Source organism: Styela clava, chromosome 6 (genome assembly GCF_964204865.1).
Source record: "Styela clava chromosome 6, kaStyClav1.hap1.2, whole genome shotgun sequence".
Taxonomy (NCBI): Eukaryota; Metazoa; Chordata; class Ascidiacea; order Stolidobranchia; family Styelidae; genus Styela; species Styela clava.
In genome coordinates, this window is record NC_135255.1 from 7,706,457 (window position 1) to 7,778,545 (window position 72,089).

At 34.0% G+C, this 72,089-nt stretch overlaps 7 protein-coding genes across 9 annotated transcripts in view; 3 read left to right on the plus strand and 4 right to left on the minus strand.

The window, feature by feature from the left end:
• LOC120331930 (uncharacterized) overlaps positions 1–3,180 on the minus strand; it is an 8,708-nt gene extending 5,528 nt beyond the window's left edge. The window contains exons 1-5 of the mRNA XM_039399110.2: positions 3,048–3,180; positions 2,215–2,293; positions 1,671–1,860; positions 1,067–1,202; positions 447–559 (exon numbers count right to left, since the gene is read on the minus strand). Of these exons, the coding sequence (XP_039255044.2) occupies positions 447–559; positions 1,067–1,202; positions 1,671–1,860; positions 2,215–2,293; positions 3,048–3,162 (633 nt within the window). The 5' untranslated portion in view covers positions 3,163–3,180. The remainder of the gene's footprint in view (positions 1–446; positions 560–1,066; positions 1,203–1,670; positions 1,861–2,214; positions 2,294–3,047) is intronic.
• A 2,668-nt stretch (positions 3,181–5,848) lies between these two features.
• On the minus strand, positions 5,849–8,509 carry LOC120330618 (uncharacterized). The gene is made up of 5 exons (XM_078113804.1): positions 8,352–8,509; positions 7,875–7,953; positions 7,340–7,529; positions 6,431–6,566; positions 5,849–6,060 (listed from the first exon to the last, which is right to left on the minus strand). Exons 1-5 carry the CDS (start codon positions 8,464–8,466, stop codon positions 5,849–5,851), a joined length of 732 nt encoding a protein of 243 aa, XP_077969930.1. The 5' UTR covers positions 8,467–8,509.
• A 1,388-nt stretch (positions 8,510–9,897) lies between these two features.
• On the minus strand, positions 9,898–14,695 carry LOC120331060 (uncharacterized). The gene is made up of 9 exons (XM_039398087.2): positions 14,503–14,695; positions 14,253–14,394; positions 13,807–13,920; positions 12,455–12,589; positions 12,160–12,304; positions 11,778–11,918; positions 10,914–11,082; positions 10,306–10,439; positions 9,898–10,133 (listed from the first exon to the last, which is right to left on the minus strand). The coding sequence occupies exons 1-9, from the start codon at positions 14,520–14,522 to the stop codon at positions 10,048–10,050; spliced, it is 1,086 nt and encodes a 361-aa protein (XP_039254021.2). The 5' UTR covers positions 14,523–14,695; the 3' UTR covers positions 9,898–10,047.
• A 22,917-nt stretch (positions 14,696–37,612) lies between these two features.
• LOC120331933 (leucine-rich repeat-containing protein 51-like) lies at positions 37,613–43,867 on the plus strand. 3 transcript variants are annotated; one of them, XM_039399116.2, is made up of 6 exons: positions 37,613–37,746; positions 40,197–40,309; positions 40,628–40,775; positions 41,146–41,281; positions 41,669–41,817; positions 42,175–43,867. In XM_039399116.2, the coding sequence occupies exons 1-6, from the start codon at positions 37,712–37,714 to the stop codon at positions 42,323–42,325; spliced, it is 732 nt and encodes a 243-aa protein (XP_039255050.2). In that variant the 5' UTR covers positions 37,613–37,711; the 3' UTR covers positions 42,326–43,867. The 3 variants fall into 3 exon arrangements, with proteins under 3 accessions (XP_039255050.2, XP_039255051.2, XP_039255048.2); XM_039399117.2 differs by lacking the exon at positions 37,613–37,746 and adding an exon at positions 38,038–38,155; XM_039399114.2 differs by lacking the exon at positions 37,613–37,746 and adding an exon at positions 39,360–39,517.
• Positions 43,868–45,026: 1,159 nt separating this feature from the next.
• LOC120331932 (uncharacterized) lies at positions 45,027–55,447 on the plus strand. The gene is made up of 8 exons (XM_039399113.2): positions 45,027–45,163; positions 46,957–47,148; positions 47,487–47,674; positions 47,926–48,076; positions 48,500–48,719; positions 49,396–49,524; positions 51,945–52,121; positions 54,233–55,447. The coding sequence occupies exons 1-8, from the start codon at positions 45,113–45,115 to the stop codon at positions 54,484–54,486; spliced, it is 1,362 nt and encodes a 453-aa protein (XP_039255047.2). The 5' UTR covers positions 45,027–45,112; the 3' UTR covers positions 54,487–55,447.
• Positions 55,448–58,000: 2,553 nt separating this feature from the next.
• LOC120330927 (uncharacterized) lies at positions 58,001–61,900 on the plus strand. Its single transcript, XM_039397916.2, has 3 exons — positions 58,001–58,156; positions 58,494–58,716; positions 61,178–61,900. Exons 1-3 carry the CDS (start codon positions 58,110–58,112, stop codon positions 61,724–61,726), a joined length of 819 nt encoding a protein of 272 aa, XP_039253850.2. The 5' UTR covers positions 58,001–58,109; the 3' UTR covers positions 61,727–61,900.
• Positions 61,901–68,529: 6,629 nt separating this feature from the next.
• LOC120331911 (uncharacterized) overlaps positions 68,530–72,089 on the minus strand; it is a 7,484-nt gene continuing 3,924 nt past the window's right edge. Inside the window, exon 1 of the mRNA XM_078114029.1 lies at positions 68,530–72,089. This exon is cut by the window's right edge and continues 3,924 nt beyond it. Coding sequence (XP_077970155.1) covers positions 70,539–72,089 — 1,551 coding nt within the window. The 3' untranslated portion in view covers positions 68,530–70,538.

Consider the following 72,089-nt stretch of genomic DNA (forward strand, 5'->3'; position numbering starts at 1 on the left):
GATACAGACCCTACATTCACACTTAGCTATGCATATATTACAAACTTGTACGTCAAAAAGAATCTTGTCTGTAAAAAAACAGTATTGAAATGATACTTGATACTAAACAAGATACTTATAGTATCCCGAGGGGAAAGTATCCTCGATGAAAATGTTATGAACCATAGTAATCGCTAAGAATTCCAATATACGAATGTCAGCATTAGTATGAAGCAGTTTTACAATTGTATTTCATGTTTTTATTTCTTCGAAGTTTGCGCGATACCATTGATATCATCATTTGCTAACCCTTTTCTTCAACCTTTTATATTATGAGTTGCAACGTATTCAAATTTCCCATATTATCCCGTCAGCGTGACTATCTGATTCAGATTAGATCTGACGTAAACTGTGCAAAACTTTGTATTGTCATTTCAAGTAAGCAATATTCAATGCAAAATACCAACCCGACTACACGTATTTCCCGTCGGTGCATTAACGTCGTCTTCTGAGTCAGGTAGTGGCTCATCGACGTCCGGAAAGTCCAATTCCATGACGAAATGCTGCATCGCAGCAATTCCTGAGAAGGATATATGATTAAGATTATCTGTCCTTGGAACAATACAACTATAAAAGGTTAGAATTCGGCCTTATTCATCATCACGGTTCAAACATTTGAATTTGAAAGTTGTACACAAAGTGATTATTGAACCTGCAAGTAATTTTTCTACATCATACTAAAAATTTCCAAAACATAATTTGTTTATATGTTCGTGTATCTGGCAAAATTCTATTTATTGACTTGAATGAAACAAATAAACAATAAAAATAAACACATTCGAGAACAGACGTTGCTAGGTAAAACTCCAATTCTACTATTATGTAATGTTCATATGCACCATGCAATAAGTGCCGCGACTTTTGGGTTGGGTTATGAATTTTTGGGCATTCAATTATAAATTGACATGCTTTTTTTAACGAACTCGTGATATCTATGCTGTATGAAATATATATTTAATTCTCACAGTTCTTCCAACACTGTTTGCTGTTCAGTATTCAAATATATACATATTTTGAACAGAATTACCAGCTCTTGCGTAGAACATAAACTTCGGAATGCAATCATCATCAATTGCAAGTGCTTCGATCGTCAATTTCCAGTATGGGGCTCTCCTTGCGAAACCACTGTACTCTTCATATAAGCCATCAATAAAGGTGACATTCTAAAATGAAATTATATAATTCAAGTTATTTCTATCCGGTTCTGAGTATTCCTACAGTATACGGCAAACTGTTTTTTACACAAGTAGAAAGGTTGATCACATGAGTGCTACTGACAATGACTGAAAAACATCGATGTCGATGTTTAGTGTTAATAATTTTCTGCAAAAGTTTTCGCTTAAAAACGCTTAAAATTCTACCAATTTTACGATTCGAAGTAGTTAGTTACCGTGTGATTTTCAAAAAAAAAATTTGGAGGCTATTTCAAAGGGTTCTGGTCATGTTCAAAACATTTATTGCATTGGGCCTTCGCTGTGAATAGGTCACAAATGGACAGCACTGTGTAGGCCAAAACCACCGTCACCATGACCGACAATAGTATGACGATATTAATGAAACTTTATACTGACACGTAGACTAATTAAAATGAGTAGCCAATTATGGTCAATTGAAATAGGAGATAAACTCACGGGAACTTTAATCGTGATCCAATGGGATTGAGCGGCGTCAACAAGATTTTCATCATCACCTTTGATGAATCTTTCATCCCATACCGATGCTGATAATCGCGCTATGACGGATGTTCCTGGATCACACTTTGATGGACGAGTGGCAATCTTGCTGATTGCATAAAACTTTGGAAGTTCAAAGTATAAATTCCTGAAGTTCAAGTAAAATGTGATGAAACATTTAAAAATTTCAAACACGAACAAACGTATTTGTCAGAATTTAACTTTTAACATGGTAATATTATAGGTAATATTTAAAAAGATTCTACATGGATGTATAAAACGTAGGATTCAAACTCGAAATAATGAAAATACAAACAATCCTTTTTAAAAAGTTGTTCTATATAAGGGATTAGCTGTCCGATGTCTTGTCGGGAGAAACAGATTATAGGAAAATACCTATACTATCTTTAGTTAAACTTGCCAAGGTATTAAAGAGATTGACTATAATAGATTAGATACGGTTTCTAGACGATTGTGAAACGATCAATTCACCAATTCTCACCATTTTTTAAAAGTATCATAATCGCTTATATCTTCTTCATAATCAACCAGCCATGAATCGTCACAAACCCAAGCTCCGCCTGATAACAGAATGCAAAACAAAATGCAAATAATGCAAAACGAAATATCACTGATTGATTTTGTAAGAACGCGTTTCAAAATGTCATTCTTGCATGAAACATTGTATGTGACTTCACATACGATAGATATTATTTTAAATCAATCCTAAAAACATTTTATACTTTAGTACTTATGTAATTCGAAAAATAGAAGGCCGGGATGGAAAAACCACCTTGGCTGTAAAGTTTACGTGGCGTGCATTTTTGTATCTTCAATATGAATTGGACTCATAGCTAAATAGGAATCTTATATGAACGGAACATTCCTTCGAGTTCACAACCCTTAATCTTAAAACGTGCCTGCTTTAGATTGAAAACTTCTATGTTTTATTTTCAGAAATGTTTATACCGGTGGTGTGCAACAGACCTCCCGCGGACCAGAATCCGGTCCGCCAAGCCATTTAGTATGGCCCTCGTCAACACTCAGATTTTTCTCTATTAAGGAAATAAAACCCTAACTCAACAGTCCATGTTTTTATAAGGCACTCACATGGGTGAAAATACATAATGTTTTTCTGCTCTTGTCGCTGCGTTAAATCTTTCGCCGTTTTGCCCGTTGCCTTTATGACTCTAAGGCTGAGCGACAACCTTTTCATTGTGAGAATTTTATAATTTGTTGTGCATATGGAAAAATAAATTTTTCATGTGCTAGATGTCTGAAGTTGGTTATATGGCCCACCGGCGAAAATGTTGCACACCCCTGGTTTAGACTCACCTAAATCTGGAATTGTTGCAGATGAGCATAATGTCTTATCCAAAGATGATCCACCACTGATATCCGCAATAATAAAAACGAGTAAATAGACTAAAATCATTATTTTGTCTGTCATGAAATGAATATGGAAAATAATCCATTACTATGCATCATTTACCCCAATTTCACGATATTTCCACATTACTATGCTTGAAATATAAGCCTACACCTCCACAATTTGACTTATTCAATAAAAATCGCTTTTCTGTTATAAGAAGTTGAAATACTTCAAAGTCTAAACCCAATTCCTTTCTAATAGATTCTTTGAAGTAAACTCAAAAAATCAACCAACAGCTGCCAAACATCTTCGACGCTAAGTGACTGATGGCTGAAAATTATTGGCTCATACCCGATGCGAAAAACCTCTCTTGCATTAGGACCGCGGTGTCTTAAAAAAGGCACTATTGATTCTCTAATTTACTTTTAATCATTCAATTACATTTTATTACTGATATAAAATAGCTTCGAATGTAGTTTTCAAATAATAATTTTTTATCTTTTTGCCCTTATTTTAAAATATTATGAGCTGTTAAATATTTAAGTGCTGACCTTTCAAAGCACTAAGTTGTCCCCATCAATAAAATATATTTCACACCATAATCATTAGGTACGGGCAAGTACGACTTTTGTTTAATGAATTTTATCTCTATCCATCCCATTAACAAATATCATAAAGCTGTTGGACTAATCAATTTTAACAACAACCTGCTAATAAACCTTACAATCTGTATGAGGACACATTTAAAACGAATGGTGTTCCTATCTAATGCATAAAACAAGAATCAATGACTATTCGATCTCAGCATACCATTATATAATACACTGTATTCAAATCCACAAAATGACGAATCATCGTCATTGCTCAGAAACGTGAATCACAATTTTAGTGGCAGTTTTGTTCGTAAATGTATTGAAGTAGCGGGGTCGGGTCAGATCCACCTTAAAATGAATTAAAAATATACCTATATAAATATAATATGTTTGGAGATATAGTTATCATTGTTCACTAAAATATAACAAAATTAACATCCGTTGCATGTTTTCTTGCAATTTCGAATAACATAATCATTAGTTGAGCAGTATGATCAGTAAGTGGAGCCTAAAATTCAAAACAAATTCATTAGAGTTTTTAAATAAAAACTAAATCAATTATATGGTATGAATAGAAAGTCCCATCTTTTGCGTGATTCGCAAGAGACGAATGATGAAAAGATCTCGATTACAATTTATTATTCTCTAGTTATCACTCAAAGGACAGAAACAAATTTAAAAATTCTGGCATAATGAATCGATGATATAAAAGTGTCAATATTTTGGGAAAATTTAAAATTTATGTTCAATTTCACAGAAAAAATAGGAAGAAAGGTAAGAATAGAAAAATCTTAGTCAATTTATCAGACTCCCACTCAATGACGTTAAAGTATACGGGTGCCATATTCTATGCAATATTACTTGCTCAACGCGATCTCAATAGCATACCAAAGTGGCACCAATTGTTGGGCCACTTTGGTATGTGTTTAATTTCCTAAAGACATTATCATAGAACTCAGTTTCTAGACCGAACTAAATCACCGAGATCACACAACTGCTAGGATTGCATACCAACGTATCACCATTATATAATCTGGAACAAAACTATCGGTTTTGATTTAAATTGTTTCCTATAATATAATTAGAAAGTAGTTCAAACTCTCCTAACCTCAGCATTCTCGACAACTCTTTCTGCATGTGTCTTTCATATAGCGGGGGTTCCTTTCACATTGACCGAGCATAGCCCAATTCGAACAAGTATAGTACTCATCGAAGCAGGCTTTAGGTGGATTAGTTGTGGTTGTTTCTGTAATTATTGTGAAAGTAAATGTTCATTTGTGTATTTAAACACTATTTCAGTTCGTTAATTTTTTCCTGATAAAGTCGAGCTTATAATGCTTTACTCAAACCAAATAGCTTAAAACAAATTTCAAATCGTAAAAAATAGAAAAATTGTTTATTATCAAGAAAAATTTGCTGTGTTGATGTTGATGTTCACCATCTGCTGCCCAAGTACTGCATGACTCTTTCATATCAGTACATGGAACTGGGTTTGTTCTTATTGCTGACGATGTTGTTGATGGTGCGACAGTAGTTACAGGTGATGTCGTTGAAGGCGCTACATTTTTTTGAACATGCATGAACAGAGTTTTAGTACAATAATCCGAGGGTATAAAAATGCTTTCAATTTCTTAGATTTTGAAATCCACAATTATATTATTGACATTTTACCTGCGTTCAACTCAAAGGGCAGTTCAATCAACACTGATAGATGTCTGGTGAGTTTACCTGACAAAAATAACGTTAGAAATCTTTTCATTCATTTTGGTTAATTATATAATCCCTTCAATTTAATTTTTGAAACCTTAGTGGATTAGTTATAATAGTAGGTTGTCTAGTTGTAGTAGTGATCTTGGTTGTCATAGTAGGTTTGGTTGTGGTGGGGGGTCGGTTGTTCCTGTAGTTATTGTGAAAGTAAATGTTCATTTGTGTATTTAAACACTATTTCAGTTCGTTAATTTTTTCCTGATAAAGTCAAGCTTATAATGTTTAACTCAGACCAAATAGTTTAATACAAATTTCGAATCGTGAAAAATAGCAAAATAGTTTGTTATCAAGAAAAATTTGCTGTGTTGATGTGCAAAGTTTTATGATCCTAACATCTTCAATAGGCATACAATATAGAAGTCAATTAGTAAGTTTTCTTCAGTGTTCAAAACACTTTACAAATATTATGGAATCGTACCTGGTGGCTTGGTTGTACAGGCTTTACAACTTTTTTTACAAAGGACCAACATGATATCTGGACTTTTTAGGCATTCACCATCTGCTGCCCAAGTACTGAATGACTCTTCTATATCAGTACATGGAACTGGGTTTGTTGTTGTAGCTGACGATGTTGTTGACGGTACGACAGTAGTTAAAGGTGATGTCGTTGAAGGAGCTGCATTTTTGTGAAAATGCATGAACAGAGTTTTTGTACAATAAAGCAACACAACATAATTTATTATATATATATATGTTCGTGCATCTGGCAAAATCCTATTTAGTGATTTGAATGAAACAATAAACGATAAACACATTCGAGAACAGACGTTGCTAGGTATAACAATTCTACCATTATGAAATGTTCATATGCACCATGTAATAAGTGCCGGGTTGGTTATGTATTTCTGAGCCTTACCAATTATAAATTTACATGCTTTTTTACCGAACTCGTGATATCTATGCTATCTGAAATATATTTCTCACAGTTCTCCTAACACTGTTTGCTGTCCGGTATTCAAATATTTACATATTTTGAACAGAATTACTAGCTCTTGCGTAGAACATAAACTTCGGAATGCAATGATCATCAATTGCAAGTGTTTCGATCGTCAATTTCCAGTACGGGGCTCTCCTTGCGAAACCACTGTATTCTTCGTATAAGCCACCTACAGAGGTGACATTCTGGAAATTGAATTATGTAATTTGAAATTATATCTATTCTATTCTGAGTATTCTTGCAGTAACACGCAAACTATTTTTACATTATGTATGAAGGTTGATCAGTGATCACATTAGTACTACTGACAATGACGTAAAAACATCGACGTCCATTTTCGGTGGTAATAATTCTCTGCAAAAGTTTTGGTACTTCCGTAGTGTCTACCAGGTTAGGTTTAGGCCATAATTTTATTCTGATTTTCCTTATTTCAGTTCTATTACTATTTGGGGCATGTCCATGTAAGCCAAGTGAATATACTCCCTGCCAATAGGCTTCAATCTCTTTGCACAACTTGATGTAAAGGAGGCGAACAAAATTAGTTACCTCGATATTGGTGCTCAATCTTCTGGAGCGCCAAAGTTTTTAGCCTAAAAAACTTTTACATGGCATGTTTGGAACTTTCTACCAATTTTACAATTCGAAGAAGTTATCAATGTAAATAAAACACGAGACTGATTCTGAGAAGTCGCGGAAGAGTCGAGAAAATTTGAAAAATGATACTTTTTTCAGAAACAACACCAAATATTAATGCTATTTCAAAGTTTTGCTGTTATGTTCTCAGAACATAACATGCCTTGAGTATTTCCTGTGAATAGGTCACAAATGGACAGCATTGTAGCCGCCGTCACCATGACCGACAAGAGTATGACAATAAAAAAACCTCATATATACTTACACGCACGCTACTTAAAATGAGTAGCCAATTACGGTAAATGCAAATAACGGATAGACTCACTGGAACTTTAATCGTGATCCAATGGGATTGAGTGGCGTCAGCAAGATTCTCATCATAACCTTTGATGAATCTTTCATCCCATACGGATGCTGACAATCGAGCTATAACGGATGTTCCTGGATCACACTTCGATGGACGAGTGGCAATCTTGCTGATTGCATAAAACTTTGGAAGTTCAAAGTATAAATTCCTGAAGTGCAAGTAAAATTCGTAAACATTTGACATTTTCAAACAGGAATGGATTTGACATATTTTACCTTTTAACAGCTTAACATGGTATTATAAAAGGTCATTTTTAAAAAGATGGACTACATGGATGTATAATACGTACGCTATGAGTTTGAAAAATGAGGAAAAAAAATTAGTTCTATATACATAAGGAATTAGTTGTCCAATGTTTTGTTGGGAGAGACAGATTATAAGAAAACGTCTTTAGTTAAACATGCCAAAGTATTATTAGTAAATTAGCGTTCAACGTGATATGGTTTCAGGTGATTGTAATGCGACCAATTCACCAATGGTGACCAATTCTCACCATTTTTTAAAAGTATCATAATCGCTTATATCTTCTCCGAAACCAACCAGCCATGAATCGTCACAAACCCAAGCTCCGTCTGAAACAGATTGCAAAACAAAATGAAAATAATGCAAAACGAAATGTCACTGATTGATTTTGTAAGAACGTGATTCAAAATGTCATTCTTGCATGAAACCTTCTTTGTGACTTCACAAATGATAGATATTATTTTAAGTCAATCCTAAAAACTTTATATTTATATGGACACTTTATACTTTAGTACGTATGTAACTGGAAAAATAGAAGGCCGGCTAGGGGAAACCACTATGGCTGTAATGTGAAAAGCGTTGTGCATTTTTGTATCTTCAGTAGGAATTAGACTCATAGCTAACAGGAAGCATATATGTATGGAATATGTCTTCGGGTCCAAAACCCTAGTTAAAACGTGCCTGCTTTTGATTGAAAACCTTTATTTTTAAAATTGATTATACTCACCTAAATCTGGAATTGTGTCAGATGAGCATAATGTATTACCCAATGATGATCCACCACTGATATCCACAATAATAAAAACGAGCAAATAGACTAAAATCATTATTTTATCTGACATGAAATGGTAATAGAAATTGATCTATTACCACTCATTATTCCCTCCAGCGGTATTTTCCATTACCATGCTTGAAATATGAGCCTATACCTCCTCAATTTCATTATCAATAAAAATCACTTTTTGGAAGACTCAAAAGTCTACCCCCAATTGCTTTCCAATGTTGAAGTAAACTCAAAAAATCAACAGCTGCCAAGCATCTTCGACGTTAAGTGACTGATGGCTAAATATTATCAGATTATTTCAACCTTATGCTCACACCCACTGCGCAAAATATCACCCGCATTATAACCGTGGTGGCATATAAAACACTATTGATTCTCTAATTTTCAATTACATTTTATTACTGATATATAATAGCTTTGAATGTAGTTTTGAAATATGAATTTTTTATCTTTTTGCCCATATTTTTAATAGGTTATGATCTTAATGAGCTGTTAAGTATCTAAGTGCTGACCTTTCAAAGCACTAAATTTCCCATATCAATAATATATATTGCCCACCATAATCAATAGGTACGGCAAGTACGCTTTTTATTTAATTTATTTTTTCTCTATTTATCTCATTAACAAATATCTGAAAGCTGGTGGACTAATCAATTTTAACAACAACCTGCTAATAAACCTTACAATCTGGAAGAGGAGGACACTTTTAAAACGAACGGTGTTCGGAAAATTGGAATAAAATTAGGGCCTAACCCTAACCTGGTACACATACTATGTTCAGGTGTCCGCCATCTTGGATCACATACTACGGGAGCGCCTTCATAATCTAATGCATACAACAAGAATCAATGCATATTCGGCCTCGACGTACGTATATATTATACACTGTATTCAAATCAATAAAATGACGAATCAACGTCAGTGCGCAGAAACGTGAATCACAATTTTAGTGCCAGTTTTGTTCCCAATGTAACGGGGTCGGGCCAGATCCACCTTGGAATGAATTGAGTCCGAATTTGGGATTTTTTTAATGATATCATTCCATGGCTTTACAGAATTCAATATTTAAATTTTATATTCAAGATAAACTTTGTTCAATATATGCGGAAAAATAATGCAATGCCAGAATAATTTAATAAGATGTACGTGGAGTATCATTCAGGCCCGCTAACTTTTTTTAGTTCGGCTCCTGTTTTTAAGTGCGGATTTAAATAAAGGAAGTCGTTTCAAACTTTGAATAGAAATATGAATTTTAATCGGCATGCTCGGAACTTGAATTAATATATTGTTTCGTGCAAAATATATAACATTCAGACGTATTAGAAATATGTTTCCACTAAAATGAATCGATAACGTGAAAGCATTGCTGCATGGAGAGCAAAGCATTATGTATTTGTATTAGCAAGAATTGCCCATTCCAGATTTTGAATTCACTTCATCAGTACGTAGATTCGAATTGAAAAGTAAACGACATTTAGCCTAGTACAAAGCAATTGCAACTGGATGACGCTCGTTCACACGGAGTGCTTACTCCACACCAATATAGACGGTGAAATCCACAAAGCCCTGTTTTTATTTTGTTTATTTTCAATTTTGTGATAATTCGTTATTAGGCAGAAAGTTTCATATGCAGCTTTCTTCATCCAGTTGAATCGCTTTTGGATGCATTGGGTGCCTGAATTCGAGGCAGAGTTTTATCTTTTTTTCCTTGCTCTCCTCGACAACCTGTATAAATAAACTTTTACAGTGAATATTGCGGATGAATAAGAAGCCATGTCTGTACTCTTTAAATTTATTCAGGTTCTTGTTTATGAGAGATAGAAAGGCCTAAAATGCTCTTCAATTTTCTGCCATTGGGGCAACTTGAATAGCTAATTAAATTTCTTTTATATGTGACCTGTAAGTCTACTCGCAGTATAAGTTCCATATATTTCTTTCATCATTGTTTGCAACCGATTACTTGATATATTTGGGACATGCAGGTTCTTCCAAACTTCATTGAAATTCTTGTGTTGCGCTTTCGACAAATCCCTGAAATTTGATAGTTTTCGAAGTAGAACTGTCCAATTTAACTATTGTCAACAGAAGACTCCAGATAAAGATACTAGGGTTACCCCCTTCTACATGTAAGCGTCAATATATAACTGATTACTCAAATAGTTAAAACTGGTTTTGAGGAAATCCACAATTTGAATCAACGAGATTATAAAGTCATTGCAAACTTAGAAATAGAACCATGAAAACTAACAAGCGAAATCAGGCTACATTAAAACTACTATTTTCGCTATTCCCTGTGATAAAAAGTTACTCCAACTCGAGTAAACCTAATTCAATAAATACAGTTGCTGTATAACAATAATCGTCAGGGTGTGAGTAATCAGAGCGCCATGGATAATAATCTTTTGGTCGATAAAACAAGGTCTTCAGCAAAAAGCAACTAAGAAACTACTTCCCATATACTACAGGTGGTAAGGGATCAGCTAAAAATACTTTTGTAATATTTACCAATAATAGCTTTCCTTCACATTCTGTACTTTCATCCTGATATCATGAATGCGATCACATGTTTTTGGTTCTTTGACATTTATCCGAGGAAGTTTTACTCCATAATCGACAATCTGTGATGGACACCATCCCGGTTGTTTACGCCTGCCTTGATTTGTTTTCTGAGTTCCTGGATGTTTCATTTGAAATAGATAGCATTTGATAGATTGAATAAATTGCCGAAAACAAATTATTCAATTAAACCAGCGTTATAACACGTAATCAGAAAAGATAACTTGATGTACAAGATTTTAAATCATCAATTCTACAACGTAAAAAGTTCATAAGTAGCAATCTTTTATTGCCAATTTAAGATCTACCTAACCATCGAGGCAATACATGCAAGTTTTTGTCATGATAATATTAATCACATCCAGGTTGCGATAAATTGTGCGAATAAATCAAATACCTCTTTTTAATAAAAGCAATAAACTCGTTATGCAAAGTTTGATTTTCGAAATTTACCCGTTAAAAATTTAAAACACTTATAAACAACTTTAAGATGGGTTACGCGAGACTAACTCCCTAGTGGATCCGAATGCGTATACTACATGCTCTAGCAGGAATAAACAAGACGACTATTCTATTCGACAAACTGCTTGTCTGAGGAAATCTGACTTCGGTCGGACGAAACGTGACAGAAATACTTTTGTGTTAGTGTTGAGCAGGACTTACGAATTGGATAGATCTTATAAACAAATTGCTATATGCCCATAAATCGACTGTAAAACTCGTATAGTCAGATGCTCGAGAAACATTCGCTAAAATATTGCCATTTTTGATTTATAGGCCTATTATGTTTATATTAACTTATGTGAACCTCACCAGTGGGTGTTAAAATCAGTTGTATAGGATGGGCATAAGGGCTATTTTTCTTCTTTTCATCTCCCTCATTTTCAGCCATCTTTTTTATATTTTCAATTTGGTTAAATATTTCTTTCTCAGTCAAACCCAAAGATCGAGCACCTGAAATTAATATTTGATTTTATGTAATTTTGTACGTGTGGAAATTGTTCGCAATTGAAGTGAAATTAACAAAACAGACGAGAGGTATATGAAAGAAATCAAATACATTACACATTTTGAAATTGAAATCTATTTATTGGAAACTAAAATCTACGCCTGTTACTATTTGAACACTTCTCAAATGAATATTTCAAACGTAGAAGCATTAACACAAAAATCGTTGACAAAATATTTTACTCACCATTGGCATAATGATGAACAACATGTGCGGCATGCATGAGGTTATGTTTCTTTGCAGCAGTTTTCAATTTCCTTGTGTAATAACCAACTATTTCATTGCGTTGATTTTCTTTCAAACAACTTCTTGATATGAATTGGGACATCACCTATATCAAAAATAAATCATCTCATTTCAGTAATTTTCTCCAGAATCATCATCGGTAGATGTCGCCCTCTGTGCTGCAAAGACTGCAAGTTTGAATGCTTTTCAGAACTGAGTAAAGACTTTTCCCTGTATATGATTAAAACACACCCACCTCATACATCAGAACATCTTTATAATCAGGTTTGTTTGGAGCATGAAGTCCACCAATCAATCCCATAAATATGTCTTCATTTGTCATGAAATTTAGATATTCTTCAAAATCGAGTTCACCGTTCCCGTTTTCATCCTAAAAATTGAACCTTGGGTTGTTTAAAAATTGGGTATATTCTTTAAATAGGCATTTTGCAATTACAAACGTAGGTAATTATCAATAGCGCGTCAATCTTGCGTCCAATCTTGGCCTACATTTACTTATTTTCACCATATTTTATTGTCAAAACATTACCGGGTGAACACACATTAGCCTGCAACATCTATGAGTAAAAACAGGTTTAACAGCGTACATCCCGAATAGGGTTGCCAACCGTCCTTTATTTCAAAGGACAATCTTTTATTTGAGATTTTTGTCCTTGTCCTTTTTAAGATGATAATTGTCCTTTATTTTTTCCAACGTCGTTTTGCCCGATATTTATAGTACTGTGTTTGATATTGCTTCGTTCTTAAATCGCCTCCGTTTATGTATTTGCAAGCTTTTAATTATTCTTTTCAATTTCGCTTTGACACGGTTCAAATAGCCAAAGAAATATCAATTTTATTAACAATTTCAAATATTTTACATTATTTTTCCGAAGATGACAAGTGGCAACACTCCAAGATTTAAGTGAATTTTAGTTCAATAACTAGAATATAACTAGAATTTTAACTAGAATATAATTGGTCTCTAAGATTTTAGATTATTTCTCAACTCTGCGATAACGTATTTGGAAATAGATTTTACTTTGATGAAAATTCAACATTTGGAAAATAATCTCTTTTGGATAATCTTCCTCCAAAATATCACCCACTTGTAAAAATTGTGGAGCATTTGAAGCTAAAAGACAAACTTAATTTGAATATGTTTAACCTTCTTGATGAAGTTGCACTCATTCAAAAAAATATTTAGCACGATTCAAAGCACTAAACTGTTCACAGAATGCAGCTTGATTGGGTCAATGTTAAATAAACATTGAATGAAAAATACATGAAGATTTTTTAATATATCTTTTTAGCTTGTATATAATTTGTAGTTCATTGTTTTATATTGTTCTTTCCTGCAAGTTACAAAATAAATGATGACGGTAATCTATGTCCTTTATTGAGACTTTTCATAGTTGGCAACCCTAATCCCGAATGACATGGCTTGTCATAAATTTGCATGCATAATATTTTAATAAATTGAAAACAGTGAAATAGGCAAATAGACCACAGCATCCGATCTCAATTGATAACGATATAGCCCTGTTATCTGACATGAAACTATATGCAAAACTAATTATCTTCTTAATACTCACACGAGTAACCTACCTGAGCTACAATCAAGTCGTAAACGACACTTTCATTGACACTGACTCCAACTCGGCGTAACGTTTCCAAAAATTCCTCACAGCTAATTCGACCGTTCCCTTTGTGGTCAAAAAGCTAAATTCAGAATCAAATTAACATTTGACCATAAATGATGGTAAATTAGTCCAGGCCCATATTCCACTTAGGTAAACAAAATGTGCAATCTGTTAAAATTTAAGTATATTAGAGTCGTGCCTGGTGGACGGGCACAATTCTGCTGCTTGCAAATACCGTGCTAGAGAGCTTTTTCTGAAACAGGAATGTTTCTTACGTCTGTAAGCGACGTCAAGATCACACCGGTATTGGTTCGAAATTAAAAAAAGGACGTAATATACTAAGATTTGATAAAAATATAGTTGTGCTTCAGTAGTCAAAATGACTTTTTTTTAAAGAAGTCGAACTATTACCGTGAAAGCTTCATAAAAGGCGCCCAATTCGTTCTTGGTAAGTTGTCTGCTTGCGGGAATCAGACGAGATTCATCTATCTGCATCTTGAATTGTACTTTCGCTTTTCCCTCTCCATTTGGGTGACTTGATGCCCTCCTTCCCCTGAAAAGTACATTATAAATCTTCATTTCCCCCAAATGCTTCAATGGAGTATACGCGAGAGTCGGCCACATGGATTGTATGTGTTGGCCTGTGCATTAAATTGCTTACCCATTCGATCCGTTGGCCATGATTGCCTTTTCTTTTCTAAAGACAAGCTGTTCAATATTTTCACATATCTGGAATTTAAACTATTCTAACTATTTATCAAAGTGTCCCTAACCTAATCTAAAATACAGCAAGAATGTTCACCGGGACGATACAACTCGTTTTCAGCGCTAGCCTCCTTTCGAAATAACCAAATCTTTGTTTATCTTTTTGACTCGCACTTTTACAACTTGTTGCGTAATAATAGAAAATTGCAGTATGACATCATAAATATGAATATCAGGCATGTGAATAATTACTTATCGATCTTAAGATCGGTAAGTATATTGATAGGTATTTGTATGTATGTCTGTCTGTCTGTGTGTCTGTCTGTTAGATGCACGCGATATCTCACGAAAGCGAGATTGAATCTGCTCCAGATTTTGCATGTGCATTCATCTTATCTCGGACCAGATTCCTATTGAGAGAGAATTTTGAGACCCGCCGAGTGTGTGTGTGCGATGCGCAGTGCGCAAGTTACACGAGCGGATGAATCGAAACTGCAGTTTCTGTTTTGGGGGATCCCCTAACTATCGATCGATAAGTATTCGGTTTCCAACCGATATTCTCGTTTAATGCTTAAGTTATTGCTTTAAAAGTTAATTACTTTCAAAGAAAATTTGTCGATAAAATTTAATCATTGACTTGAACTTAAAATGCTGAAGTCTATTAGTTAGTCCAGAGGTCACCAAACTACGGCCCGCGGGCCGGATCCGGCCCGCGACGTCATTTTATCCGGCCCGCGGCGTCATTTTATCCGGTCCGCAATAACACGCAAAAATGGCTAAATTTTTTTCCAAGGAAGATTTTCACGAGCATCGTCGTCCTTGTTTATTTCGTAACATTGGCCAATCGGCAAGATGCAGAAAAGTGACGTAATAATAGGCCTTTCCACATCTGCTCAGACACTTTTGTCACTCTGACAGATTTTCAGTCGTGGTTGTAAACAAAACTTCGTTTTTGCGACTTTGAATGCTACCAGTACGTAACGTTTTCTGCGATACACTTGTACACTCGTGGCGCTTGCTTTCGATGAAACTGTTTCTTTTTCGTGCTAAAATAAACGTCGAATGTGCATTTTGTGCTAACAGTACTGTAATCCCTCGCGTACTGCTCCAATTTCAAAAGCCACACTAACTTTTGTACTGCTTTAATGCGGATATTCATGTAGGTATGTTACAAAAAAATTGAAGTTCATCCGATTTAAATGAAAACTGCTCCAGTGGAAAGATCTGAGTAAAAATAGAAAACAATACCAAGTTTGGAATAAACGGTCAAGAAATAACGGAGATATCGGAATTTTAGTACCGCCAGACAGCCAATTTTTTCCATAATGATCGTATTACTTTTTTGATAAGAACTGAACTAAATATGGAAAAATAACACATATCAATCACTAATCTTTCGATGTGCGTCACATCTATGGTATATTGAGACTATTTCAGGATTTTATTCTGGCAACGGTCATTGACACCGCCGAAAGATCGTCGCAAATAAACGCTGGAGTTGTGCATGATAGTTTGACAGTGGTTCATTGTGGGTAATAATTAACGATGTTCTGATTGTACGAACTTCATAAAAATTGGTAAGTATCAAGTTAGACAAGAAATACACACGTCCATATAAATTTTATTGGTGCCCGTAGACAATATCATTAATTTGCACTACGTATAACTGGAGCGTAATTTTTAAAAGCGTCGAATGTTGGGAAATTTATGCGCTAATGAAAAAATTCAAATACCAGATAATAGTTATTTATTTTATCTAAATTATGTCAAAATTTCATAGAATTCCAAGCTACAGCAGGCAGTCGTTTTTATGAGCGGTATTTCAACACGGCGTAACGGTAGACGTGATGCGTACATTTTTTGCCGCGGATTTTGTAACATTTCTAATTCATGACAGCAACGTTTTGATAACAGCTAAACCCAGGATAGTTGTCTAGATATAGAAATCTTGTTAATTTTTTTTCCTAGGTTGTTCTCGATCTATATTCTGCGATATTCCCAACTTTTGTGAATTTATTGTATTGCATTGACAAAAATATTCATCCGGCCCGTTTCAACACAATTTGAGTCATACCCGGCCCGCGGTCAAAAAAGTTTGGTGACCCCTGAGTTAGTCGAATGGATTCCCCCGTGCTTATTTGCGTAGCGTTGACTAATAAACGTTTTGCAGCCACTCTGACACTTAACTTGGAATGATTTGATCACTGGCTTGCTTTCGTGAAATTTTTCAGTTTTTGTCGCATTTCCGAATATATATTATGTATAAACCAAATAACTCAATGAATATTTTAATTTCTGGAGAGTTTTAATTTCGTTTCCGTAATCGAAAATAGTCCCGGAATATCTGCCGATCATCTCAACCAGCTAATGCATCTTGCATCCTCCACGATTACGAATGGTCGAATAATGAATATTTGTTTTTATACACAACAGGGATCCAGAACGTCGGAGGTCGAAACTCCCTTTGGAAATTATTAGAAACATTGAAAAGTCGACAATAAAGCGGTATTTTACTGGTTAATGGTTAATTTCATCAAAATCGCCGATTGTCTTCGTGATCGCGATCGTTTCGGCGGCGATATTGGTAATCTATATTCCCGCCCTCGTTGTTTGCAAGTATGAGGGGTAGCCGAATATCGAAGTTTTATATTTCTAGTATATCCTTGCATTCACATCAGCAATAGCTGTTGAAGACATTAAGGACTGATTTCAAAACCAAATTAATTTTATTCCAAGTTTCATCTTCTGCCTATGCTTTGATCTTACTTCTCACCGCTTGTAAATTAACCCTGCCTGTTTAAAGTGAACGGTAACCGAGATGCAGCAATTTATTCAAACGATAATGGAGTTTCTCGTGCTTTTCTATGGTGTTCGTGTTATTCTAGTATTATATAGATAAACCTCGCAAATCTGCGATTGCGTGAATCCTGAATGTTGATTTAAAATAGCGATTAAATAAATTGGCAATAAAGGCATTTCTAAGCCGTTGGGTCTAATAGAGCAGGGGTGTGCAACCTTTATTACAAGAGGGCCACATACAAGTAACTGGGCGAAGCTGCGGACCGCACCTAGAAACTTTACAAAAAATTCAACTTGAAAATTCTTCTCGTAAAAATATTGCTTTGGCTAACGTAAGATTTTCTACATACGAAAACTTAAAAAACGTGTGTAGTAATATTTGTTTATTTTAGGTTAATTTTAATGCAGTGCTTGAAAAGAGATGCCCAATTTCGAGTTTAATATTCGAATATCGCGACCTTCGAATATCGTTTTCAGTGTTTATAAGAATATCGAATATGGCGCAGATATTCTAGCGCCGCCGTTCACGTTTTGGTTTAAAACATTTTACGATTATTTCATTTTTTATTGCAGTCGAAGGCAGTTGTGCGCAGCGCGGCAATAAATTATATGTCATGTCATTTGCCCGTTTGTTTCCCGCGGGTGCGTAAAATGTGTTTGTTGCTAGCGAAACTCAAGTCAAAAAAAAAATTGAATTTCATGTGTGTATGCTGGGTGTTTTCGTACATAACGTTTCCTCTTAGCTGTCAACTTTCGCCGCCGCACTCCCGCTCTCCACGGTCTTCGTCTAAACTAGCCTAGTCGGCCAACGCCCAAGATAAACAAACATATCGTGGTTTTTATTCGGTATTTCTGTTCTTTCCTCATTCCCCGTGTACTTTTATTATTTATTATGCAGTAATCTAACTCTAACATGTACTTGTTACAGGCTTTAACCATTATCATATATAACTTATATACAAAAATTATGTCCGATTTCTGTGGCTGCATAGAACGGATTGGGGCATTTACGTGCGAAATGCGACACTACTTACTGAATTTTCGACCTAGGAATGGGCTTACGGAACAAATTAGTTTTGTGTAGGTAGAGTTTCTAATGTAGTTGCAATACATAACTCATTCATTAGATCACCGTGCACGTTATTACCTATTTTTATCAAAATAATTAAAACATAACACCTAGCATTATAGAATTTTCACACGGCACATTTTCCACATCGTGGACCCGGGAATTCATAAGGACAGGTACATCTTGGGTGCCTCAAAGCAATTGTTAAGTCCACCACTGGTGCTGTAATTGCATTATTTAAATCTTCGTTATTTTGTGATAGCATTATATTATTGAATTGTAAACGTGCTGCTCTACGAATCTTTATCAATGCCTGATCGGTTGGATCAAACAACGTTTCTTCGTTTTCAGAACTGACGTGCAAAGTAAAAGATTGGTAACCTGTGGGAAATGTATAGAAATCGTTCGCCATAACTTCGGGAATGCTTGCTAAAACGAGGTAAATGTATCTCTTAAAAACTAAATTCTTTTCGTCGTCGTCAAAATACTCAGATATTGGAGTCAATGAACACTTGCACACATGGATACATCGTACAATATGAAATTTGTAAATTGGTATTATATGCGCTGAGGGCAATCTCGACCTGTGATATTTCTTCGTCACCTGCAGAGGAAATAATAAGGTTACCTTTCTCTTTTACACTTGTCGACAACGAAGAATAGCTCTCTTACTTAATTCTTTTTTATTGTCGTTTTGTCATTTCTTGAAGTATTTAATTTTGTATTAGTGAATCGAAACAGTTTTTTGAAATTTCATCTATGAAACAAACGATTTCGAAATATAATCCTTTAAATCTAACCATCATAAGGTGATACTTGTCAAAAACGATATTCAACTGCGGTAATCGACGCCTTCAAATGTTACCAGGGTTGCCGACTGTCGTCCCGTCTGCAAATATTGCTTTAGCGACGCTAAGTTGGTCTTCATATGCTGACAAAAATGTTAGTCGATAAATAAAATATTTCACGCTTCAAATAATGAGAACATTATGAAAAAGTCTGAGAATTGCATTTGCAAATAAATATGCCAATAATAAAAGGTATACGCCCCAAATCCACAACCTCTATCTCATTTTTGCACACAAAGTTACATAATGCAAGATATGAGGTTTCTATTTTATCCATGATCCCCACTAGTTACCATATATCAAAACAATATCATGTCTCAACAACCTGATTGGGTGAAGTCCAGTATTTCTTTTTCCAGTCTTAGTTATACCCATTCCAAGACGTGTCGCGAACGAAGAGAAACTTACTGTAAGCAAGAGCAGGTACCTGAACGCCCCCATGTTCTTTAAATGAGTAATAGTATTTGCAGCGGTCCATTTTGATGGTTGACGAAATCATTATATTTCTCAATACTAGAATTGTGATTTCAAACAATAGCTTGGTTTTACAAGAATCTAAGCGGTGAACAACATGATATAAAGAGACAATACAATGACTGACAAAATCGAAACATGTCGTTTTTTCTAAATTTATAGAAGTATAAACAAATACGTTTTTTTGAATAATCTTGACTTTTTTGCTTTTTAGCTGAATCTGGTTTCGATCGTATTTACGCAAACTAAAACGGGATGTTTTGAACTAAAAAATGTTGGAATCGGAATCTGAGTAGGAAATGCGGTTAGACATTTATTCAGTTAAGTATAAAATATTAGACTTTGCATTTGAAATTTGGGTTATAGTTCTTTCATTCTTTGTAACTTTCGTATTTTGTAAAACCGAAACCCTGTAAATTTTTCATCAACCATTTGAGTTTATTTTATTGACAGCGTAGGACATAGATGCGTAGGACATCACTTCATGGACATAGATGCAATCGGAAAGTTCCATTTACGGAATTTACCGAGTCGGACGTAATCAAGTTGCTATGACATGGCTACTGTTCCATGGGAAATACAAATGTGTGCCTTCCCCTCTTTTCCCATCCCCGTAGAGGGCGTAGATTTTTATGAACAACACTGAGCAGCGTAAACTTGTGAGTGCATTCAAATTTACATTTTTGAATAGACGTATACGATTTTTTAGATAAACAGACCTAACGGCAATTAACAAAGCCTATATACATAATGATAGTGACATGGTTGATGGTCAGATTCAGCTCAAATGCAAAGATTATTCGAAAAAAAAAAACGTATTTGTTTATACTTATATAAATACCATGTTGTTCATCGCTTTAGATTCTTGTAAAACCACGCTATTATTTGTAATTATAATTCTAGTATTGAGAAATATAATATAAAGAGACAATACAATGACTGACAAAATCGAAACGTCGTTTTTTTCTAATTCTATTTTATATGAAAGTATCACATATACCAGTGGTGGCCAAGTCGATCGCGTCTGTTGGCAACTCCTGACCTATATCATACTACACCGAGCCCCTTTGATAGCTGGCCAAGTCCCACCCAGTCGCCAATCATTAGTCGAATCACTAACCGAGTTACGACTGACTGCCAGTTTAATTAATGACGAGTCCAGTCATTACATTTAGAATTTAGATGAATGACCCGAATCACCACCTCAGGTCTTTGCCACCAACTTAGTGTACGTTGCTCAGCATCTGAGCCCGTTATTAAGTATGAATTCTTCATATTTAATTTAAAATTCTTTTGAGGTATAGAGGTATATATATATATATATAAGAATACACTTATAGCTGTTTTATTAAATTATAAATCAACAGTTACCTTTTTGATCCTTGATCGCTTTCCTGTAACTACACTTCCGTGAACCTTTGATTCAAGAATTTGACATCAACAACCACATCAATACTATGTTATGTCCTAACTGGATTATTGTTAAGCTTATTTTTAGCTGGTACTTATTGAATCTTCAGTTTCCCTTCGCTTCAACATTTCCACTTCGTACACGCGTACACATATGAATCAACAATTGTAAGTCTATACCTAGACCTAACTGCATTATTATAGCTGTCAATGCGTTGAAAAACAGTTGTAAAAAAGAAAAACACTAGATGCTATAAGACTGACATAAAACACGAAGACATTTAAAACAAAACAAACAAAAAAGAAATAAAAACTGTACTCATTTGATGGCGTCAAATTGACTATACTTCAGACCATATATATTTGACGTGACAGAAGAAGGTTACGATATAATAAAGAAACGGCGTCTGCAAATGAAGTGACCGTTAGAATGACAATAAATTTCAGTAAATGATGTCACCTGTATATTGTCGAAATATCTCTGTACAACCGCATCTCAATCGAGTTTTTAATTCAGCAACGATGTAAATCTTATTCATTAAATGGTCCAAACATCATTGCAAAGCCATCTTCCCCAGGGTTTTTGTCCTTAATTGTAATCCAATGCTATATTATGGCCTAACTGAAATCCCTAATTTAATGGATATTCATTAAACTGTAGTTTGTTCCGCTCTAGTAGTTTCCGATGTAAACATTCGAAGCATGTTTACATCCCGTCCGTTTGCATAGTCACGATTATAAAATATATAACTAAGCTAAGATTCAATATATAGGCCGAATAAAAGCTAACACAAGGTAAAAGCAAAAACACGGCAATAAGTACATTTGGAAATCTATACAAACTTCTAATTAAAATACATTTTTAGGTTTCTTACTTGTTTTCAATCGAACGAATAAAAGCTAACACAAGGTAAAAGCAAAAACACGGCAATAAGTACATTTGGAAATCTATACAAACTTCTAATTAAAATACATTTTTAGGTTTCTTACTTGTTTTCAATCGAACATTTTCTCGTTTCCAATCGCTTCCATTTGTTTACGCCGTAGTCTTTGATTCAATAATCGCATGCCAAGAATCATTTAGTACTATGCTATGACCTAACTGAAGAAAATAAGTTTATCTGCAAAAATCATGGCACCTTCCGATTCGAATTCACCCTCAAATCTCAATTCCACTTTGTATACATAAAAATCTATAATAGTAGATCGAAGGTTGTTTTAATTGCATTAGTAAGACTGTAAAAATCATAGAATATGACAGTAAGGTAATACAAGCGTTGGATTATAGGAAGATTAGCGTCAAAATTGTGCACAAGGGCCATTAAACTTGCTGTGCTCAAATCTGAAAATTGAAAAGACCGCATGGGCGCAGACAAATCTTGACGTGGCAGGGAAAAAGTTTGGATGTGATAAAGAAACAAAGAGGGCGAAGAAGACCACGAAATTAAGACGTCTTTTCATTGGTTATTGTGAATCACATGACCAGGTGACGCCAGAAAAAGAGGAGAGAAGAGTTGTTCCATTGTTTCGTCATTACCTTTTATTTTCAATATTTTTTTCACGTCCTCTTTGTTCACTCACATACAGCTATTTGTATTTTATTTCGTTTTTAAGGGTAATTCATCGTAGTCGTCTCGTGGCTGATAATTCCGAATTTACGACTCACATGGCAAATATCAAATCTCTTAATGGGGAAAAGCAAGGACAGTACTCTCACTAAAATAGAATGTTATTGTGAATATTTTTGGGTACTCCTGTAGTATGCGAACCAAGATGACGGACACCGGAACGTAGTATGTGTGCCAGTTTAGGGTTTGGTCATAATTATGGGTACAAATACTACGTGGGTCACTTGGCTATTCCCCGAACGCGTAATAGAACTAAAATGAGAAAAATTAGAATAAAATTATGGCTTAACCCTAACCTGGTACACATACTACGTTCTGGTGTCCGCCATCTTGGTTCGCATATTACAGGAGTACCTAGTTTTGAGCATATATATATGATAAAAATTTAAAAATTTGTTGTGGAATTTAGTCAGGTACATATGAACAAATATCTATAGGCAGTGCAAAGTATCCAAGTAATTTTACGTCAATCTGCTCTGTCCTCCGGTCTTATTATATAACGCAATTTTTCATCTACACGAAAACGTATATTTTGACATTGAATTTTATCGATTGGCACACCAGCAAGAAACATTGTGGATGCCTGACTAGACAATATGCAATGTGCCACATTACTGTATTCTGCGCAACGTGAAGGTTTTCCGAAGAATTCACTTAATTTGTGACAACCCGAATCTGACAGAAATCTACTTGAAATCTATCTGGAAGACAGTCAGTAAATCGACCGCAGAGTTAGAGGGACTGAGAGTATAGGTTCATGTTGAGATCTGAAGCCAAATCAAAATATCTATCCCTCGTTGTGATTTCAGACTGCCAGTTCTGATATAACTATGAATACGTATTCAAATTGTGCAGATTCCTCCAACGTGGATCACAATGTAGGCGCGTTCCTCGGTACGAGGTCCCGTTGGTTCGACTTCGGCAGAATTTATTTTTTGATTTGGTATAGTTTATATATTTTAGGTAAAAATTCCTTTCAGGAATGTAAAACCAAATTTTGTGTTCAAGATTTGTATGATGTAGTATAAAACTGTGCATCCGCCTATAGGATTCTAACATAAAGAATAAGTCTATGTTTCCTTTTAAAATACTAATCATTAGCAGCAATTGATGTAAGCAAATTTAGCATGTTTGACTGGAATTATACATTACCATGAAGGTAAAAAAAAAATTTTGAATTCAATCCAATAATCTAACTAGATAGCGATTGGAGACCGCCGACTTATCGATCTGAGGTTTCGGTTCATTCGCTCTGACTCAATAGCGAAACCGCGTGTCTCATTACTAATTAATTAACAACTCGCTAATTATACGATATAATTCATCCAAAATCCAATCCAATAGGCCTCTGCTCCAAGATATGATGGATGCACATGCAAATTAGGGAGCAGATTCAACCTCGCTTTCGTGAGATATCGCGTAACATACAAAAGTGTCGAAACCCCCGAGAATAAAAATTGCCATAGCAATATGAGTTTCTCAGAGCATCGACTCACTTGTTTATTGCCCTAGCATTCGCTCATCAGAGTCATCAGCAATGTCAATGAGTATCATTCTGTATTATATCTTTCGTTTTCACCCAACAATTCCAGAATTTGTGATCCAATTCCAGCACCCCGAATCAATAATTGTAGGTCTAGGATGCCCAACCCGCGGGCCGCATGTGGCCCGCCAGACTGTTTTTTGCGCCTCGCCCTATAAAGTTTGAAACCAAACTTTGAAAAGTGTCTTTGCATGCTATTCGTCAGTTTTTAGTTCTATTTTCGAAATTTGAAAATAGATCAAACAACTCGATTTTTACAACATAGTATACTTCCACTTCCTACAACCAAGCTTGAAATAATAGGCAAAAATGAAGAAATGTAATTTCTCAGACCAACGATTGAAAAATAACTTTCCTATTGGACACGAAGTTGACTAATGACTCGTTTTGCTAAAATTCTTGTGACTTTTCCTAAAATGGGTTAAAATAATTCGCTTTTGTCAGCAAGTAATATATTTTAATTTTTCCAGTCTTAAATGTAATTTGAGTAGCTGGGAGACTTGTGTAAGACTTGGATATACTTATTTTACGGGTGCTATGAGGGCGATCTTCTCAAAAAAAGTCGGCGCTGAGCCACACAACTGAAGCCGTGTAATACCGGTACCGAAACGCGATATTGAGCATTGCTTACATTTAAAATTTTATATGCATAATTGAAATATATGTTTTTGGAATGACCGGATTCCGGTAATTTTTCAATTTTATGTAAGGACCTTCGGTGAAAATAGTCGAGTAACTTTGATCTACCTACATCATTGAATATAATGAATCTCTCGCGTTTCCGAGTCAACACTCACGATTGTTTACCTGATGTTATGCGAACATATCAACAAGTTTATTCAAAATTAAATATTGAAAATTTAATTTCCAATAAGCTAAAGAATTAAAGCATGACCGACATTTTATTCAGAGTGTTAATTAAGGTTCGAATTGTTTGCTTTCATTGTATTTTAATCCGAGCTGTAACTACGCTTGTCCATTGCCATCTTGTCTTGAGTATTCTATTTTAATAATATTACCGAAGTGACCAAATATTAACTTATTTCCAGACACCGTGTTGATGCAACTGCAAGAAAGCACACAAGGTTTATTATGATGGCGGTCATGGCAGAGGAGGAAGATGAAGTTTTCAAAGAAATAGACGATTTTTATAAATATTCCTTCATGTACAGACAACCATGTATGCATATAAACGATTTGAAATATATGTGGATTACAGTAGATGTACTAAAGAATCTCGTCATGTTTACGTCAGATGATTGGTCAGAAAATCAATAACGTGTGGTGAAACTACTGTTTAATTACGGCTTTTTAAAAATAAACTAAAATTGAAATCCCCAAGCACAATGATGATTTGAGTTCTCTAAATTTCTAAACAAAAAGCATTGCAACGATTTTATATATTATTACCTTATATCACGAATTTGTAATTGAATAAATCAGAATGATCTACTGTAGATAAACAGCATAAAAAAATTACATTCATTTATTAATTTCATTGCATTTACTAATTTAGAATTAATAAAAATTTAAAAAACAAGATATTTTCGCTGTTTTTCGCAGTTATTTGCGACATGTAATACCACGGACACAAATTTTTGGGGATATTGCAATTCTAACAATTGTATAATTAACAAATTTGTTGATAGAAAACATAAAAGAAACTTGTTTTTTTGTGTGTGTATTACAAAACCTTTTCTAGCTGGAAGACTTTTCGATATGAGACGACCTTCAGTGTATGCCATTATGGTACCAAGATTGCGGAAACCGGAATCTATTATGTGTACTAAGTTAGGATTCAGCCATATTTTTAGGTATAAATACTACGAGAGTTACCTGGCTAGTCCTCGAACTCGTAATAGAACTAAAATAATGAGAATTGGAACAAAATTATGGCCTAACCCTAACCTGGTACATATACTACGTCACGGTGTCAGCCATTTTGGCACGCATACTTCAAGAGCACTGCCATTATTTGTGTTATGGAAGTAGATAGCGGTTGGCACTAGTCATACATAACTCCGAGTTAATGACATTGCGAAAACAGATTGTCAGAATGGTTTATCAAAAGAATGATGCGTCGACCCACCAGGGCTTATGAACGCCGTATACATTTCCCCAAATATTACATGTTGTGTATGTCTTGGAGCTGCTAGCGAGCGCATAACTTCAAATTATTTATCATTGAAACTATCACTCGTTAATTTGAGCAACCAAAATTTCTAACATCATATGAGCACATCAACCTATCTTGTGCATTCTTATGGGCAAATGTTACAATTTCTCTCGTATTTGATAACGAATCGAAGCGCCAAGTAACTTACTTCCAGCTACTGACATCGGCTGTTTTTTACAAATCCGTTCTTCTTTTCAAATGTCTCGTACTATTTTTTTATCATTGCCTTCTATATTACACTTTTAATATGGCCCATTTTTGATTTGCAGTATTGGTTATAACATATTTTACCAAGATCAAGGATATGAATTTTTTGTGTGCTCATGTAGTATGTGAACCAAAATGGCGGACAACGCAACGTATTATGTGTACTAGGTTAGGGTTGAGCCATAATTTCAGGTACAAATACTACGGAACTTGAATTCCCGAATTCGTAATAGAACTAAAATAGGGAAGATTAGAATAAAATTAAGGCCTAACCCCAACCTGGTACACATACTACGTTCCGGTGTCCGCCATCTTGGTGCACATACGACGGGGCGCCAATTTTTCATCTAGCTCAAAATATATATATATATGATTTTGTAAACAAAAAGTCTTAAACTTAATTTCTTGGGCAGTGAAAGTATACATTTTGTGAAGCTGTTCTAAAATTATTCCATACCCTCAATACGAGTGGAAATGGATAGATATTGCACCCACGGCTAGTGGCACTGAATATATATTCTTGGACGGTGCTTCAAATTTTTTTCAATATTTTGCGACAAAATTATGCGTTCTTCAACCGACAAATCTTTTTCTATGATAACGCCACATGCAAGATTACGTTATTGATTTTCGGATCAATCATCTGACATAAACAAGACAAGATTCATTAGTACATTTATTGTAATCCACATATATTTCAAATCATCTATGTACATAAATGATTATCTGTACATAAAGGAATATTCATAGAAGTCGTCTATTTCTTCGACAAATTCATCTTCTTCCTCCGCCATAACCGCCCCAATGTTGATGAACCTTGTGCGCATTCCTGCAGTCGCATCCACACGGTGTCTGAAAATAAGTTAATATTTGGTCACTTCGGTATTATTATTAAAATAGAATACCCAAGACAAGCTGACAATGGACAAGTATAGTTACACCTCGGATTAAAATACAATGAAAGCAAACGATTCGAAACCTAATTAACACTCTGAATAAATATTCCGCCACGCTTCAATTCTTTAGCTTGTTAGAAATGAAATCTTCGATATTAAATTTGAAAATGACCGTGTTGATATGTTGACATAACATCATGTAAACAATCGTGGGTTTTGACTTGGAAACGCGAGAGATTAATTATATTCAATAATCTAGATAAGGGCTACCCACCTATTTTCACCAAACGTCCGTACACAAAATTTAAAAATTACGGAATCTGGTCATTCTAAAAAATATATTTTAACTATGCATATAAACTTTCAATATGATATTCAATGATCAATGTCGCGCTTAGGTGCCGGTATGACAAGGCTTCAGTTGTGTAGCTGAGCACTGACTTTTCTGAAAAGTTGTTAAAAATTCGCCGCCATAGCACCCAGCGACATTATCTCTAAGACTGAAAAATTGGAATATACTAGTTGTTGACAAAGGCGATTTTTTCAACCAATATTAAAACGAGAATATCGGTCAGAGACCGAAGACTTATCGATCGAAAGTTAGGGAATCCCCCAATAGAGCGCTCTTACGCCATAGTGACATCCTGTGTCCCATCACTAATTAATTAATAACTCGCTAATTATACTACATAATTCATCCAAAATCGACAGGCTTCTGGTACGACATATGATGAATGCACATGCAAAATCTGGAGCAGATTCAATCTTGCTTTCGTGAGATATCGCGTGCATCTAACAGACAGACAAACAGACAGACAAATACCTATCAACATACTTACCGATTAAAATCGATAAGTAAAAAGCATCGTTCACAAGAAATTTAGCAAAACGATTCATTAGTCGATTTCGTGTCCAATAGCAAAGTTATTTATCAATCGTTAGTCTAAGAAATTACTTTTCTTCGTTTTAGACAAATATTTCAATCTTGGTTGTAGGAAGTGAGAGTATACTATGTTGCAAAATCGTGTTATTTGAACTACTTTTAAATTTCAAAAATATAACTAAAAACTGACAAATAGCAGGCAAAACCACAAACACAAGCTAATATTTGCTACTATGTCTAAAATATGCGAAAAATGTATCCAAGCTGCAGCTAAAATTTGAGTTTTCACGCCACCATTGACATCTTGTTAATGAGCGAATGCTAGGGCAATAAACAAGTGAATAGACGCTCTGAATAACAAATATTGCTATGGGAATTTTTATCCTCATTGTTTAGCGAAAAATGCATTACATCACGATTGTGAGTACAAAAGAAAAGTTTCAATCAAATTTACAGTTCAAATTGAATACCCAAAAAGTCCGGATTCGGACCGCGATCCGCTGGGTTAAGTAGGCCTGAACTAGATCGCGTGGATATTGTGTGAGATCCGATATTCTTAAAACATACCGCTTTTGTAAACTGGATTATGCAACATTGAACAAATCAGGTACGATAACAACTTACCTTTATAACAACATTTCCTTTGTATAAGTTTCCATGTTCCTCGTAGATTGTGTGTATGTCACGGAAGCACCAAATAGTGAAACATTTACAAGAGATCTCTTCACCATCTTCATTTTTCTCTGGCTCGGGATACAGATGTGGTTCTTCATCTTTTGTGGGTTCCTGGTATAAATGTGGTTTCCCATCGTTTGAAGGTTCTGGGTACAACTCTTTGTCATCATGGGGTTTTACCAACTTACAGCTTGCATACATTTTTCTTAAAAATAGATTTTTTGGAACTCCAAGGTAATACAATTATATATCTTAAAATATGAAAATTCATATGTGGCGCAAAAAAAAATAATTATAATTTATTTTAAGATGAAAAATACGATTACAACAAACTGGCAATTTTCCTAAATTATATTCACCGAAAACATTACTTTTTAAATATGTATATCCACGATTATACCAATTGGATACCCAGGCGTTAACTTTTTAGTTCTTGTTATCAAATATACTTTGTTAAAACCAATTTTTATATTAAGAACTTCGTTAGTTAAATTGATATAAAACAAATATATCAATTTTATGAAATGCTTGTAATAGGGTCGAATCAAACAAAACCAAGCAACTTACTTGCATTCAATAGCAGCGTGAGGAAAAGGTTCAAATAATCGAACTATTTTTCTGCATTTTGTTGAACCGTAGAAAGATTTCTGAATACATTTTCTTTCTTTGCAGTCAGAAACCAGGTCACCGCTGTAGCCGATGCCTTTTGAGGCAGGACATGAATCTTTCGGTTTGGGGAATTTTCTGTGCATGAAATCATTCCATTATCGCTTGGGAAAAAGCGTCATATTGATTTCTTAGTATATCAGATTAACTGGACAAAATTGTTATTTTCATTGTCGGACTGTAATTTTACAATAAACATATGATATGTTCAATACATAAAAATATGTTGTTGTTTAAATCTGAAGATTTTGATGATAGTCCACTGATCTATACTTTTTCTTCAACATGAGAAAATTTTTATTTGAATCGCTGAATGAAATCAATAAGCAGAAATAAATAAAATGTCTGTGGTTCAGTGAAAAAATACAATAGGTCTAAATTAAAAAATTACTTGAAATATCCGCATTCTGAAGTGTTTTTGTAATCAAGTCCTATTTCTTTCGGAAAAGCAAACTTTTTTGCAGAGTAGACAGTGATCTAAAAATGGCATTTCAATATGGAATAGATCAATGGAAGTTTTTAGAGCTATTCTTTTGAGAGTGAAATATGAATAATTATTTTAATGAATTCTGTATTTTGGTATGACGCAATGTAGAACGAGAATACATATGTACGAAACTTATACATCATACTAACATACTTCAGGATCGAATGTTGCATGGAATTTTTCAAGATCAACCTCTTTCTTCTTTCTGTTTCCACAGACTCCAACAATCAGGACAACAATAATTACTATCCTCATTGTTTAATATTTTTTTACACAAAATTTCTGAAACATAAATATAATATTACATAACAAAGTCCTTTAAATTTTAAACCTATACATTATGAACCAAATGTGTGGAAACCTAATGTTAGAACGAAATACAAAATAAACTTGATATCTACTTCAAATTTCGATAGCACAATAATATATTTCAACTTCTTCTGGTAAACTCGAACTCAATCCAACTAAACGACTGTCGTTTATTATCATAAAACCCATTACGTTGATCTAATATCAGTGATTCAGACAGACGAAGGAAATATTTAATATAGACGAAAAATACCGCATATATTCGTGGGCCAATCAGAGGCTGTGTCACTTTCTCATATTTAGATGAAGATAGAAAATAGGTTGATTTTTTGCTGAACATTTAATTGCGTATTTCGGGAACATCAGATTTTATTATTGTTTCTTAATCGTATAAACACATTCAGTATTGGAAATATTTAAAGTAGTGGTTGTGGTATAATAAACGGAGTCCTCGCGAAAATGGTACATTTGTTTATTCAGAATCTACATTCATAGACAAAAAGGATAAACAGTAAATTTAGATAATTTAGTTTTTTCTTCCGCATGTTGACTATATACTATGAGATATGCTGGATTTAATTTCCTAATATTTTATCAGAATGTCATACATATCTTATATGTTTATAGCGTATACACACCCTTAAAATTGCTAAATTTTTTCATCAGTTCCACCAAGAATATAACACACAACGAGGGGTACTATGTAGGGTACTACTAACGTAGAATGTGTACCAGTTAGGGTTAGGCCATAATTTTATTCAAATTTTACTTATTTTAGTTCTATTACGAGTTCGGGGACTAGCTAAGTTACTCCCGTAGTATTTGTACCTGAAATTATGGCCTAACCCTTACTTGGTACACATCATACTACGTTCCGGTGTCCGCCATCTTGGTTCACATATACTATACGGCAGTACCCAATGAGGAAATGTGACAACATAATTCCATTCCTTTCCTTATCCACAAAACCACCTTCTCGTATGTTAAACAAATTCTAATGCCTTAGTCTGAGACAACCATTTGCTTTAAATTTGTGCGCAGTCGCAACCATAGTACAGTAAGTTGCATATTCTTCCAAATACTACGCAGCTTATTCCTTTTGTTGGATAACGACTAAAATTTCTTAATCCTAAGTCGAATAATTGGGGTCGCAAATATTATACTAAAGAAACCAGCTAAGTCCGTTTTGATATTGTCCCCTATTCACTGCTTATTTATATATTATCGTATACGGGGTGGACCTATGGATCGTTTCATTACTGTATTGTTGTTGTTGTTGTTCTTTTCCATGGTTTTCTTGTTCTTTATCATAGATTTTTTTTTGTAAGAAAACATTGATTTCTCTTTGATTATTGGACACATTGAAACTTTCAGTGGTTGTGTTTTTCGTTAGAAGTCTATTACTTTTTATTTATTTAAAAAAATTCTATGAGTTTTATGGGGTTTGTTTTCGTGTGTGGCATGACGTCATCAAAACTTGCGCACCGTGTGGCAGTTCCGCGAACGCATATATATCAGGGAATATCGTGCTTAGCGAAAGTGGGAAGTTTTTAATTGGGAACCTGATCTGGTAATACAAAACTGACATAGATCAGTTGGTATTCCAGTTCATGTTGAAACTGAATCATGAAGAATGGAACATTGTTATCTGTCAAGTCGTTTCGCTGAGATTTTGAGGCGATAAATATGTATTTTTGATAATAAAATTGGTATCTTCTTCAAATCTCGATAACAAACAAATATGAAATTTTTCTAGTAAACTTCACCAAACTAAACGCCTGGGGTTTATCATTATAAAAAATCTATAAAGTTGATCCGATAAGAGAGATCTAATAAGACGAGAGAAAGATTTAACATAGACCAAAAATACCACACATATTCGTGGGCCAATCAGAGACTGTGTCATCAATTTCTCATATTAGTTGAAGATTGAAAAAAAGGTTCATTTTTTGCTGAAATTTCAATTACGTAGGTCGTAAACATCGCATTTTATTATAGTGATTCTGAGGTTTCCTAATTCTATAAAACCAATCGGGTATTGGAAATATTTAAAATAGTGATTGTGGTACGATAAACAAACAAGTATTACAAAATTTAATATACTTGATAAAATGAAGATTGATATTTTCTAATGTCTAATTTTCTGATTTTTTCCACTGAGGGGATTTGCAGCGTCATGACGCTATGAACATATAAGGTGTAAATTTTACCAAATCCCCTCAGTGGAAGAATAAAAAAAATAGACATCAGCAAATATCAATCTTCATTTTAGCAAATATCTTAAAATTTGTATGACATTCTGATAAAATATTATGAAAGCATATATTTATCTTATCTTATAGGAGTATAGAAAGACCAACATGCGGAAGAATGAACTTAATTACTTCAATATACTATTTATCTAGAAACAATAATAAAATCTGATGTTCACAAAGGACGCAATTAAATGTTCAGCGAAAAATCAACCTATTTTCTATCTTCAACTAAATATGAGAAATTGACACAGCCTCTGATTGGCCCACGAATATATGCGGTATTTTTCATCTATGTTAAATCTTTCCTCCGTCTGTCTGGACCACTAATATTGAATCAACTTAAATGGGTTTTATGATAATAAACGACAGTCGTTTAGTTGGATTGAGTTCGAGTTTACCAGAAGAAGTTGAAATATATTATTGTGCTATCGACATTTGAAGTAGTTATCAAGTTTATTTTGTATTTTGCTTTAACATTAGGTTTTCACACATTTGGTTCATAATGTCTAGGTTTAAAATTTTAAGGACGTTGTTATGTAATATTATATTTATGTTTCAGAAAGTTTGTGTAAAAAAATATTAAACAATGAGGATAGTAATTATTGTTGTCCTGATTGTTGGAGTCTGTGGAAACAGAAAGAAGAAGAGGTTGATCTTGAAAAATTCCATGCAGCATTCGATCCTGAAGTATGTTAGTATGACGTATAAGTTTCGTACATATATGTATTCTCGTTCTACATTGCGTCAGACTAAAGTAGAGAATTCATTAAAACAATTATTCATATTTCACTCTCAAAAGAATAGCTATAAAAACATCCATTGATCTATATCATATTGAAATGCCATTTTTAGATCACTGTCTACTCTGCAAAAAAGCTTGTTTTTCCGAAAGAAACAGGACTTGATTTCAAAAACACTCCAGAATGCAGACATTTCAAGTAATTTGCTTTTATTTTTAAAAAATTATTACATTTTTTCACTGAACCGCAGACATTTTATTTTATTTCTGGGTATTGGTTAGCGATTCAAATAAAAATGTTCTTATTTTGGAAAGAAAGTATAGATCAGTAGACTATCATCAAAGTCTTCAGATTCAAACAACAACATATTTTTATGTATTGAACATATCATATGTTTATTGTAAAATTACAGTCCGACAATGAAAATAACAATTTTGTCCAGTTAATCTGATATACTAAGAAATCAATATGACGCTTTTTCCCAAGCGATAATGGAATGATTTCATGCACAGAAAATTCCCCAAACCGAAAGATTCATGTTCTGCCCCAAAAGGAATCTGCTACAGCGGTGACTTGGTTTCTGATTGCAAAGAAAGAAAATGTATTCAGAAATCTTTCTACGGTTCAACAAAATGCAGAAAAATAGTTCGATTATTCAAACCTTCCCCTCACGCTGCTGTTGAATGCAAGTAAGTTGCTTGGTTATGTTTGATTCATCACTATTACGAGAATTTTCAAAAGGGATATATGCCGCTTTAAATAACAAAGTTCTCAATATAAAAATTGTTTATATATAACAAAATATATTTGATACCAAAAACTAAACCGTTAACGCCAAGGCAACCAATTGGTATAATCGTGGATATACATATTTAAAAAAAGAATTTTCGGTGAATGAAATTAAAGAAAATTCCCAGTTGGTTGTAATTCTATTTTTCATCTCAAAATAAATTATAATTATTTTTCTGCGTCACGTATGAATTTTCATATTTTATGATATAGTTGTATTAACTTGTAGTTCCAAAAAAAAATTATTTTCAAGAAAAATGTATGCAAGCTGTAAGTTGGTAAAACCCCATGACGACAAAGAACCACATCTGTATCCTGAGCCAGAGAAAAATGAAGATGGTGAAGAGATCTCTTGTAAATGTTTCACTATTTGGTGCTTCCGTGACATACACACAATCTACGAGGAACATGGAAACTTATACAAAGGAAATGTTGTTATAAAGGTAAGTTGTTATCGTAACTGAACTTCCCGTTTACATTTTTAAGAATATCGGATCTCACATCAATACCCACGTAATCTAGATCAGGCGTACTTAACTGGCGGACCGCGGCGCACGAATCCCCGGACTTGTTGGGTATAAAATTTAAAATTTGAATGTAATGTTTCTTTTGTATTTCACAATCGTGATGTAATGCATGTTCCTCTAAACCAGTGCTCCGCAATCGGTGTGCCTCGAGACGATGCCAGGTGTGCCACACAGGAATTGCCCCTTCTTTTTCTCATTGCAAATTATTTTTTATCTTTTGTTAATTTTGCGTTAGTCTACCACTCTACTATACTAACATAAAGTTAACCTGCTTTTACGTTAGCTTGAGCGACACCAATTCAAATTCCTGACACCCCCCACTGTGCATTTGTGACGTAACAACGAGTAGGCCTATATGGCAAGCATGTATATATATTGTAAGCCTATTGTCGAAGCTAAAACATAGCACGTGTAGTAATCGAATATAAATAAAGTGTGAGTTTGCAGAATCAGTGCCCAGTGGTCTTTGAATAAAATAGTCAAGGAACGTTAAAGTTTAGCAAAATGGATAAATTTTTTATCAAATGAAGCAATGTTTCTGAGTAAACTTATGCGCCACTTGAATATGAAACATGCCGTTCATGCACGCAAGAATATAAATTATTTCTAGCGGTTGTTAAGTCAAAATAAGAAGCAAGGGTGCTCTGTGAAGTCGTCTTTTACAGTCTCCGAAAAAGTATTAGAAGCTAGTTATCGTGTTGCAAAATTGATTGCGCGTCACGCAATGATCCTAATATAGAGCGATTGTGCTCATTAAAACAACCACAAATCTCTCATTGTTATATGAACATAAAACAAAGTTACACCTTGTATTTTTCGTTTGTTGTGGTGTGCCTTCAAATTTGTCAAGTTTTATAAGTTTGCCGCAAGTTAAAAAAGGTTGCGGAGCACTGCTCTAAACCCCCGAGGATAAAAATTGCCATAGCAATCTTTGTTTCTCAGAGCATCGACTCACTTGTTTATTGCCTAGCATTCGCTCATCAGCAATGTCAATTTCACCATGTCAATGGTGGCGTACAAATTGAAATTTTAGCGGTTGTTTGGATACATTTTTCACATATTTTTTTGACATGGTGGTAAATATGTGGCTTTGCATGCTATTCGCCAGTTTTTAGTTCTAATTTTGAAATTTAAAAGTGGATCAAATAACTCGATTTTACATTATAGTATACTCTCACTTCCTACAATTGCAAAAACGAAGAAATGTAATTTCTCAGACTAACGATTGAAAAATAACTTTGCTATTGGAAACGAGGTCGACTAATGAATCGTTTTGCTAAAATTCTTGTTGACGTTGTGGCTTTTATTAATATTGGTTGAAATAATCGCTTCTGTCAGCAAGTATTAATATATTCCAATTTTTCAGTCTTAAAGATAATTTAAGTAGCTGGAAAAATTGTGTAAGACTTGAATATATTTATTTTACGGGTGCCATGGGGGCGATCTTTTCAAAAAAGTCGGCACTCGGCTAACAACTGAAGCCTTGTCATTTCAATTTTGTGTACGGACCTTTGGTGAAAATAGTGGAGAAGCCCTGATCTAGATCATTGAATATGAATCTCTTTCGTTTCCAAATCAACACCCACGATTGTTTATCTGATGTTATGCGAACATATCAACAAGTTTATTTAAAATTAGATATCGAAGATTTAATTTCCAATAAGCCAAACAATTAAGCATGACCGACATTTTTTTCAGAGTGGTAATTTAGGTTCGAATCGTTTGCTTTCATTGTATTTTAATCCGAGCTGTAACTACGCTTGTCCATTGCCAGCTTGTCTTGAGTATTCTATTTTATTAATAATACCGAAGTGACCAAATGTTTACTTATTTCCAGACACCGTGTGGATGCGACTGTAGGAATGCGCACAAGGTTTATCATTATGGCGGTTATGGCGGTGGAGGAAGATGAAGCTTTCAAAAAGATAGACGATTTTTATAAATATTCCCTCATGTACAGACAATCATATAAGCATATAAATGATTTGAAATGTATGTTGAATACAATAAATGTCCTAATGAATCTCTTCATGTTTACGTCAGATGATTGATCAGAAAATCAATAACGTGTGGTGAAACTCCTGTTTAATTACGGCTTTTTCAAAAATGAACAAAAATTGAAATCCCCAAGCACAATGATCATTTGAGAGTTCTCTGAAGTTCTAAAAAATAAACAAAAAGCATTGCAACGATCCGACCTCATTATAATGATCTGTTTTCAAATTTGATTATAATCCCATTTTTCATACTTTCTGACATTATATTAGTAAATTCCGTACCTTGTTATTCAAAACATAGTGATTTTTGTTGGTAATGACTAATGAAAAATGAATGGTCAATTAAAGAATGTCGTTTCATATACTCTAAGTTGAACTGATCAACTAATCAAAGATATTAATTTTATCACCGTCGTATTCCACAACTGTATGTTTTTCAAACTAACAAAGTCAAAATGATCTACAATTAATCAAATGGTTCTGTATGTCGGTACACTTAGTAACTCCTCGAAAAATCTTGGTTCCACCCAATTAGCCCACGACTATACAATTATAACTGGAGTGTTTGACTGCTCCCCCGCAGTTAAAAGATAAATACAATATGATTGTATTGGCCGAAAGCCAACTAACCATCTGTTTTGATTCAATAATAATAAGTGATCGTTTTGTGGCATTTCATCGAGCGCTTCTTCGCGTAATAACTTCTTTGGATTTTTGAGAGATCGGAGATCCATATTCTCTGGAATTAGTCAGTCCAGCAACAGCTCATTTCTGAGATTGGATCTCAATGATGGAAATGCTGAGTTCAGAAGATGATACCAGGTATGTTAATCAAAATATCGTTGGAAGCTGAAAGCAGAGATGGAGAGAGTGTCTGACTTAGTAAAAAGTGTTCTAAGCCACCATGTTTGTGAAATGGAATAAATAAATGGAATTTTATTATGGAATACATTACGCCCTTTAAAACGAAATATCACCGCTATAAAACAATGAGACACGCTGCCTAAAACATTCGTTCTTTTTGTGTTTGCCCATGCTTTGTTAATCGAACGTAAATGAAGCAACACGACACCGCTATTGTTTCATCCAAATAAAATCATGTCACCTAAAGCTTACAATACAATCTACCGTAGCCTGCTGGTCGATAGAAATCTGCTTGGCTCAGATGCTAGACCGATTGGCTACAAGATTATCTTAAAGTATTATAAACAGAAGAACAAGTTCCAAAAATGTAAGTTTCATCGTACATTGACCGTTTTGAAAGTTGATACTAAACTTACAACATGTTATCGAAATCCGCTCTTAGATAGTATTGAGAATATTTCGCTGGAGTTCTATTACTATTTCCTATTTCTATTTGCTGTTGGAGTCATCAAGGAATCTACCAAAAAGACCGGGAATGTGAAAGAAACCTAGGCAGCAGCTAAGGTCAAAAAAAAAGCAGGAGACAAGAAGTGACTGGAAGCATCTGGCGCCCATCAACAGCTTAGACCTAAAAGTTAGACCGAAGTTTTAATGCCTTTCGATTTTGGAAGATTTAGACAAGAGAATGGATTGTTTTAAACGGGCTAGCGCCGCTTGGTGTAAACCCCTAGTCCTCGTTGGAAAAATGCAAAAGACTAGCATATATATATATATATATATGTGCAATTTATTAAAAGATCACAAATCAGAGATTCGTGCTGTTATTCTGTAACCAAATAACAAACGCTGAAAATTTACGTTTCCGAAATCCTGAATAACGCTTGAGGTATTGAGGGTCCATTTATACGTAGGTAAATATTATGTCCGATAAATATTTACCCTCTTAAAAGCACTGTCCAGATAAAAGCTTTATTATTTGTATCGTTTTGTACGACTCAATATGGGAGAACTAGTTTAACGAACTGGTAATTATTCCTGAGCAATAAATACCGATGCAATATGATCATATATAAACACAAACGAAATTGTCCTTGGCACAAAGCCAAGCCAAGTCAGGGACATACTTGGTATCCTTGTAGTTTTATGTACGATTCAGTATTATTTATCCCTCTGATAAAATCTTAATATTTAGCAAAATGGATACAAAATGTACGTGATAATTTTTAAACCTAGCCGATAGTATGGCCTCTAATAAGTTTTATTTTATTTCTAAAATACGTTTTCCTATTGGTTATTTCTTTTGACAGTTTAAGTTTAGAATATATTTCAAAAGAGTTGATGATAGAATTGACCTTTGTTTTGGTTTTGTTAAGTAAATTTGAGAGTCACGTCTGTCAAACTTGACTTTGTTTACGGAAGTTCCCTTTGAGTTTTATTAACAATAGAGTGCTTCCTTTCGTTTAAAAAGATTACGCAATATAGTAAAATAAACTCAAATTTATACGTGAATGGTAAACAGAACTTGATATATCATTGAAATTCAGTAAAGTAATTTCGAGAATCGTTTCTACCTCAATGAATTAGACTAGAAAATATACAAAATGCTTCATGTTTTTGATGCAAAGTTTAAGATTAGGTCAAAGTCAATACAATAGGTTACAATGGCAGCATCAGTTGCCAGCAAATCGTCCGTACGTCGTGCTTCACTCAAGAGCACAACATCTTATAAGTGAGTTACAGATAGATATATCAATGTTGTGAAAGTTTTGTCATTTCTCAACTAGTTTCTATTTTCTAGTCTACTCAAAAGGTGGCATCGCCGTTAGAAAAATGATCACCCTTTTCGCTAAGAAATAACGTCATTATATAGGATCAAAATCTGACAATTCTTAATTGCGGGATTGTTTCTGCCAATTGGTGCTTGCCAGTAAATCGCATGGAACGATGTATAGCTGTAATCCAGCAATGATCCATAACAGAATATTTCGTTTTCGTGATTGAACATTTTCATGCTTTCTATTTTCAACATAAAAAAAACATTTTATATATACTTCATTTTTCGAATGGTTGAGCATGTTAAATTGGTGTATTAAATATTTAATAAATGGGTTAGAACGAAAACGAGAAAAAAAATTGAATGGTTTTCAAGAGATTTTCACTAATAATACATTAAGACAAAGCAAATTGATTTTGTTTGCTTTTCAGAGATCATGAACGCATATACAAATATTTCACAGAACGCTTAATCTTTAAAACCATTCAAATTTACTCTATTATAATGTTGACTTACTGTGGTAATTGAATTTGATCACGCACGCACCACGGGGCAAACTTACTCACGGAGTGTGTTTCATATTGCCATACTTGATGTAGCGTACAATTGATAAGCATTATCTTTTCTAATTTAGGCAAGCTCTACACGAGATATTGGCCAATATGCAACCTGAAGAAGATATGGACGTCGCACACAAGTCGGGTCCGCCGGTGGATTTTACCTTCAGAGATTTAAGAGCTGTAACAGGTGAGCATTAGCGATATCTCTTATATTGTTTCTTTCATGACATGGAATTAAAAGTTGCGAGTTGTGTCGACTATTAGCTCATTATAATGTTATAAAAAAGTAACCGTTAAGTGAACACGGACGACAAGGTATTTCAATCCGGCTTTTCCAAATTATTAATATATTTATGAATTTAAACCCCAAATCTCAACACGCCTGGGATGACTTTAGGGGAAGAAATAAGGTCAACAAAATTGTAATTCCCCAGTCAAATGCTACGGGTACACTTAGTTAATTAATCCAAGTTAATCAAAATATGATGTATAAAATCTGATTCAGATATATGCAAAGTTGATCCACGCGAAGGACCTAATAAATACGTAAAAATTGAAGTTAAAAGAAAGAATGAAAATGACGAAGTACCTTTGTTTCCCGAGGACAATGACAAAAAGAATGATGAGCCAAGACAATTTTATAAATATTGCAGGTATATATGTATTTTTGTTTGCACTTTTTGTAAGTTTATTCTATATATTATATTCTGCATATGAATAAAATCCAAAAGACGATATCAACGGAGTGTTTATGGTGTTGAGGAAATAAATGTTGAAGGTCTCATTCTCATCTCCACCAATGTTACAACTCTCGTTCATTTATACACTGCCTGGAGAAAATACATCATCTAATTGCTATAGAATATAATTTGATCTGTCTGTTTAGTTTAGTTTACCAAACTGACTTCGTTTTTGTAAGTCATCAAAAAATATATTTCTTGACGTTCAACCCGTTGTTTATCGATAGTATATATCAGTTATCTTCACAATAAAAATATACGATTGTTTTGGTTATTTATTTAGCAAAGCAATAAAGCTTGGGAACAACTCACTAGCTAGACTTGAGAACTTCAGCAGCGGATTACAGGCAGTTCTTGAAGATCCAGAATCGATTGAATGGATCGACTTGTCATTCAATGATTTAACAAAGATTGATAACGTGAGTTAAATAAGTCATGTTAAATTTTGTTATCAGAATCTACAAAGTTTCGAAGACAAGTAAATAAATAAGTAGCTCATTGACACCAAGGTTACTTTTCAAATGTATATATATTTTTATTAAAGTATAATGTGTATCTGATTAGATGTTACAAAATATTTGTCATTTGTGTCATTTCAATATTCATTTCCTTCGTTGCTACAAATCTTTGATTTTGCCTTGTTTCTTTTTTGTATCATGATTTGTATCATTTTCTTTTGAAATTATTTTATATTTTTATTCCTTCCGTTCGAAACTTTGATACAAATTTCTAATTATATATTCAAATATAACCAAATATTTTCTAATATATCTGAATCCACTTTTACAATGAATAACATTTTTCAGGTTATCTTAGAATATCCAAATTTGAAAGTTCTTTACCTTCATGCGAATTACATTGATGATCTGAAACAAGTCGATAAACTAGCTGCACTTCCTCATCTCAAAACTTTAACCCTGCACGGAAATATGATTGAGGGAAAGAAAGGATACAGGTATATTGCTATGGTTATTCGCACTCTCTAGGTAGTGCCTCTAGGTAGTTAATATCTGCCATTCATTTATGTGACCCGTTCGTCAAGTATGACTTATATAACTATCATTACGGCAGAGTGAGATCGCCATGTTGGAGAACAGATGTGTACCGTATCACCTAATTTCGTCCTATCCCTGAAACATATTTCTGAAGTTTAAACAAATTCATTTTAGAAACAACTCATTTGAAGTTTGTTTTATACATTGGATCATTGTTAAAACCACGAATTGGAAATTTGAAATCGCGCATTATTTCTATGCGTTTTTCTTCATAATTTTTTGCTTTCCCTAACAACTTATACCTTATTTATTTTCAGGCAATATGTGATAATGACAATCCCGCAACTTCAGTATTTCGATTTCAGTCGAATAACAAAAGCAGATAGGGACAAAGCACAAGTTTGGAGGAAATTGAAGCTCATTGAATCAACTACTCACAAAAAGAAACCAAAAGCGGCCGAAGCATGAATAAAGAACAAGATATTGTCCAAGGCCAATTCCACTGCTTCTTACTTTGATACTATTTCTTCTTTTATGTATAGCTAGTCCAAAACTTTTACAAAATTTCATTAGAGTGAGTCATAGGTAGAACTCACTGTTGAACTCAGAAATTATACCATCTCCCAAGCTTCAACACGCCTGTTATTAGAAAGTGGTTAACCTAGTTGGCTGTACCCAATAGCCCTGAATTTTTGATCAGTCACAACAAATTATGTGTTTTTTATTCGCGAATTTTTGCGTATTGTTCTATGGCTATGCGATAGAAGGTTTGTGCATTATGTACCATGGAATATTTGCTTGTTAGCCCGCAGTCAGCTCTTCTCTGCATATGGTTCTGCACTTCATCTGGCTTAAGTCAACATTGACCAGTGATTTCCCTACACCCCCCCTATAGGGGGTGAACACCCCCCCTAAAATTTCAAACACCCCCCCTAATTTTGAGGTGCGATTCCACACTGAGGGGTTCTAAACCGCAGTCTGCGGGTCAATTACGGCCCGCGTGACGATTTAAAATGGCCCGCCGAACTTGAGTGAAATAGTTTAACACTTCATGTGGTACCTTTTGAGTTTTAGATACCGTCTATTGTTACATCATTATCACAGTTTAAGCACGTTTATTTCGTAACAATTGAATTATTTATTCTATCAGCTAAATATTATAATAATTGATTTTATTACATAACAAACTGCGATGCTAGGTGTATCTAAAATCAAGCTTAGAGCATATTTTGGTGCCTATTTCTCAAAATTTTCCCCCAGCCGTGTCGTCCCGCATTTTTCCTCGCTCCCCTTTTCTGGCCCTACAATTTCATTCTGCTGTGGATTTTGGCTCGCCGTCAATCAACTTGGGGGGCCCCCCATGTACATCATTTCCTAAATACATACCATTTTTTTAAGAATACAAATAGCCTAGTTTTATCTCTAATAGCAAATTATTTACCACCCCCTAAATTTTGAAACACCCCCCCCCCCCCCCCCCCCTAAAGAGAAAAGCTGGGGAACATACTGACATTGACTATTGGTGGACTCACTTTTCGAGGTCACTTTTGATCAAATATTTATACCAAACTTGTCCATGGGACATATTTTCTGACCAATTCTATACCATGCGACGTTTCCCATGAGACATAAATTTTTTGTCCCATCACATTGCAAGTTATGCCTGTCCCATCCCATGGGAAGGTCTCTCACGGAAATGCCTGGTTGATACAAATTAGAAAATTTGCATTTATGTGTCTAGCGTAAATGATGCACATCCCGATGGTAATGGATTCGTGTGGTTGAATATAATTCTGGGTGATTTTTAGGAATACCTATTTTGGCATTGTGTCAAAATGTATCGAATCTAAACGTAGTCATATGAATGTTGCTTTTCTTTCAGTTTGCGTGCCAACTGGCGATAATATAAATTTCACCTTTGAGCAGTGTTACAAATGTTATCAGATTTATATTGTTTATATAGTGTTTTCTTTGTTTGTCGCCAGTATTATTACATCACGTTACAGAGTACATTGCATTTTCTTTTCTGTTGAGCATTCAGATTTTATCAGTCAACTCTAACTCCGGTGAGCATTCAAGCATCATAGTACATTTCTTCTATTTCATAACTCAAACTTTTACTTACTTCAGAATTCTACACTGCCATTAATAGTGTAGATCTTTTCTTCTCACATTTTTTCCCTGGCGCACAATGATAGAGAAGTAAGCATCACAGCAGGCCTACAATTCCGAAATCATTTTTCATTATTTTGTATATAGGGTATACATTTTTAGGCAAGATGCTGCTAAGTTTGCGAATTAAGTATCCCTAATTCCGGCAAATAAAAAGCTTGTTAATATAAATGTTGGAATATTTTGCGCCAGTTGTAATTTTGATATGAAACACCATTATTAATTCCATCATTTTTTTGCGCATCCAAAAAGATATTTTCGGGTACATATACAGACTAACTATAAATGATATACCTAAATTAAAAGAATATACATATATGCTGATCTTGTACGGTCGCTTGTTGTAGATAAGCACATGTCATGATTGAACAAGCGTGAAATATCTGCTCTATTTCATAATGAAACTGCAATACGAAGGGTAATCGTTGCAAAGGAGTGTGCTTGTACCAGGTGCGAGAATGCATTTGGGTTACTGATTAACATCAACATCATAGTGTTTGTATTGTTTCCGAGCAATGATAAAATACTTTCGCTATGCCAAGAACGGGTCTCACTTGGACTGCAACACCTCGATTAAACAAATTCAGCAAGGAGTATGTATATACGACAGAAACAGTGTTGTAACTATTGTTGTTAACGGGATTATTTCTGTTGTAACAGTTGTTTTTCATTACTTATATTATTAGTTTTTAGTTATACAATAGATTCAAGCCCCAATGGATGCAGAATATTTCTCGATCTCATTATTACTAGTATTATCAATTGAGTTACTCAAAGCTTAGATAAGCGCGTTGTTACAAGAAAGAAAACACATCACCAAGATTTTTCTCACATTATTGTTTCACAAGGTTAAAAAATCCGTAAATAAAAACAATCCACATACAATATGCTGAATCTAAACAGCCGAAATAGATAGCGACAAGGCGTTTTTTTATGTCAGTCGCATCTGGGCGACAAAGAGTTGCTTGAAAAGGCATAAAATGCACAGTTTCTTATTAGGTTCACTAACTAATTGAAAAATCAATTATTCTAATTCAAACTAATGCATTGTGGCAAATATTTGACAAGGTATCAAAAAGGAATATGTCTGAGGAAGATGATGTTTTTGATGATGAAATTGATCCAAGAATAAAGGTTCGTAATATTCAAATTGATAGTTACAAATTGATAGAATACTTAATAAATCTAGCTTTACGTTAACTCGAGCAAAATAGTTATTTGAATTCCAACCTAACTGATCAGAAAAGAATGAAATATTATATTCTATATTCGGTGTGGTCGAGTGATTTAGTATGATAGATGTTTCTGACTGAGCGGAAATTAACGCTTGCTACAGTAGGTTGAAAAGGTCTTGAAAAGCACCTTATTCGAGAAATGATTCATGTTCAATTCTATAAAAGTATATTTTATATATTATTCACGTTTCATCGTTAACAAAATATTTTGTATACAGTAAATTAGGTTGTTTCTTAAAACATTTTTTATCCAACTCATTTTTTGGATTTTGGGGTGATAAATGTATTCGTATCCTCCAATTACATCTGAATAATTTTTGCCTAAAAACTTTCTGATTTTTGTGCGGTTACGCATGTTCTAATAAATATAATTTTGTCGATATATGCTTTTCGACAATAGCACTCACAAATGAATATAATATGCCACATTCCAGTCCTCTTTTCAATAACACATTTTTAGCAAATGCTAATTTTATAGAAAATCGATAATTGCCCTTGAATTCCCCCATAATTCCATAATATTAAATAAATAAAAAGAGAATGAGATAATAAAATTTAATATTTCATTGGTGAAGAGAGAATAAATTTTCACCTGAAAGTTATGCTTGACATCTCGATGTCATCGTTCTGACACCATATCAATCATTCAGAAGCCAAAACAAAAGCACGGATTTTACTTCTCCTGGAACCTGCGCTTAATAATGCTGTTGTAGATTAGCCCGATTTTACCGAAAAGAAATTATCTCGGCAAAATCTCTCCTGGGAATACGATCGAGTCGCAAGATTAATTTTCGGTTCACGCTAAATTCAGTCATTTTTTTTTGTTTTAGACGAAAAAAAAACGCGAATTACGTGAGCCATTCCTATCTACTACTTGATTATAATAACCACAGTGACGCCATCGACAGCGATTTTTTGCGTAAACTCATTTGTGAGAACATTGCTGCCCTCAAACTCAGAACTTTAGTTCAAGTATTGTTAGTACATATATAAATTTAGTACATTCAAAGCGGGTTTATTTTTTCCACCATCATTTTATTTTGCTGACCTACAATAAATTTCCATTGTCGATAATTGGTGGGAAAATCATTCGAATGACACTTTTAACCCGATGTTCGTAGTCGAAGCTGACATACGGTTCAACACAGCAAGATCTAAATAAATAATGAAGTTACAATAATACGCAAAATCATTAAAATAGAATTTAATACCGACTTAGGAAAAATATACTTCTGAATTTGCACACACATTATATACGGTACCAGTATCTGTACTTTTGTGGTCTCCGTGGTTTATGAAATAACAGTCAGGACCAAAGTAGTTCGGCATTTAAATAAACCGTAACGTGATTAGTAATTTTATCCTTCCAGAAAAAAGTTATACACTGTGAAAAAAAATCGTGATTTTATTTTTATTTTGTGATAATTGTGGACGTGTTTTTTACCTAATTGAAATTTGATGGCGTATTGATGCCTGAAGCCAAAGAGTGTGTGAGCAATGGAAATTATCACATTTTTCGCTCAGGATGACGGTCTTTTTTTAACAATTTCCGATATTCTAAACAGCGAGCAGTAGTTATTTCAAACTTTTTTCAACCGTTTGTTCGTGGGCATATTGAATATATTTAATACCTTGCTTCTTTCGTTTTTTCGATAATTAACAATGATAGTATTTGTGTAATTCCACTTTCAGGGAGAGCTTGACACTCTTAATCAGTCTACTGATGAAATAAATAAGTTGGAAACAGAGCTGAATGAATATCGAGAAAAGTTCAAGGCATCTCTCGCTAGTGCGACACAACAGCTGCAAAAATTAACGAAAAAATATGGCAAGTCTATTGAACGAGCAAGACCGTATTATGAAACTAAGGCACAAGTTTCTCAGGTACTCTATGGCCAGTCAATTGTTGAATCCGTGGCTCAAAGGGATATGTCGAATTATACCGATTATGATATTTCCTAACAAAATAGTTCTCTTCTTTCAAATCACCCAGTATATAATCTGTTAAAAGTAGAAATATTATACAAGTTATATCAAAATAAATTCAGTGAATTTCTTGGCCTAATCTTTGACGTACAAGTACAACACGCTATGCCAATTTACAAACAAAGTTACTAAGCTTTTAAAATTCTGAATTTAAACAAAATCATGATATTACTTTTGCAACACGGAAATTGATTGTAGCAAATATGGAAATTCGTTTTTTCTTATATGTCACATAGGCGCAGTTAGCACTTCAAAGAGCTGTTCATAATTTTCAACGAGCAAATGGAGTTTATCGAGCGGCAAAAGAAACAATCGCTTTAGCGGAAAGTCGCTTGAGCGAACTCGACGATAAAAAAGTCGATATGGCTTGGCAAGAAATGTTAAATCTTCAAACTATAAGATTTATGGATGCTGAGAGGGACAGGTAATTATATTATATTTATAATAACTTGGAAGTTATTGTTTATGAATCATTTATTCAAACTATTTTGTGAAATATCGGATAAAATATCTATATCATTGACAATTTATTTCTGTTTCAATTTGTAATAATTTGACTGTTCCCAGTCAATATTCGACACAAAATACAACCAAAAATTCGTGTACAAGTCAGTTACACATTTCATATTTCAGATATTCATAAATTCTCCAACTTTTTCTTAAAATATATCTCAGAACTCGAAGCGAAAGTCTTCATCAACGAGCGACCAAAAGATTTCAATTCCTCGACGGCAAGCTACAAGCACATCATAGAAAACATAAAAATTCAACAAAGAAAACAAAACCTTACTTTGAGTTGAAAGAACTTCTTGAAGTTGATTTGCAAGTAAAATTTTCCACCTATTTATTCATGATTTAGTTGTGCTTGTAGAAATAAATCAATCACGTTTGATGCAAATGAGTTTAATTTTTTTTTGTAATTTTGTTGTGTAATTTTTATTCAGTTAATTTTTGAATGTAGGCTATTACAGATTACACTTTTGGAACATAATTATGTAAACATTAAGCTAAAACTAAACAATAAGCTCTTCCGACAATGCGTGAGTTTGGTGCATCCAAGCGTTCATGGCAACAAACGATAATAATCAGAATACATAATTCATCAATCTTACTCTATACTATGCCAGATTTGGCTAGATCGAACATTTGTATCACGTTGTAAAACTGCCACGAATCTTAGTTATAAAACGATAGTGAAAAGATTTAAAGTTGGTCGGGACTTTGTTTAATTGTATAGGTATTTTAACAGAAAAAGCGACAAAAAGTCGACGAATTGGGACGTAAAGTAGACTCAGCCAAGAAACGATATAGAACTGCGCTTGATAGTCTAGAAAAAATATCATCGGAAATCCACGAAAAAAGAAGACAGAATAAATCTGCTGATGCACTTGAAATGGGAATAGATGAACATAGAGATAAATTATTCAGCAATCCAATGGAGCTTGACCTGGTCGGACGAAAAACTTACGGTGAAAACATTTTTTTTTAATTTTTTTTTTTATTCACTTCAACACCAGCATAGGTTTAGTCGAAAATTTGATAAAGATGACTAAAATGAATTTTATCGTATAAAAAAAAATAAATGAGATAGAATATAATATAACAGCATTAAAAATGCATATATTTGGTATTTAGCAAACGGAAAAATGCAATTTGTACATGAGCGGTAGTATTGAATCATTATATACTTCTTTACGTCCGGAAGAATAAATAAAATTTTGCAAATTGAACGTATCCGCAAATAGCAATGCGGGCACATCTTATTTTAATCCATTTAATCATCTTGAGAGAAATGTATTGAATGCCACAGTCTGAAAATACTTGTGCAATGGGTTTACATGGTATTGAAAAAAGATGAAAAAGATATGTGTGGTCCTGAAAATAATAACATGGCCTTTTTTTTTAAAAACTAAAAATAACTTGGCTAATTCGACCACAATATGCTGAATATGAAGTTGTAGTGTTAAATCCATTATAATATCGAACTTCTCAATAATTCCCATGTATATTAATGCACAACGATTCAAATGGTTTGTTCGCGTAAGAGATTTTCGTACAAAAAATTCTTTTCTCTGATGTAGTATTCTCGCATAAGGTGTATAAAATGGTTTTATTTCATGTTGTCATTCATCGTTATAAATATAGATGACATAGATCAACTAGAAGCAGAACTAGATGAATTTAGCATAGATGATGAAGATGATGTTTTATTCTCTTCTGGAAGTGAATCAGAAGACGATGTTGTAGAAAGTACACCAACATCTAAACAAAAAAGTAAATATATTTCTCAATTTTCCTACAATCTTAGAGTGCCAATCATTATTGACTTTCACAGTTACATGCAATCGATGTGTTGCAAAGTTTATAGACAACGGGCACTTTGTAGCCCGATACATAAGAAATCCATATGACCAAAACTTGAATGCAACGCTTAACAGATTTTGGTATTTGTGCTATGTAGATAAAATGGGTATTAATTTCATACGTGCATTAGCGGCGGCTGATATAATAGTTTACTTGTTATGATACACATATCGCTCATATTAAAAATTTAACTTCATAAATACAGTCTCCCACGTCATGTGACGTGTCGTAATTTTGATGGCATTGGCGTTACGACGTCACAAGATGTCACATGTTAAGTGTCTATTTCCTCTCCCGTTTGCGATAACCACATTATATTCGACCGAATCCTATTGTGGCTTGGCTATGTGCGAGATGATTACGGATTTTCCGTCAATCGACTTTGTCTCCGAAAAACCACAAATTTCCTTCACTCCATGAATAAAAAAAAATTGTATTTTGGATTTATATTATAACAAAAACCTATAGCGATTGAAAAAGAATGTTGATGCTATCCCAGTAATGACCTTATTGTGGATTGTTTGGCATATTTTATATGTGTAATATTCCATTGATCGTGAAAATTAATTCAATCTCAGATGAAAATTATATATTCTTATGCGTCACAATGGAGTGTCTCTTTCTTTTATAGATTGATTGTTGCGACATAATGCATAATTGATTTTTCGGATTCCTTGCACGTAGTGTTTACCATGGTTATGAAAAATGGCTCAGCATTGCAAACATTCAATATCCCCTATACATCAAGTACAAATGTACTTCTATCGCTGAACGTAATTTAGCGCTTAATTTACTTAAAATGCAATTGAATATGGATAAACATCGTTTTGAAATTAGAAACATGAAATGTCAATTTACCTCTTATTAATTAACGATAGTAGTCTCGGTCGTTCGATGCTCGATGGCTCTGCGAAACTATTTGACGCTCATATGATGATTTCAATTAGTGTGCGTGTGTTGAAACCTTTAATAATCTATGTATCAGCCTACCGAAGAAGATTGCCATTAAATCCAATCTCCGTTTAGCACATCAACCCATATCAAATGGTCATAAATAACTGGTTGAATATAACATAAAAAGGCATTTGCATCTACCTAACAATTTATATGGCTGTTACTCAGTTTCAGATATTTTTCAAAACTTTGCGTTCCCTTAAACAAGCAAACCAAATATTTAAAATCACTCGTATTTATCGAAATAGTTCTTATCTTCAATACAGTTTGAATCAATAAAAAACAATTTCTGACGTTATCTTTTTTTTCGTTCGGTAATCATAGGTTAATTTTAAGGTATTCATCTCAGCAAACAATCTTTGCATTACCAGACTAAGCATTTCGTCGCTTAATCCCCCCGAATTTCTGGTATCACAAATTGTTTTCCTTGCGGCATTGGGTTGCAGCGCCAATATTTGCAATACATGTTACACGGTCGGGTTCTCTATTTTCCCCTACTGGTATAAACAGGTCAAATTATCAGATTGAATGTAATCTATTCTCCTTTGGCATTTTTTCTAAATCAGATAAAGATTGGGGCACAATATAAACGACTTTATCATTAGTATAGGTTCGTAAAATTGGCGAAGTAATTTGCGAAGTATTTTGTAATACATAAGTCTAAATAAGTCATTTCTCAAAAAATTTTCGGCGTGTTTTACGTATTCAATAAAACTATACACAATATCCCCGTTTCCGAATAACTTATCCATAATGCTCAATATCTAAAAGAAGATTCGTAAACATCTCCTCTGACAGCTTTAATTTGGTGAATGTCGCATCAACTTTGAACTATGACTCCCAAACTGCTTCAAAACCGATGCGACACTAGGGTTCCTACATGCTAAATTTCATGCTAATTTCCGAGTATATTGGGTCGCACGCTATTGCGGAAAGTCAGTTGCGGTGTTAAGCAAACGAAACATAATTACAAACGGTATTAAGAAATTCTGGAAATCATATTTGACTGTATTTGTGGTTTAAGAACATTTGTTGCCGAGTACACCTGGTAGCGTAGGATATGGACGGGCCGAGACAATTTTCGTACTCACAGAAATACAAAAAAAAAATAATAAGGGATTTATACCAGCAGCTGTCACTTCCACTGCGGGTGTTTCGTTATGACCAGAATTTATAAGCTTTTCTGATACCAATCATTGTAGGGGACTGCGTCGCCAAACGGGTTTTAAAAGATATCATCACAATTTAGACCTTAAAATATGATTCTTTGAATTGTGATTGCACCATAGTTGCAACTCGTCAACCACAAGGTCATTGCGTCATTAATGTACAACTTTTGTCTGAAAAATAGATGAAAAATGTATTACTTTGTTTAGATTCCGAACTGAAACGTGCAAACACATCTCTTGGATTTTATCCAAGTCCGCAAATAACCAGAAAAAAGCATACTCGATCCGCAGTGAAACGTCCACCTCCAAGCATTCAACGTTCCATCTCAGTGAATGTCAAGGCAAAAGAATGTGGCTCAAAACTACTTAATGATTTGAAAGAAGGTTATTACTATTATTACAATTATGTTACTGTTATTTTTTGTAAATGTGTAAAATATTTTTATGCAGACACATTTATGAACACCACACGAAATGTGTTCAAGATTAGTTACATATTAATTTTTAATGTACTTCGATTGTCACTCAATAGTTTTCGCGGTTGATGAAGTTACAATATCTGCTATTTTTTATTCACGAACATACCGCTACTCATATATGAGAGTAGAAAGTGATACTCTCTACTAGCGGTCAACGTTATAAAAATTCCAGCTTTACGACCTTCTTCTCTATCAAGCTCATGCATCTGAAAATATATAACTATTACCATACCCGATATGGACTGGTAATAAGACAGGGCCAAGGGGCAGTGGTTAGCCATATGATTGAGTCGTCTTATCGCCTCCCTGGGAACCCTGTCTTAATTTTCACATTACTGAGAAGAAATGCATGTTCATCGTTTAACTTTAAACGGATACATTATTTTAATATTTGTTTATTGTTGGACGTTCAACTTGGCGTTCGTCAATCAATTGTGACAACAACTATGTCGCGGGATGAGTAAGAACAAACCATTTTATGTTTTCCGATGTTGAATAGGTTTGAAACTACCAAAGTATATTACGTAAAGTATAGAACCAATTATTGGGGAGTATCAGGACGACACAATAGAAAGTTATCGATATAATTATTTACTCCCTCGTAAATAAATGCTTTATTTGTAAATATTGCCAATTTTTCATGAAATACGGGCGAGTTAGTGTATCTACCCTATTTTGTGGTACACCACAGGACTTCCTAGAGACCCAATAAACCCTTTAAACTAGTTGTTCAAAACCATTTTTTTTTAAACTCTTTCTTCGACTAGTTTAGAGTTCTCCATTCCTCCACATGTGTGAAAATACTTTATTTATTCAATTTTGAATGGGCCCTTAGATAGCGTCGCACTCCCGCTTTTGGTAGTTTTTAATGTGTGCATAAATAAGTATACAGTAATAGTAAAAACTAAAAAGATATTAGTAATACAGCAAATACAAAGCAAGATTTCTCCCGAGAACAATTAAAAGTTTAAACCATTTGGTATATCCTAGGTGTATTTAGACAATCTTATTGAATTTGAAGCTATTCGGATATGGATAATTACAATTGCATTACCGGGTGGCATCAATCCACTGAATCCAGTACGTTCTTGGCTTTTTACTGTCTACGAAAACTGTGTTTGAAGGAAATGTCATTTTAATAATATATAAAACACGGTATGGCTATTTATTTCCCCATAGTGATGTTATAGCAGTAGAGGAATAAAAATATATTGAGTGTATAAGTGCCCATTCATGTTAAGTGAGAGACGCAATCGATTCGATTTGATTTTGATGGATTGAAATATATGAACGGAAAATGGAAAATCGCATCCGTTATGGATGTTTCAATTATGCGCACTACGCAGATACATACCGATAACTTGATTTGCATATGTTGGTGCCAAATATCACGTATGTAATGTATACCAACAAATTAAAACTTTTTTTTTTAATTATCCAATTAATTTCGTTTTTACTCTTACATAAAATGTATTCTGTTTATTTTTCCGCATTTCCTATTTCAAGCTTACGTTCAAAAATTCAGATTCTTTCAGATGCGATATCGAAACACTCCACTCAAACACATTAGCGTAGGCTAATGTAGTTTTACTTTTACGTGTTAGGGTTCCCAATTATAATATATTTGACGTTGAAATTCAAGATCAGTAGTATTCTCCCGAAAATGCAAATTTATTATAAATACATTTTAAATTAGCTTGTAACAGAATCAAAGAACTTTTCATTAAATTGTGTGTTCAAGAAATAAAAAATGCAGCAGACCATTATACACAATGGGCAACATCACTCACCTAAATACACTATATTCGGATTGTTTGTCTGACATTTAACGAAAATGCGGGTTCAGCTAAAAGGTAATCTAAAAATGTCATTTATTAATGCAAAGGTTGTTTCAGTTTCATTGTGGTGTTGTGTTCAGTTTCAATGTCCCAGCGATGTCACTTTTCTTAATCATCAGGTGCCACACTCAAAAAGTAATGCCTCATTACTATTAAAAAGTTTACTCTTTATTTCTAGGCGAGGAATCATCCATTCAAGATACTAATGACATATCAGATATCAAATCAATAGAAGAAGAAAAAGGTAACTCTAATGAACTCGTCAAAAGTCACGATGCAACAACAACAAACTCTGATAGCGGTGAACTAGATGAAGCGACTTACAGGAGACTTCATGGAACTAACATAAACCAGGAAAAAATAACTGCAAAGCATCCAAAAAAGCATCTGGAAGCTCCTGACGATTTTGATATTTTCGATGAACTTTGTTGACGCTGGCAAAGCAAGCTAATGAACAATCAAACATATCAGATACCCACTAATTCAGAATAAGAGCGCAGAGGTAAACTGCCTGATTACTAAACTATGTTATCAACAATCGACGATCCTTTATGTCGGTGGCGGTCAGTGAGTTCGGCAATCGCTTTTTAAATGTACCAGACGAAACATTTTCTAAAATGAAACCTGTTACGTTTGTTATCGTTTCAACAACAACTCAATGTATCTGTGATGAATTTCCCTTTTTTTGAATTGCAGTTGTAAAATAGATCAAAACTTTTGTTAGAATTGAATACATAAGGTGATGTTTAGAATTTGGGTTGACAAACATGGTGAAGCAAATCATCAAATTGACAACGATTAATTTTTTTAGTTGTTTAGGGTGCAGTGAACCTATACATACTATCTTCAGACAGGCAATTTACAACAATGATTTATTGTGTTTAAATATAAAACTTGTTTGTCTAGAAAATATGACGTCATCGGTATTGTTATGTCATTCTCAGGTGGCAAATGTGATCGTAATTTCGAATTTATTCAACCCAAAATATTTTATGTTAATTTCTTATGTATATTTGATGATGTTATTGAATTGAATGTACACTTAATCTCATGGATCTTATTTTTCTCGTAGAATTGGATAAAAACAATCACGTCATTTAACTCTGGAATGAGGTATCAAAGTGGCAATTTGCTCTTGGATAAATATGAACGTATGAACGCATTTACAAACGGTCATTTTTGGCCACAATATTCATTATTTCATCTAATTCTTTTCATGTGCTGTAAGAATCTGCTATGGGGTTTTTCCGTATATTTGTTGAGTTGCTTTTATTTTAATACTTATTTTAGTGCAATAAAAAGTGCAATAAAAATATTTGTAATTGTGCAATATTTGCAAATTACCTCAGTGTTAAATTATGTACGTAACTCTTTAATCTAAATAAAGTTTTTTATTTACTCCAAAGTGTGTTGAGACTTTTTTCTTGTTTAACAAATACTCAAATGGTGTCCGTTTATGTATTAGTCTGCGTACTGATTCCCGTTTCTGTAATATACAATTTGTAGAAAAAAAATCGACTAATTGAAAGGATGCAAAAATACCGATACGTATATAATATTGCAGCAATAGGAGCTTTAATCAGTATTTTTATCTAACAGCAAATTTTATTATTCTGACGATTCGGAAAAATAAAAATAGTCAATAAAAACAAATATAGTTCAATAAAAACAACTTTACTTGTTCTCAATGACATTTTTCAAATGGCATAAATTTGACCTTCAAAAGTCCCTACTATAAATCACATATTAGCGTCAAGGCACGAAAATGACACCTTGGTTTCGGTAGCTTAATATTCTAAATTATGCATGCACTTCGAATAATATCGCAAATTTACTTGCAATATACGGTAACCCAATTTCTTAATAAACAAAAAACAAACGCATTGTTCATTTTTCAGTATCAATTGTTATTAAAGCTCGCCTCAATGAGTAATGACAATATGAAATACGACGGTCATTTATTATAACTGCAAATAAAAGCAATTAAAACTTTCTGAAATTTTTTAAAGTAAAGCAATGGGGCTATTATATACCATGTTTTAAGACAAGATTCAACCAATGTTGTTTCAAGTTACGTCAGAATAAGATAGAAGTCTGAAAATATAGAAATGTTGGAGGAAGCAGAATTGCGGAGGAAGCAGGGATGATGTAAATACTAGTATCCAAATATTTATAGTGAGAGACATTCGCAGATATAAATAATAAATAAAATACGAACACCCCGGGCCATGGGAGAAATCTATGACATAAAACGTGGCTTTAGTAGTTTGAGCGTATTGAAATGCTTTACTTCATATATGTCAGAATCACTATAGGAATGACCATCGGTGTCATAGGTATGAACTTTCAGAATAATCGAACACTATTACACAGTAGATTGAAACCCTTGTATAAGATTAAATTAATCTCTTCGCTTCAATATTCCGAATTATTATATTTGCAAATCAAATGAGCATAAAAATCGAAAATAATTAATCGTATTTAATTGATTGAATTAACATTTGTAATTACATCCTTCTTCAATTGAATTAACTCTCGGATTCGTTTGTCCCAGAATATGAACTTGATTCACATTTCGAGTAAAAATTTTCTGTGTTGTTTGGCAAAATTTTATTATTTTTTTCAATATGCCCCAAGAAAAGTATAGAGTAATTTTGCTTTCGAAAAATATGCATCGTAATATAATAAATTATGCATCATGATATAATAAAGTGAATGTGATAAATAAATGTTATCTTCTTGCTTATATTATTTCTAAAAAATGGCGCTAATAGAAAAAGACGCTACCACTGGCACAGAAAGAGAAAAATTAGGCAAAACGTTTATTAAGAAAAATTGTAGTTACGTGAAACATATGAAGTATAAATCTACAGCAACGAAATATGCTATTCGTGATCGGCATGAACAATAATGATGATATCATCAGGTTTTCAATAACACATATATACAAATATCTGGTGTCTTCCATCGAGAACACGTTTTCTGTCGTTATCAGATCGCTTGAATGATATATTATATAGAATAGGGTAATTATGAGAGCGAATGGGTTTCATATGAATTCATCACATTTTAATAATGTTGGATGATAATTAAAAATTTATAACCAGAAGTCTTAATTTCACGCCTACGAGTGTCTGTCAAATGGATATATCTTGTGAATGTGACCGTGGTTCGTAATGGAGACTACATTAGTATGATCCGCTTTATACCAACTACATATACCATTGATTTAAACAAGATAACCTTGACAATATATACTTCTAAAATCGATCATACATAAAACGCAAAAAAATGATCGACGTCAAAATTTGTTGCGACTTCAAAATACTAATCCCGCTACTCAGGTTGTCATGTATATTGACGACAGATCAGAATAATTCGATTTTTGTGAGATTGAACGACAGAAGCGGCTGTTGGTTATTTGGTACGCAAAGGGCACACTGAGCGTATGTATCCTCTTGGGACGTTTTTTACAGAAACCAACAATGTCCGGTTTTATTTTGACGTGAGCGAGGCGAGAAAAAATGTTCTGGGATTGCGGCACTTATATAGCCGAGGTATATTCAAATTTCAGAGTATAAGGCTTGGAAGATAGAATCAACTAGGTTCTAGAGTTGTATATCGCCCCGCTTTTCGTCCTCGGAAGGACTCAAGTCCGGATAAAGTAAGCAAACAGTTTTCAAATCGTTCTAAAACATCATTCTTGTAGTAACATAATCCCACGCTGTTGAAGAGGATTAGCGTCTATCCCGTGGGTGAGGGCCTGTTTTAGGTGGAGTATAGTAAACTCCACACAGTATACCATTCAATTTTCAGATAAAAAAAAAAAAAGGAAATTAGCAATAGTTGGAGTGAGAAAATGTGTTTCAATATAGAAACGATTTTTCTTTTCAAAGAGTATAAATTTATGAAATTTCATGTTTTTTAAATAATCAAACTTAGTGAAAAAATCTTAAAAATCTTAATTGTTTAGAAGCAAAATTTAGATAATATAATATTCTATAAATATAAATGATATAAACGTACGATTGTTGTTCCTTACGGTTGTATAACTAATGGTGAGCTTCCGTTGTCAGATCAAGAAGATGCCTTTGAATGCGAGGTAAGAAAAATTTTGCACTTGTATGGTATGATTTGGAATATTATATGGCAAATAATAGCTATTCGAACCCTAAATGTTATTATCGGTAATTTTATTAACTCTGTAACGAAAATATACGAACTATTACGTCGCAAAATCATCCGGAGATGGTATCAGAATTGGTTTGTGTATCACATTGCTCACTCCAATATTATAAAATTACTGATTTGAAAAAGAAACGAACAACCTTTTTAGTACAGGGCAGTGCAATTGAAAGAATTTTATCATCAAGCACAAATAATAATAAAATGAAATTTATGCATATACGCAAAATATTTAAAATTAAACTCAATTACAGGACAAGTTCACCTAGAAAAATCATTTACATTGGGCAAATATTTCTTGTTATTCTTCCACTGATTTGGAGCGCACCCATTGACCAATCAGATCCATGGGATGACGCTGATAATACACAAAATCTGACGCCTGTTGATATGAATGATGATGGAAATGGCAAACATATGTCTGTTTATAAAATGGCAACAATTTTATCGTCGGAGGAAAAACAACTTTTGAATGAGGTTAGTAAAATTTAAATTTTTACATAATATTGTACACGATGGTGGTCGATATCATATCATTAGAATGATTAGATTATTGATCGATTATAAAAACTAAATCAATTAGACTATCGGATATGTCCATATGAAAGATGTGGTATAACATCAAAATACATAAGTAATTCCACGAGTTTATAACTACTTTGTTATGGACACAGTCCTGTCGTCAGGGTTTGCCTGCTTTACCCGAAACGTTTTGTGCATAGTCGATATTTGCAAATTTATTCAAGTTCAATCGAAGTGCATTTTTCGAATCTTTTTTTCAAGTAGATCTCAGCTTTTCTGCCAATGGCTTAAAAAATATTTGCAAATTCTAGTTTCACAATAGTGTTGATTTTGTTAAGATAGAGGGATTTTAATATTTTATACAAATAAACGACGAACAACAATCATACGCAATAATTGATGTAATAACCCTAATAGATATTCAATTTCAAATCAAATCAAAACAACAATCATACGCAATAATTGATGTAATAACCTTAATAGATATTCAATTTCAAATTCTAGTTTCACAATAGTGTTGATTTTGTTAAGATAGAGGGATTTTAATATTTTATACAAATAAACGTCGAACAACAATCATACGCAATAATTGATGTAATAACCCTAATAGATATATATATGTGTTCTATATGTGAGCGTCAAATAGGTTTGTCTACACTTCATTTGCAAACATGGTGGATTTTCACAGATTCAGAAAACACGCTCTAGGACTATGTTTTTGAAAATATTTATTATGATAATACACCATGTGTTGTGTTATTATACTATCATTTCTCTTCCAGTACAAGAAAAGCCCTTTGTCTCAGAGTATATGAAGGAATAAAATGTTTTGATTCCTCCGCTAGAACTTGTTTATAATACAATTGTATTGGCGAAAACGAATACGCACAAAGAAGATTAATGTTTGTCAATTGTGTCGTCGCCTGCTGATGAACTTTAACCGCAGCATTTGCAAAACAAAGCATAAAATTAAAAATCAATACCATACCATTTAGATAAAGTTTGGGGGATTTTACGTAACCTGTCGCGGTCTTCACGCGCGGTTTATTATTAACACACCCTCGGCAAATCGTTGAAACTGTTGGAAAAGCAATGTTGTTTTCGCGGTTCCCATTGCTTCATATTCCAAAACGAGCGAAATATATCTTGATTTTTGTATTTTCCAGATGAGGTTTCCATGTGCTCAGTGTTGCTTTTTGTAAAAAATAAAAAAATATTATTTTATCACTGCTGGGCGAGTGCCTTTGTTCTTGAATTTTGTTGACCGAATCCTATTACTATTGCAATTTAAGCTCCCCATCCAGAATTTATTCAATTCTGTCTCCATGGTTGATTTCCTACTATTGACATGTCGTGTTTACTTGTTGTTATGATCTTAGTCCAGATTGGAAAAGCGACTTGCCCTACGAATATAAACATGAAGAAAATAATGCATTGAACTAAATTAAAATATTTATTTTCCTTAATAATTTTATTTAATAAAAGAAATATTTGAATAGCGTATTGATTTTAAAAAACGGCAGAAATATCAACGGTTATATATTTTTTGTCGAAGCGTTTGATGTTCAAATTCAATCGCTAAGTCCTTTGTGGCAAATGTTGTTTTAGACCGACTTCTCCTTTGCCATCCAGCGTTCAAGTGTGCAATCGGTCATGAAATGAAACTTGATCGCAAGCAAAAGATATGATAATACAAAATTGATCATGATTACAATTTTCCCGTTAATTGTATATATTTTGTTGTCAAAAAAATTAGACTACACCTATAAATACGTTAATAATTGTGAAAAGCAATAGCAATATTTCATTTTAAAGGTTCTAGAACTAAGTTACGCCAAAAACAACATTCAGTTCCCAGCATTACATATAATATTGAGTTTATTTCGGCTATTGATCGAAAATTACTCGATAGCTTAAATTTAATTTTACCATGCGACATTTACCGTGGTAACATAATTTTAACTGGGCTCTGAATAATGAATGAATTGTTTATTTGTAGATCGGACCAAATTCTGGACTTTGGGTTAGACACGCCAGATTTTTTATATTAAGAATGTTATACTGAAGCAAGGTCAGAGTAGCGATTTATTCGGGCAAAAGTTTCAATTAGAGACAAAGACTGGTCCAGCGATACAATTATGTTTGCCAATAACGAAAAATAAAGACCATGTCAATAAATTTTGGACATCGAAATGACGCCGTAGGTGGGAGAATAGCATTTTGCTATATTCAATGGGTATGGGAAAGTTGCGTGAGGTAGGCAACTTAAGATCATATTTAACACGCTGCGTTCAAGATCGATAAAAGCGCTCGTTTACGTCAATCCATTCACACGACAGTTTGCAACATTACATCATGATTTTCCTACGACTTTTGAACATTTTTTTTGTATAATGTGCTTGTTTATGTGTTACAGCTTGAAAGACTACTCAGCCAACAAAACAATGCAGGAAAGGGCAGTCAAGACGGGCTGGATATAGATTTGGACCAGAAAAGCCGAGTTGTCACTCCGTATTTCATGAGAAGTATCTTGCCTTCTTCTACAAAGCGAGGAATCAGTACACCGTATTTCATGAAAAGAGGTGTAGCAATCCCTTACTTCATGAAAAGGGGAGTTACGATACCTTATTTCATGAAGAGGGGAGAGGACGGTCGAGTGGTTGCACCATACTTCATGAAAAGAACTGTGGGTATGCCGTATTTTATGAAAAGAGGTAAATTTGTGCTGCCCGAAGAATCTAACATGTCTAATTATCTATCACAAATTGACACTGGTGACGAAGAAAGACCAGAAGTAGGAGAATTAACAACGAAGCCGGTAGCCGACGACCTGACTGCAAAAAGAATCTTTGGCCGTATGAACGCCCTCGACCTTGAAAACTATCTTGCACTTGCGGGTGCGGATGACAAATATAGTAGACAGTTGTGGAGCAATGAACAGAAAATGAGATTAGAAGGAAAATGAGAAAACTGACACACCAATGCCACCCAGTTAAAATGACTAATAACAGCATGCGACACTTTGTTGAGAACACACCATATTTTGGTATCTTTATTCATTCAAAATTCAGTCTGATTTTATTTTATAAGAAATAATAAATTGTTATTGTGCAGACTTCCTGCCCGTGTTTTACCTAAACTCTCGTCAAGCTGTCGCAGAAAAAGTGTAAAATTCGCATGGTATGCATTCATATAATCTGGGCGGCATAAACCATCGGAAAAACTATTTGAAGAAAAATGCTTACTTTCTTTTAATTTAATCTGCATATGGCAATAAATAAATATTTCCTATGACATAGCGTAGAAAAATATATGACAATTCTGTATAATCAGTCCGGGACACACATTTCATGAACCGCACTCAAACCCCACGATATTTTATCCAGGTGGCATTACATAAGTTGTTGATGCAACCTGTGAATCAAGCAAAAATCCGCCTAAATTGTTTTAGATCTACTTTAATTGGTCGGAAGATGTTTGTTTGTGGGTAAACACACTGTTCAAGATGCTTAGTATATTATAGATATAACATAGACATCAAAGATCACAGCACTTACCAGCAGGCGGTACAAGTAAGAGAGAGCGTAAGCAAGCAAGGTCGAAGGTGACAAGTACAGCGTTATTAATGACGTCATAAGTACCATCTTACAGTACAAGTTTATGATACCCGCTGATTTTCATTATCATTAGCCTTTCTATTATTTGAATGTAGAAACACTGGTGGTGAATGAAAACGGAACCAGATCTCAATATATAAAAATGACCCAGAAAGACATAAAATTTCAGTATTGGACAGTAAAAGATACCATGCCCAGCTTTTCTTTAAAAATGCTAAACCGAAAGATCACTACAATATGAAGAACATCCCGGGAATAATAGCCTATAATAGTTTGTAGGTACTGGTTATCGAGAACGATGCTGTTTTTCGACCGGAAGAAAATAAATTATGGTGCCGGATATTTGACAAGATATATCAAGTGAATTTTGAGTAACAGTCCTCCATTCCTAACTCTAAAACACATTTAAAATAACTTCAAAGACAAACATATTTTGGTTAGGAAGTTTAAGAAAAAGAGAATACATTTTCATTTTCAATACTGTGGTGGGGATATTAGCTAGACCAAAAGCAGTTAACAAATCAAGATCTCAACTTCTGAGTTGTACGAAAATCCTGTTTGGATCAACGACTCCTGAAAAATTGATTTTGATGATGGTCTCTTTTTTGGGGGATGAGAAATGAAGTAATCCATGACAATTTAGAGTCAGTTTGGAACTTTATCGTGATGATTTTTATCTACGGTATATCCCAAAAATAAAGAATTTAAAGAAATAACAATAAGAATCGAAAATATCAGGAGCTGTTTCAGGGGTTAAATAAGCTTCACAGAATGTCCGATATTTAATGTTGTATATCCAACAGAAAAAAGTTTGGGGGATAGAAATCGTACACCACCTAATATAACAACGTAAGCGAAAAAGGCAACTCGTTACCGGCAGGGATGACGGTTCGTGACTCTCCACGGTGCCAGATTTGTTATCTGAAATACCGTACACTTGTTAATTCATACAATTTTATGATAAAGTAGCCTATGTTTCCCTTGTTTTAAATCATTCCCAGTGATGTTATATTGTCTTAGAAAATTATTCAAAGCTTCATAATATTTACGAAGAAAAAATGCTTCAGTTTACACTATTATTTATAGGTAAATTAAAGAATAAACAAAGTTGCTGACCAATATTATATTCTATAATCTATAAAATTCAAAACTGATGGTCTATATTGCTTAGTAGTAACATTAATTTTATCACAATAATAGTCAAAAGCAGTCATTATATCCAAACACATGGTAAACAAAGGTATAATAATTATATCATAACCTCCAAATGTCGTGTTTTTGCACCGTGTTTCGATTTTCAAAATACACTTTCCATCAAAAACAAACTTTTCTATTTATCTGATTTGCAATATCAAATGGAATGGGATACAGTTTTGCACAGAATAAAAACAAAGGTAACATTTTTAGTTTTATCAATAAACATTTGGATAAGAGAATATTCAGCAGTTCAGGTAATGTAGTTCTGGCGTTATTCAAGTATTGTTGCCAGTTTTCGTAACATATGTGCGAATTTGAAAATATTTCTCCGAGTATATTCAAAGTTTTTACAATAGATATCTTTGCAAAAAAGTTGGGTTTTTACTAGGCTTACCATACGTCCCGCTTTTTAGCGTCTTGTCCCGCCGTCCCGAAAAGACAGCCAAAAGTCCCGCTTTGACGTTCAGCCATTAAGCATAACACACTGCTGTGTAGTAGCCTACTAACTGAATGCATTATTTTGTTTGTTTCGTTGCTTCCCGCTAACCCTGTTAGCGAACGTATATCACGTGTAAAATCGGTACTAACGAAGTATGTGCACGAATATGGCGCACAACCTGAACATAGTATGTGTGGCAGGTTAGGGATCAGGTTGTGCGCCAACTTGGTGCACATACTTCTCGGAAGCGCCGTAAAATCAATACTAATTAGTCCTGTTCTGACGTTTATTTACGGAATGTAACCTTGAACAACGTCTTTTTGAAGAAGGTTTTATCTACAAAAAAACATGCTTGTCGGGTGAATAAGTAAATTCTAAATGCTTCAAAACCACAGACTATTTCATTATTCTTTCCTTCTTTTGCTGTACATAAAAAAAATCTAAATATTTGTATCGTTAACGGCAAGTCCTTTTTATTTTTCGAACTAAACCCGATATTTGGACAGAGAATATGCACATGAACTCTCGATGACAATATGATCAACGAAGACAGCTGGGATGGCTTTAAATGTAGGCCTATATGTAATAAAATCGAAAAATGTAAAGTTACAAAATCACAGGCAAGGGATCGTTTGTCTTTGGCGTCCCGCTCTGAAGTCACAAAAATAGGGTAAACCCAGGTTATACCATATTCCTAATATATATTAAAAGTTTGCTTTTCCCAATGTTTCACGACATCCCAGTTGCTATTTGAAATCTTTTTATCAAATCCATTGCCGTATAAACAGAATTTTTGTTGCGTAAAGTCAATGTGATGTCATATGCGTTACTAATATGTTTTATTTCTTTGTTGTGGGGAATCATTATTCCATTGATATTTTTATGGGTATCAATTTTATTGGGCAGAGGTTCAATTGCTAGAGTAAACATGAATAAACTTTAAAGGATCTCCTTGTCTAACTCCTCTTTCGAGTTTAACAGCTTCACGTAAGTAGCCAATTATTAACAGTCTGGTTTTCGAATCTGTGTACAAAGTCCGAATTACATTTATGAACTTGTCTTTGAATCCAAATTTTTGAAGTACTTTAATAGATAATCCAGGTCCACACTACCAAAAGCTTTGTTGAAAACCAATGATAACAATGGAGATTCTCCAGCTTTATTTCGTTCTTGAATACATATATCTCTCAACAGGTTGAGTAAATCAGAGATTCGTCTGCCCGGAATCGCAGTTTGACGTCTGTCTATAATATCAGTAAGTGCCATTTTCAACCTATTTGCTAACATCTTTGTCAAGATTTTATAATCAGTGTTTAGAAATGCTATTGGTATATAATTTTCAATTTTGTCCAGTTCTCTCTTTTTATTTATTAGAGTTGTATAACTGTTTACATGTATTTCTGCCAATATCCCAAATAAATCAAGTTTTATGATATACCAGGATTTTTTGTAAAACTCAACACTCATCCTGGAGTTTTGCCTTCTTTGAAAAATGTAATAGTTTCCAGAACTTCATTTAAAATAATCTGTTTCTGTATGGTTTCTGCATCATCTTCTTGCAATTTTAGTGAATCTGGAATAGCTGCTATAAAATAATTTTAAGTGTCCATGTTGGTGTGTTGCTTTTTGTACAAATCTTGATAAAAATTCTTGACTATATACATTTTCTCTGTTATTTTATTTTTTCTGAATTCTTCCTTGGTTTTTAATTTGTTAATATAACATTCTTTGTGCTTTTTTTCAACTTTCTGAAGAAATACTTGTTACATTTCTCATGTGTATCGTAATGATGCGCCAAGCTTAAAATTCTTACTTCTTCAACTTTTTGTCTTTGTTTTGAAATTAATTCTCTTTTTAATTTGTTGAATGCAGTTAATACTTTTTCACTTGTATCTAATCTTTCTTTTAATTCTTCCATTTGTTGCATTCCTTTATCATAATCTGACCTTTCTTTTTTGCTGTTTTAATAGAATGTTTGAGTAAAGTCTTCAATCTTTCTCTTTATTTCGCTCGACCACTGAGTTTTTGTAACAAATAAAAATGTTAATAAGCGCCAACTATTCCACTTATTTTTGAGTTCTTCAGGTAGCTTTGGTTATGATAAACGGAGACATTGTTTTTCCAATATCCGATTCCTTTCTCTTCAAGATTACTGAAAACTTGGACATCGGCGGAATACATGTCATGATCAGAGTTATATGTAGGAAAACAACAGAGATTGGGTATATCACACAATCTATGGGAACAGTAAAGACGAGCTAGTCCTGCTTGCACAGTATTATTCCTCCATGTGCAAAAGAAGTTATTATTAAGTAAAATTTTCACAAAATCAACTAAATCAAAAGTATTGATAAGCTCATTCAAAGCATCGAAAACATATTATTTTTTAGCTATTTTTTTGCTTATTGTTCGATCTTTGTCTATATCGTGTACACAGTTCATATCGCCACCTAAAATTACTGTATGTTGAGAATATATGAATCTCTAGATGCTATTATAAAAATTTTCTTGTATTATAATGTTTGTGCAACAGGGAGCATATATGTTCACTAAATGAATCGTTTCTACATGAATATTTAAATCTGAAGTGATAACTCTTCCATGCTTATCAAATAAGATATATATATATAAAATGAAAAACTTGCTTTGACTTTGGTAATATAGCAACACTTTTTGAATTTGAAACACCATTATTCCACATGCTGTTACCATTTTGCTACTCTTATGTTCCACCGTAGACTTATCAAATAAGATATATATTATAAAATGAAAAAATTGCTTTGACTTTGGTAATATAGCAACACTTTTTGAATTTGAAACACCATTATTCCACATGCTGTTACCATTTTGCTACTCTTATGTTCCACCGTAGTCTTATCAAATAAGATATATATTATAAAATGAAAAAATTGCTTTGACTTTGGTAATATAGCAACACTTTTTGAATTTGAAACACCATTATTCCACATGCTGTTACCATTTTGCTACTCTTATGTTCCACCGTAGTCTTATCAAATAAGATATATATTATAAAATGAAAAACTTGCTTTGACTTTGGTAATATAGCAACACTTTTTGAATTTGAAACACCATTATTCCACATGCTGTTACCATTTTGCTACTCTTATGTTCCACCGTAGTTCTTGTTGGGGTACAGCGGGGTCGGCAACCTACGGCCCGCGGAGCAATATAATCCGGCCCGCGACGCTTCGCTGAATTATAGTAACAAGAGCTGTTTTGACGATTATAGTCTATACATAACAGAATTTATTGTGAGGCACGTGTATAGACTAATTTATATTATGACCTAACAAGTAGGCTATATTTTTCACAATTACACGTTTAATTTGCGTATAATTTAATTATAATTAGACAAATGGCTACAAAACGAAGATAAGTTGATGGTAAGTGCAAATGGTTTAATGGCGCAGAAAATGTTCAATCTTCGCGCGCTGCTTAAAATTTAACTTCTGGCCTGTGTGAAAAATGTGATTTATCGCCCATCCGTTCGGTTTTTAACATTCTATAAATACGAGCGACCCGCCAATGACTTGTAACATTTAATTTTAGCCCACGAGTGACGAAAGGATGCTGACCCCTGGGGTACAGTATTGATAATGAGAAGGCCACGTTACACTACGAAAGCCCATTGTGAATGATTTTGATTGGTGCACCTCCCGTTCTGAACAGTACTGAAACCGGTAAGAGGTTATACCACGTTTAGTAAAAGGAAATTTACGGGATCATGGAGAAGGTCTTCAACACTGAGTCTGTGACACCTTATTTTGGCAATCCCAAACTTAAAACGAGAATATCGGTCGAAACTGCGGTTTCGATTCATGACTCTATAGCAGGGGTCGGGAACCTTTTTGGTCAAGAGAGTTATAAAATATAAATATTTTCAATTGCATTTCCGTGCGAGCATTTCTTCACTTAATCAGGCCTGAAATGTTTACTCAAAAGTCAACACATACAATGTCAGTATACACTTAATGTGATTATCTGATGCTGCATCAGAATCCCCTTGTGTGTCACAATGCCTGTCTGGTAATTATCTTACATAACATAGACATGTGCTGGACGCGCCTTCTCAAACGTATTGGGAATTTCCTGCCAAATTTGGCTATAAAAGAGTTTGAAATCTCGTAACATTAGTAAGCTTAGTCTTGGGATATTGGATTTTTTTGGGAGCCATATGCCGTCACCAAAAGAGCCATATATGGCTCGCGAGCCATGGGTTCCCGACCCCTGCTCTATAGTGACACCGCGTTTCCCATCACTAATTATAAAATAAAAAGCTAATTATACGACATAATTCATCCAAAATCAATAGGTCTGGTCCGAGATATGATGAATGCACATGCAAAATTTGGAGCAGATTCAACCTCGTGAGATATCGCGTTCATCCAACAGACAAACAAACAGACAAATACCTATCAACATACTTACCGATCTTAAGATCGATAAGTAATTAACCAACAACATGTTGTAGGAGAGAGTACAATAAACCGGATATCAGTAAGGAAAAGTGCATATTTTATTTATCTAAACATTGAAGAAATCAGAATACAGAAAAAAATACGCCCCAGACTGCGCATGGAAAAGAGATTGGTAACAACTAAGTGCTGAACAAAACAACAACAGGGCAATGAACAACGTTAACAATTTTAAGTTGAAAACATTGAAAAGCCGTTGGTTGCCTGCTAATAAATGATAAGAGTAAAAACAGCAGGTGTGCAGATTGCCTGATTGACGATTAATGGAATTTAAAAAAAAACGACCAGGTGTGGAAAAAATCATCGGAAATGTACATAGGGTCAATTTTGATTAGAAAATAAACTAAAATATAAATCATGCACAAACAATTTGTTTCTGAATTGAATTAGGGATAATGAATAAATATCCATGGTGTCCAAAATAGGCACTTTTGTTATAAAGAGTACAGTGAATTTCATTTCTAATTGAAGAAAGTACAAGTTGGCAATCTAAGAACATAATCAAGCATTATTTCATCAACATTGCAGATATTCATGACGTGCATGCTTACTATTCCTTGAAATTTCAGTTAGTTTTTCGGCGGAATGGAGATTCTGGTGAGAGCAATAATTTGGTATAAAGTAAAGACTAAAATTTTCTCAAACATTTCAAATAAAAGGCGCAGGTAAAGTATTAAGTATGAAAATCAGTAGCTTTATATGAATATGGAACAGAACGGAAAATTACAAAAGCATATACATTTTGGAACAACAATACGCTCCTAATATTCTGATGAAAGTACTCATGCCAAACATAGACATAGTCAAGATCTGCATTTAGTCAGGTACTTTCTACCATGGTTAACTGAACTTTCCTCTATAGCCACCGTGCAAATTCGCACAGTTCACTGTGACCAATATTGGTACAGTATTTTAGTAAAAGGCACTGGCAAAGTATTAAATCGAAGATTCAGTAGCTTAAAATGAACAAATATTAATAAGAAACAAGCTTATAAAAATACATTACTATCCCAAAGAAAGTATGCAAACCCTATCAATGCTAATTTCTTTTCAACTAACAGACAACATTTCATGGATGTGATTTTCGACATACAAGGAAGCAAATGATCCTTATAAGCATATATAAACATTAGATTTCAAAGTACATGAACGATGTGAATTTTATAATGGTGATGCATTTCAAAATCGACATTCGACAATTTTGGTCAAGAATCTAAAATTTTCTGAAACAGCTTCCTCATTTTTACCTGTGTAAACGTAAAAAAGTGACTTGTGGTTTATCAAATCATTTTGTACAAATCTGAAATGCATAAGACTTATTTTGGAAGAATTGTTTCCGTTTCAACAGTGTATAACAAGTTACCCAGTTAAAGGCTGTATGGGGCATGTCGAGTGTAATGTTAACAAGAAAAACAATGTACCATATCGAGTTATATATGAAACAAAAAGGCAGTACAGTATCATTGACTAAAGCATATATTAAAAGATAGATAGAACGCAAATTTAAAGTAAAATAAGAAAAACCTACAATCAATAAATGCTAAAATTTTAGTGCCTGAGAAATTCTGCACTGATAGAAAGGATATTTGAAACCGATTATAAGTGCAAGTATAAAGCAAAGTATGGGGATATTCTCATCAGTACCGTAATGTGGGTGCAAGTAATCAAATATAAATCTAATAAGTTTGAAGATTGGTAGAAAAGCTCGCTGAAACATTGCAAAATAGGTTGCTGAGCTCTATTTCTGCAGCATTTGCCTGCAAATGATATGTGACATATGTTAAATCATTAAAAAGATACTATGCAAGATTGCTCCCATTCTACATTTATTTAACAGGGTCCTGCAATTGCAGATAGATTTCAATATATAATTTTTAGATCACAGGGATTGAAATCAAATTTGTTGCAAACTTGACTAGGTTTGGGATATAATTGACGACACTTTTTAAATCTATGGCTATATTGGTGATACACGGTTTGATTCATTATTAGCTACTGCAAAATTTTCAACCATGATCGGTATAAATCTTATTGAATATTGCATATTTTGCTACTTTTTACAGAATCAGACTTGGACCCATGTTTAACTAGTTTTCCACCATTTTTTGAGGGATCTCTTTCATTTATTTCTCTCTGTTGATCACCCAGTTGCCTTTTCAATGAAGAAATTTGATCATGAAGCCATCGCTCCTGTTCTAATTTCTCTTTTTCATGTTTGACTTGAAGATCTCTCAACATGTTTTCATTTCGTTCTTGAACTTCTTTCAATTTTTTCTCTGTATCACGCTTTTCATTTTGAATCTGTACCAATTTGGCACGAAGTTCTTGCATATTGTTACCACGGACAGGTGATCTGCTAGGTTTCGGTTGATCCCATTGGTTCATTCTAGACCTTCCTTGTCCTCCACGCAAACGATTAAAGCTGGATTGTGGTGAGCGACGAGTGTAAGGTGAAGGTGACCTTGACTTTCTTGTACCTTTTGCATTAGATTTACTTGAACTGGTATCAACGGACAATAAGTTGCGAGATTGTTTCACTGTAGACTGGTTACTTGAACCAGAACTCGAGCAGTCAACAACTTTGTTTTTCCCGGTTGCTTTACTACGTGAAGGACTCGGGCTAGTTTTCCTCTGTTTTGTAGTGAGTGCAGGAATTTTTTGAACTTTTTCACTGTCTTTCAATGATTGTTTTTTTGTGGATGATGCATCAGTAGCAACAGCTTTTAATGTAATTTTCAACTCTTCTCGAATCCAAGTTGGTGCTGTTCCAAATGAGTCTAGCTCTGAAGTTTCGGAGCTGGTATACTCATCGCCAACTTCATTGCTGCTTACAGAACTCCTTCCATGCCGTCGAGTTGGGACAGGTAAATTTAAGCAACTTATTTGTGTCTTTAGTTGTCCTTTCTTGTTGTCCGTTTGTCCAGTCGTATCTTTCAATGATGTGACTGGTGCATTAGTCTCTACTAGCATATAGAAATTTTCAGCACATGAAATCAAAGTGTCTAAAAACGCTGTGTATGATTGAAAACTTGGAGATTTTTCCCCAGAAAGTGATTTGGCGAGATCATCTTTTACTGTTGTGCTGTCAGGGGTTGAAGCAGCTGTGTCTGCAGACTCTGGAGAACCTTGAATATTTAAGATAGGATAAGGTGAAGACATGATTTCCGGCATCCTCATATCAAGAGGGGAAGTTGCAGTATTTGTAGGCGTTGAACGATTGCTTTCCAAGTCGAAATCAGTAGTAGTTCGGGAGTTGATAGCTTTGTCACCCAAAGCAGCAGTTACATCTTGATAGCTGGATGCTCTACTAGGGCCTTCGGATGTTGAACCATTTTCTTGATTCAGACTAAGTGTACTCCGATAGCTGACAGTGCTGGTACCACTAAAAGTGCGACGATGGGTTGGCTTGACGAATAAATTGTGACTCCCACTGTAAGAGTTTGAAGAATCTTTTCCATCAACTTCTGGGGCTTCAATTGCTGTTGGGGTCTGGGGCACTTCGTCAGATACGGATGCCTGTTTGAAACGAGTACCCCATAACCATACTGTTCCGTCTGATGTGCCAACGGCAGTATACTT

What these genes read in the sequence shown, in the direction of transcription:
- LOC120330618 (XM_078113804.1), bottom strand. Translation starts at nt 8,466, where the DNA reads ATGTCAGATAAAATAATGATTTTAGTCTATTTGCTCGTTTTTATTATT. An exon ending in TATGATACTTTTAAAAAATG is followed by an intron (nt 7,530 to 7,874) that starts GTGAGAATTGGT and finishes CTTGCACTTCAG; the next exon opens with GAATTTATACTTTGAACTTC. An exon ending in TATGTTCTACGCAAGAGCTA is followed by an intron (nt 6,061 to 6,430) that starts GTAATTCTGTTC and finishes ACAAAAATGCAG; the next exon opens with CTCCTTCAACGACATCACCT.
- LOC120331060 (XM_039398087.2), bottom strand. Translation starts at nt 14,522, where the DNA reads ATGGCCAACGGATCGAATGG. An exon ending in ATGGCCAACGGATCGAATGG is followed by an intron (nt 14,395 to 14,502) that starts GTAAGCAATTTA and finishes TGTACTTTTCAG; the next exon opens with GGGAAGGAGGGCATCAAGTC. An exon ending in ACTGATTTTAACACCCACTG is followed by an intron (nt 11,083 to 11,777) that starts GTGAGGTTCACA and finishes TGAAACATCCAG; the next exon opens with GAACTCAGAAAACAAATCAA.
- LOC120331933 (XM_039399114.2), top strand. Translation starts at nt 39,450, where the DNA reads ATGGCAGCATCAGTTGCCAGCAAATCGTCCGTACGTCGTGCTTCACTC. An exon ending in ATTTAACAAAGATTGATAAC is followed by an intron (nt 41,282 to 41,668) that starts GTGAGTTAAATA and finishes AACATTTTTCAG; the next exon opens with GTTATCTTAGAATATCCAAA. An exon ending in GAGGGAAAGAAAGGATACAG is followed by an intron (nt 41,818 to 42,174) that starts GTATATTGCTAT and finishes ATTTATTTTCAG; the next exon opens with GCAATATGTGATAATGACAA.
- LOC120331932 (XM_039399113.2), top strand. Translation starts at nt 45,113, where the DNA reads ATGTCTGAGGAAGATGATGTTTTTGATGATGAAATTGATCCAAGAATA. An exon ending in ATGGATGCTGAGAGGGACAG is followed by an intron (nt 47,675 to 47,925) that starts GTAATTATATTA and finishes AATATATCTCAG; the next exon opens with AACTCGAAGCGAAAGTCTTC. An exon ending in ACCAACATCTAAACAAAAAA is followed by an intron (nt 49,525 to 51,944) that starts GTAAATATATTT and finishes TACTTTGTTTAG; the next exon opens with ATTCCGAACTGAAACGTGCA.
- LOC120330927 (XM_039397916.2), top strand. Translation starts at nt 58,110, where the DNA reads ATGGTGAGCTTCCGTTGTCAGATCAAGAAGATGCCTTTGAATGCGAG. An exon ending in AAGATGCCTTTGAATGCGAG is followed by an intron (nt 58,157 to 58,493) that starts GTAAGAAAAATT and finishes ACTCAATTACAG; the next exon opens with GACAAGTTCACCTAGAAAAA. An exon ending in AAAAACAACTTTTGAATGAG is followed by an intron (nt 58,717 to 61,177) that starts GTTAGTAAAATT and finishes TATGTGTTACAG; the next exon opens with CTTGAAAGACTACTCAGCCA.